This window comes from Tamandua tetradactyla, chromosome 13 (assembly GCF_023851605.1).
Source record: "Tamandua tetradactyla isolate mTamTet1 chromosome 13, mTamTet1.pri, whole genome shotgun sequence".
Classification (NCBI taxonomy): Eukaryota; Metazoa; Chordata; class Mammalia; order Pilosa; family Myrmecophagidae; genus Tamandua; species Tamandua tetradactyla.
This window is the reverse complement of record NC_135339.1, coordinates 91358612-91430700: the sequence shown is the minus strand read 5'-3', so window position 1 is coordinate 91430700 and position 72089 is coordinate 91358612. Positions and strand designations below refer to the sequence as shown.

General features: G+C 43.6%; 2 long non-coding RNA genes across 4 annotated transcripts; one reads left to right on the top strand and one right to left on the bottom strand.

The window, feature by feature from the left end:
- Positions 1–20871: 20871 nt before the first annotated feature.
- LOC143653300 (uncharacterized) lies at positions 20872–38219 on the bottom strand. Its single transcript, XR_013161238.1, has 3 exons — positions 38027–38219; positions 22856–23415; positions 20872–21596 (listed from the first exon to the last, which is right to left on the bottom strand). It is a non-coding gene; the product is annotated as an uncharacterized LOC143653300 (long non-coding RNA).
- Positions 38220–38867: 648 nt separating this feature from the next.
- LOC143653299 (uncharacterized) lies at positions 38868–59734 on the top strand. 3 transcript variants are annotated; one of them, XR_013161236.1, is made up of 7 exons: positions 38868–38975; positions 39150–39258; positions 49677–49791; positions 55930–56083; positions 57210–57481; positions 58034–58189; positions 59018–59734. It is a non-coding gene; the product is annotated as an uncharacterized LOC143653299 (long non-coding RNA). The 3 variants fall into 3 exon arrangements; XR_013161235.1 differs by lacking the exon at positions 49677–49791; XR_013161237.1 differs by lacking the exons at positions 39150–39258; positions 49677–49791 and having other exon boundaries at positions 38877–38975.
- Positions 59735–72089: the final 12355 nt, after the last annotated feature.

Here is a 72089-nt window from a genome sequence, read left to right as displayed (position 1 = left end):
AAGTTCATTTATTTTTTTCTACATTCAGTGTTTTTATTTTTATATAACTTTTTATTTGCATATGTAAAAGACATGCATCTTACAAAACTCAAAACTACACTTAAAGGCTTTTCAGAGACATCTCTCTACCATTTCTACCTCTTCCACCATTTGTTGCCCACTCCACCCCCCGCTCCACCCCCCGCTCCACCCCCCGCTCCACCCCCCGCCCCACCCCCCACTCCACCCCCCACTCCACCCCCCACCCCACCCCCCACCCCACCCCCCACTCCACCCCCCCACTCCACCCCCACTCCACCCCCCCACTCCACCCCCCCCCCCACCCCCCACCCCACCCCCCACCCCCCCCCACTCCACCCCCCACTCCACCCCCCACCCCACCCCACCCTCCCACAAGCCCAAGGGATGATGCTGGTGTAACTTACAAATGTTTTATCACATATTCTCTTTTCATTTGGCTTTTTTTTTCCTCAATGTATCTTGGATACTGTTGCAAACTAAAATTTTCTTTATTCATTTTGAGTGTTGCATTGATCTCCTTTGTGGATGTACCGTAGTTTTGTTCAGATGTGGGTCATTTAGGTTTTTTCCTATCATATTCAATTCTGCAAAGACCAGCCATGTGCATCTACTGTTTTGAATTTGTGGTGATGAATCTTCAGAATGGATTCCCAGATTGGCAATGCTGGGTCCAAAGGTAAATGTGCACACATTTTGGTTAAACAGTGCCAATTTCCCTATCCATGGGGTTTTTACCACTGTGTGTTGGCACCAGTAATGTGAGAGAGGGCTTGTTACCCCACAGCCTCCCCAACAGCGGGGGTCATCAATTTTGGCCCATCTGATAGATAAGAAATGGTATTTCAGTAACGTTTTAATTTATATTTCCCTTATTAGGAATGAAGTTGGACATTTTTGCACATGTTCATGGACCATTTTCTTTTCTATTTCTATGAATTGTCTTCTCAGGTCTTTTGCCCATTTTTTTCCTATCCAATCTGTGGTTGTTCTTTTCCTCAATTGTTTTGGAAGTCTTTATATATTGGGGACTTTAGTCCTTTGTCTTTGACATATGGTGCAAATATTTCCCCTGGATTGTCGTTGTTTTGTGAGTATTTATAAAACAGTGTCTTTGTTCTATGAAAAGACAAGTGGGATTCTATTGGTGAAAATGGAACCTATTAATTAACATGATGTTTGTTAGAATTGCACTCTCACTTTTGAAACTGAAGATGTTCAAGATAGTGGCTAAAATATTTCAGTGATACTTTCTAGTTCCATTGACAGGCTACAAGATCCCAATAAGGTCCATAGATTCACCCAAGGAACACGTAGGGATCAAATCTTGGCAGCTATTTTTGTTTCCATCCATGGGTTTAAGAGAAATTCTGGTTTCCAGGTGCCAGATATAAGGGTAACACATCTTGCTCTTGGAATATGTTTTGAATGAAATTTTCATGAAAACTGGACACCTAAAATGCAGAACAATAGGGCTTTCTGAGCTCGTGGAAAGGCTGTATAGACTGTTCTGCATCTTGTTCCCTACCAAAGGTTTGTTTAATAAGTATGTGTGTGATTGCATCAGTCTGCTTCCCAGCAGGAAACAGAAGTCATGCTTTAAGCAGGAGAACTTGAGGACACTATATTTATAACAAGAACTTTAAGGAGGTGAGGGTGGCTGGAGGCACAGGGATAGTGCAGTACTCTGAGAGAGTAACACTTGCCCTGTATCTCCTGTTAGCCCTAAGGTACAAGGGGTGGAAAGGTCCCAAAACTCAGAACTCAGGACAGAGTCCATGGAGAGGTCACTTTCAAAGCAGTGGTAAGCATTGGTCTTGGGACAACAGCAGTCCAAAATGACCTCTCAGGGAGGTAACCAGGGAGACTATGTACCTCAGCTTCCCTCCCTTCCCTCCTCTCTCTGATATTTGGGTTTCTCTGGCCCTTGGAACCAGAACCAGAGGCTGAGAGCATCGCATTGAGGGTCTACAATCATCAGCCTCCTTGGGAGGAAAGCAGGGTGGAGAGAGTGAGAATGGAGAAGCAAGACTCATCCACTTCAAGAGTCTTCAGTTGCTACCACTCTCTTCCATAAGGACCCGCAGAGCTGCACGTGTCTCAGTTGCTTAGGCGAGTCTGTGCCATGCCCTGTATAAAGAGGGATTGGAGGGGGAGAGCGCAGAGCAAGAGGTCCACAAGAACGGGGGCAGTGGCCATGGAGTGAGCAAGGGAGAAAGGGTTGATTCCCTGGGTGGCTTAGGGAGAACTGGTGAGATGCGGTGATTGGTTTGCAGGAGGGATTTGAAGAACTTTAAAATGTTTTTCAAATCTGGATGCTTGGCAGTTGCAATGTAGTGTAACATGGAAGTCAGGAGAAGGAGCCAGATTTTGGGATAAAATCCAGTGAGCTACCCGGGGTGCCTGAAGTTTGTGGGAGAAGTTGGGATGGTGACGATGGTTGCAATGCATGTTTATGAGTCTGTCTGGGGAGAGAGTTCAGGAGAAAATATGCAAGGGCAAGTGGAAGGCCATGACTGTGTTAATACCTGCATTTATTTTCCTGGTCCTTCAATTGTCAAATCACAAATGCTTTCTGAGGGCACATCATGTGCCAGATGGAGGTATGGAAGCTGCCATATGGGAGAGGATCAACCAGACAACCTCCCAGCTCTGATATTTCAGTGGGGAACACAGACAATAAACAAGACAAATGAGTAGAAGAGATCATATATGGCAGAGAAAGTGTTAAGCAGTAAGGAGAAATTATAAAGCAGGAAAAGGGATACAAAATGTAGGCTGGATAGAAAATTTCAGTGGTCAGGATCAGGCTCATGAAGAGATGGTTTTTGAACGAAGACCTGGAGGAAGACAAGAAGTTTGCCATGTGGAGACATGGGGAAGAGCTGAGGGCACATCAAGGGGAATTTCCCTGAGGCTGGAAAATGCCTGCCATTTCAGGAAGGAGGTCAGTGCAGCTGGAGTGGAAGGAATGGAGGAGTATGGGAGCAATTAGCACCCAAAGGTATTGGAGGCTCAGACAGAGTAGGGACTTTGACTTTTGCTGTGAATAAGGTGGGAAAACCATACAGAGGTTTGAGCAGGGGTGGCATTTTCTGATTGAGATTTTAGCAGACTGACTGGAGTGAAAACAGATCCAAGGAGAACCAGGTCTGAAGCCAAGGAAATCTGTTCTGAAGCTGCTGGAATTATCTAGATGGTAGCCTGTACCAGGGAAGTGGCAGAAGGGGTTGGTAAAGAGAGATGGAATCTCCATATAGTTTTTTGGTAGATGCAGCAGGATTCTGATGTGTGTGTGAGAGAAGGCCCTCTCCATTGAGCAATGGGACAAATGTCATTGCAATAATGGGCTGCAGGAGGAGCTGGATGGGACAATGGCAGGAGCAGAGGTTTGCATACACTAAGCTTCTTTTGGCCTTCTCATTGAAATGGGCAGTGGAACAAACAGGTCTGAGGTTCAGGAGACCAGCCCTGGCTGCTTTTGCATTTAGTCAGATGAACTGGTGGAAGCCATGGAGAGAAACCTGGGTTGGCAATGAGGAAGGTAGAGGTTGACCTTTGCAGTCCAGTCAGTTCAAATGTTGGCTTTGCCCTTTCCTAGCCATGTGACCCTCCTACATGATCTCACCCCTGAGACTCTCAGTTTCTCAATTTGGGGGTATCCATGTTGCACAGAAGTAGGCTCTTGACGGTGGTTCAGCATGCTGGTCCATCAGCTATGATCGAGGCCAAGCGCCACCTGATTTTCCTCAAGTGTCTGTCTATCCATGTGATAGTACAGTGGGCCCTCAAATACATCCAAAGTGGGGGCTGGAATCTTGATCAGCAATAAACTCCCTGGGAAGGAGACTCTGGGCACCGCCTCCATGCAATAATGTTTGAACCAGCCTCAAAAGACTTGGGAACCCATCAACAGCTCTTGTCCTGTCCTTTTCCCCAACTCCCACTCTTGTTTGAGAATTCTTTTGACACCGATCTGTAGTCACGCCTCAAAATTAAATTCCTCTGCATTATTAATTTTACTATGTGGCTTAGTATTTTAAAATATGAGACCAGTTGAAACTGAGACACACTCCATCAGTGCCTCACATTCTTATTGAAATTAAAAACTTGCTTAAAACAATTCAGCTGAAGGATGACCACATAGCATTCCCTGTTGACAGTCGCCTGTCCATGGGTCTTGGAGTGTTTGCCTCTAAGCTCACCTTCTAAGCTCCTTCAAGCCTCCTGAGTGTATTCACCAAATTGGAACTGCCAAAACTGGAATCCATTCTTTTATTTCCTTCTACTCTCAGTTCCTCTAACATTGTCTGACTATAAGACTGTATCATGCACTTTGCTCAACTCTGTGAAAAGTCTGTATGAGATCAAACTGCAGTGAACACATTTTGAACCCTTACTTTGTATTTCAGCAGTTCATTTGGCTCTCAAATATGAAAAAGTGCAAATTTCCTGTTGGCTTGGATTTAATTTGAATTTTCCCCCTTCTACTCCAAGACAAATCAAATGAGAACATTCAGGATATCCTCAACATTGAAGCTTGAGCTTATAGATCAAAATGCCTCATTTGCCTTTCCTAGTGATGTTTTTGCTCCATGCAATATTACAGCAAAACTTGGCAACCCAGCACATGTATAGAGTTCCTGGGAAATATGTCAATTTTATGTCTAATTTTTATTACTAGGATCTGGCACTCTGTATATCTAAATGTAGTACACAATCCCAGTAATTCCATTTGTCTATTTGCTTGGTGTATTTACTTCTTTCTCCTTCTACATGGTTTTTGACTTCTCATTTGTATTATAACAGCATATATTTAAAGTTCATAAATAAAACTGACAATGCTTGGCAATATCTGTAATGAATACGAAAAGAGCACTTTCTTCTCAAGTTGGGCAATTGTCTTAGTTTTCTGGGACCGACATAACAAAGTACCACAAACTGGGTGGCTTGAAAACAATAGAAATTTATTCCATCACAGTTCTGGAGCCTTGAAGTATAAATATAGGTGTAGACAGGGCTGTGCTCCCTCTGAGGTCTTAGGTCCTGGCAGAGGCTTATTGGCAATCCAAAGCCTCATCCAATCTCAGTCTCTGTCACATGGCCATCTCTCCCCCTGGCTCTCTGTCTGGCTGGGTCCAAACTCCCTCTCCTTATAAGGACACCAATCATATTGGATTAAGACCCACCCAATTCAGTTTGGCCTCATCTTAACCAATATCATCTTCAAAGATCTTACTTACAAGTAAGCACACATTCACAAGTCCAGGATTAGGACTTGAACACACCTTTGGAGGGGGTGCAGTTCAATGGATAATGGTGACGGGAGCTCTGATACAGTCAATGTCATCAGCTCTGCAAAGACACTTCCAAGTTTACAGATACAGATGCCATTGAGGGTTGAATCTCTTATTCTTGGAGCCATGGGAGCCCTTTGGCAAGTTCAAAGTGATAACCCCTGAATGGAGATTGGCTTAGGACGACAGCAAACTTGCAGAGTCAACGTACCATCAAAGCGGTTTTTTTTGCAAGTGGTCTTTGCATCCAGGAGGTCTAATTGGGTAGTTCCCATGAGGAATTTTAAGAGGAAAAACTAATAAAATCAGACATTATTTCAAGAATGTGAATGTATAATAACTAAATTGATATTTTAATTAAGTATTACAGGTTAAGGACTGTTCACTCTGAGTAAGCTTTAGAAGATTGGGTAATTTGTGTAAATTCACATGATTGAGTGCCACAGTTAGGAATTGAAGCCAGGTTTCTGAGGTTCCCAAAGTCTACTTACCTGCCTTCAAGTGTGTTCCTAGAAGTAGCTGGGGCTGAAGATGACAGTTCACTGTCGTGCTCTGCTGTGGTAATGGAATGCATAAAAAAATTTTATTTATTTATCTAAAGCATATACGTAGCCTATTCAGCTTTCTGGTTGTGAAATACATATCGTTTGTTCAAAGGTGGGAAAGCCCAAAACGGGGTGAAGAAAAGTAAACATGGGGGCAATCATGCCTGGGAGAACTTCCTTTTGCATATATTGGTCAAATTGAGCATATGTTTTGAATCCTTCATTTAATAGGTCTATTCTCCCATTCCTAAATATTCCTTGGGAGTTTTCCCAGTATTTTGAGCTCATCCAAATACAAAAGACACTGTTTTTCTCTTCCCTTCATCTCCTGCTCCCCTGCTGCTGTGAGACCTCCTAGTTCCTTCTGTGCTTGCTCCAGGTTTACACTGTGCACAGAGCTTATATTCAGCTGTCTGAATGTGTTAATTCTGCAACTGGACCTTGGTTAAGCTATTTCCTTGCTTCTAGTAGAAAAGGTTTCTTTTTACCTTGATGAACCAACTCCAAGAAAGCCTGCCATGCCAATGAGGGAGGGGTGCCATCTTGCACAGCTTGGAGGGGGGTTACAGTTTTACACTGGATCTCGGCCATTCCAGACTGGTGTACAAGCTGCATCCAGTCACTAAAGTCTCCCAAACCGTTGTTTCAGACAATTCCTCACTATTTACTAGTGGCCTCAGGGGACTGAACAAATTCCACTCCTCACTACATTGCCTCTTCAGCTTGTGCTTTTATGTTATGTTTTTGCTTTCAGGTGTTTATATATGGATACAGTCATGTGTAAAAATTTTACCAAAACACTGTGATTAGGCCTCTTCACTTTTTTACTGATGTGTTTTACTTTGTCTTAAGTTTCTAAGGAAGTCATTCATGGCGTCTGCTAACAGAAATGATGGTACTTTTTCAATATTTATTTATATTTTAAATTATTTTTTTCATTGTAGTATTTAGATCTTCCCAATAAAGTAGACTATTAAAACTGTCATGAAGGATCTCTCCTTTTTTTCATTATTTAGAATTTCATTAATTAGAATTATGTTTACTCTTTTTCCAGTAGTCTATATCTAGGTAGTTTCCTTCCATTCTTATTTCACTTTCTTTTTATTATAAATGCCAATTGAACTAAAAAAAATATTCCTTGGGGAGATGACGTCAGGGCCAAATGCTCATCTGTCCTGGGATTGTAGCATCGCCACTCTAACGAGCCACTATGACTAGGCATTCGGGTTTTTCCCCATCTATCACTGTTATAGATGAAATTTCCTTGAACATTTTACACATAAGTCCTTGAGCACACTTCTTACTGACAGCCTAGGGTGGAATGACTTTGTTAAAGGGTGTGCACATGCCTCTTGAATTTTATTATTATCACATTGCCCTCTGGAATTTTCATAACAGGATTTGAATCTTCTTAGAACAACTTTTGTCTGGGAGGATACCGCCCTTCACTTAACCTTCAGGGAAACGAAGTATCTTCATGAGAAATTAAAGGTACTGTCGATTCATTATGTAAAACATTACAGAGTCTTATTTTAATTTTCATTTCCTTTGTTAATAGTGAAGTTCAACACTTGACTATCAGTATTTCTTATTTTGTGAATTGACTCTTCAATTTTCTATTGTATTATCTTCATTCTTATTTGTTTTCAAGAAATCTTTATATATTAAACATGTTAACTCTGTTATATAATATAAATAATTTTCCCAGAATATAATGTGCTTTTTTATTTTAATGTTTCCTTTTAATAATTAATGTGGTTAGAATGGTTTGTTTTTGTATTTTTTTCCTTTGTATCAGACTGAGAGTGACTTTTTTGCTTTTCTCCTCTAAGATGAGATAATATTAATCTACATGGCTTTCTATTCCAGCTTTTTTGTAATTTTGTAACAGATTATTCATCTAATGGATACTATGGTATATGCCATTAAGTAAGATTCATTTAAAATTTTTTTTCTTCTAAATAATTAAGAAATTGTAATGGCATTTAAAAAACTAATCAGTCTTTTTGCCACAGATTTAAAAATGCCACCTTCATCATGTAGTATGTTCACACGCACATGTACATGCACACACGTACACACAAGCACACACAAACGTAGTACACACAAGCACACACATATTTCTAAAGTTTCTCATGTAATCCACTTGTGGGCCAATTTCTTTTTTATTGTTTGCAGCAAACTTAATGGGCTTCATTTTCATTATATTTTCAAGCCTGTACAGGAAAATTATGTATTTTTGTGTATTTATTTAGTTTCCAAACTTTACAGAACACTTGTACATATCAATTTTCTTTCATCATGGAATTTCCAGATAGTTAATCTTATCAGCTGCAAAGAACAACATTATGCCAAACTTCGTAACTCCTATTACCAACATATTATTTTGACACATTTATTGATGTTTATCATAGCATATCTTTGTCTTATTTCTTCCTCTTAAAATTTAACTCTTTTATTTTATTTCTTGATTCTTACTTAAATTTTGAGTTTTTCTTTGGATTGCACTTCCTTGAACAATTCTTATTAAAAAATACACTACTCTTCTGTATCTTGAGTGTGATGTTATCCTACTTTTTTTTTGAGGAAACTTTGCATTCATTTTTTTGAGGAAACTTTGCACAGTTTTTACTCATCTCCAAATAAGAAACAGTCTATTTTGGCCTGAAATTTCCACAACAGATGTAGTGCCCTCTTGGTTATCCCCTTTGTCCAGCTGGGGAAGCTGTTAGAATCCTCTTCCTCAAACTTCGACAGACTGCAAATTGAGGCTGCTAAGGGGGTGCTCTTCTAGGGTCTGTCTCCTGAACTTTAAGAAGTTCAGGGTCTACTGAACTGAGTGAGAACTGCTGTGTTAACGCCATCTGTCACTGTAGCAGACATTCTCAACGTTTGTGACCTGAGAACAGTCCTCCCCGGTTCCAGCCCCGATGCAGCTTTATGCACCTGTTTAATGTATGCTGAAGAACCTTCCAGGTGTTAGTCTGCAGAAAATGGTAATTTACACATATTTACTTTGATTTAAAGTTGGGGACCTAATACTCATGACAAGTAGTTGCAGAAAAACCATAGTAAACTGAAAGTTCTAGTCTGTTAATTTCAGGGGTTAATGTGTATTTGTGCTATTATTAGAAAAATAATCTCTCTAAAGACCTAATGATTTCATGTTTATGTTTTGCATGGCAGTCTGATTATTCTTTTTATAGTTGTTTGTATGTCTGCCCAATAACACCTTTATTGGGCGGTAAACTCTATGTTGGTCACCATTTAGTAGGTGCTCAAAAGATAGGTATGAAGTGAATATTTACCTACTAGAAAGCCTGTACCTGATAACGTTAGACTTTAATTAAACACTGAGACAATAAATGAATTTACTGAGCTACTCTATGGCTTTCTCAAAGGACAGATATTAGGTACAATGTCCTTTGTCATTTAGCTGGGTTTGTGTAAGAATAACTGAAACTCATGTACTTAGAAATGAAATGTCAAATCAATTTAAATTTAAATGAGTTGCACTGGTCATCATGGAAAACCTACTTGCCTTGAAGCACCACACTAAAAAATACTCTGGGGTGTGACGGTGGCTCAGTAGCAGAATCCTCGCCTGCCATGCCAGAGATCCAGGTTCGATTCCCAGTGCCTGCCCATAAAAAAAAAAAGCACTCATGAAAAATAGTCTGTTGGGAACAGGTAAGCATCTTATTATCACAAATGTATTTCCCGTGAAAATTAACTTTAGGTCATTCAAACTGGGCTTTGTTTGCATTTCTTCTCCAAGGTTCTTCAAAAAATCTTGGATTCTGATGACTTCTTCCAGATATGAAATCATGACAAGTTTTGTTCTATTGGCCTACCCTAAAATATAAGGCTATGCACCTTAATAGATTTAAGTTCGTCAAAATAATTTATCATGGGCACATGACAGCATGGAGATTTATTTATAATTTTAGCTTGTGTTATCTTGTTTCCTCTTAAGGTTTGCTATAAATGACACGCACGCACATTTACCTATGTGGTGACCAGACGTGACTTGTTTACAAAAATTTATTTTTATTTTATTTGTCAACTGTTGAGCTTTAAGGGTGACTCTTCGTGCTAATTCCAAGAACTGGATTTCTTTTGCCTCTCCCCAGACGCACTGCAATTTTTCTAGACACGCCTTGGGCTCGTGCCAGGGCTGCCTCTGCCCTGCAACCTGGATCTCCAAGCGATGAAGTCTCCCAGCTGAGGGTCTGCGGATGCCTTGGTCATTTTGCTGTCCTCCTCTGCAGGTTTGATTCGATAGTAGAATGCTATCCTTCGTTTTGTTTCCTGTACCATTTCCTCTAAGCAAAACTTGGCATGAGACAGGTCCGTGTTGGCCTCCATCCAAGTAATTTAGTACCACAAGTTTCTCATTATAAAATGGGCTCACCTGTAGGATGTTCCCATGGTCTGGACACTGAGCCAGCCATTATTATTATTAAGATGCTGCTTCTGTAGAACATATGTTTTCAGCATACACGGTTAATTTCCCCGTATACGTATCTAAAGAGGCTCCTTTAGTTGGCTTTTTTGTTGTTGTTCTTGCTGGTGATTTGGGAGAGCAGCTAGCTAAATTTCCAGCTGTTCTCTTTACAATACTATCTAAAATTAGAGACGACAAAGACTACGATTACAAAAACGAATTGCCAGCATGTAGGTTCGTAGGCTAGAGAAAGGGGCTTTCAATTGCTCTGGAACTCTGAGCAAGAATTTCAATTTTTGGTGACTGTTAAACCATGGTTCCAGTACATATAACTGTCCTTTTGTTTTAAAGAAGGTATGGGTTACCTCAGCCCATTTGTAGCTTACTACTCTAAGGCCGACCTTTTCTCGGGTTGAAACAGAAAGATTACACACAGGGTCACTCCACAAGTGTTTTGCATTAGTTTAGAAATTGCCTTCATGTACTGAGATGTTTAAGCACCTGCGAAGTTGTCGCAGCCATCTGGCTGCTGGGAACACTAAATCAATCTGCTGTATGCACAAAGCCAAGTAATTTATCTGTCAGGTAGTATTTCATTTAAAACATATTTCTGTGCGAAATGAAATACGTAAAATAGTCCATTTCCATACCAGAGGCTGACGGTTTGCATTAGTTCACGGTTAAAATTGTCTTTTTAATGGGCCAAGAAGGTTCTTGGGCACCCTGGCCTTGACTCCAGGAAGGAGCTTCGATTTACATTAGGCAAATGTTCAATGACGGTTGCAAGGAGAACCAGCACCTTGTTTGATTGCTGCGTTTCTTCCAATCCACCTTGAACCATATTCAGAGGAGTCCTTATGTCCGAAGATCAGTCGGATTGTCCGTGAGGACTTTGTGGCAAAGTCTTCAGCCCATTAGCCAAGTTGACACAGTTGGAAGTCAGGGCTCTATTTCAGAGCCTTGTACTGAGAGCCAGGCAAGCTTTATGAAGCTTGGGTTTAATCTCTCTCTCAGATTTATGCTCCTCAGCTCTCCCAACATGGAAGTGCCTTCTGGTATTCCCTCATCTCTCCACAGTCAGACACAGGCTTGCATTGCGGGAAGTGCCTGCATTGTGCAGTGCGTGGACCTGCTCTGTTAAATTATTCCCTTTCTCAATCATAAAAACCAAGCAGGAGTTGGATGAAAATAAACTGGCTCTCTTCCACCATTTGTGTGTTTCTTTCCTACAAATAAATGAATCATTCGTAGGTTGATGCATTTAATATGGGGACCCGGTCTGGTATCATTCTCCAGACCTGAGATCTGATTAATGACGCACCATTTCGGCTGAATTTATGTTTCTATTCACCTGGGAAAAGGCAGTTTGTTCTTCCTTCACAAATGTGAAGAAAGGAAATGTGCAGGAACCGGGTTTTTCATACCTGTATGTGCCAAAGGGGTAACAGAAAAGGCTGCTTGGAAGGAAAACAACCCTTTTGTGGATTTGAAGCAACTATTACTCTTGTTGGGCTGGTTTGCACAACAATAATGGCTCCTCCAAATGTATCTAGTTCTGCTTAGAAATGCTCCATATACTGAGATGTTGAAGCACTTACCTACAAAGGTGCCAGGCCAAGGTGCCCACTGCCCATCACCTTCTCACCACCATTACCTTCTCCCCTTGAGGAGCTCCCCTTCCCCACCTCCACCGTGGGCCAGTGAAGTCATGGGAGCCTCCAGATGGTGCATCCAGGGGTCACCACAGCTGGCTGGCTGTAGAATTAGGGGAGGTTTCCATCCAGGCTTGCATTAAATATCACTTCCTTTAATATTTCTTGATCCAGAGGAGACCCTGGAGGAAGCGTGGTGCTTTCATCAAGGCAAGCATGGTTGGCTGAGATGGTGGGGCTGCAGGAACACAGCCTTGCCTAAGCAATCTGTTTGGGCTGCTTCTCTCTTCAGTAGGCTTGACAACCTGGAGCCTGGAGAGCTGCTCAGGGTGAGGAGGACACGGAGCAGGGAGTAGCTGAGCACAGAGGACAAGCCAAGAGCAGCCTGGGCTCCTGAAGGCCCCTCGGGCTCATGCCATCGCCATCTGTCGCTCTGCTTCATGCTTGGTCCTGTGCTTTCGGGAGCTTTGTTCCCAGGTCTCCCCATGGATTTCTCTCCACAGCAGCCCCCCTTGCCCTTCTCACATCTTCCTCACCTCACGGTCTCCTCAGGACTCACCTTCAGGGGCTCTGCTCTTCAGGAGTAAGGGTTTGCTCTCAACCTCCCCCACCTGAGCTGCCCCCACTCACGGCTCTTTCCCTTCAGCCCTCAGGTCTCAGTGGCCACTCTGGAACTGGCGTGGAGGTGAAGGCATTGCTCAGGGGTGGGAGCATCTTAACTGCATCTTGCCCTCACCCAGGGGAAGCCCTCACCGCTACCCCGGGGTTCCCCTCCCGACTCTTGACCCGAAAGCAGACCCAGCAGGCCCCGTTCACTCATTTTATCACAAATATTTGCTGAACCCCTGTCACAGGGTCTGAGTGCTGGGGATCCAGCAAAAACAGAGCAGAGAGACCCCAAATCCTGCTGTCGGGGAACCCTGGGCCCCTCCAGCCGGCCTTTGGGAAGAGCACCCAGGGTTGGAGTCGGCTGTCTCTCCTAGGGCCGGCTCCCAGCCTGCCATCTTGAATCTAAGTCATGGCGGGCATCTGGAGGATTGTGGGCCATGTGGCCAGTTGGGAGCCAGCCCACCCCAGTGCTGCCAGGCCCAGGAACAGCAGGTGAGGGTCCGCCCTCAGGTGGGGCCTGGTGCAGGCATCGGGCAGGGGACACACAGTTTCTCTCAGCAGCAATTCTGCATGCATTCTAGAACCTTCTCCATGGTGTGGTCAGAAGTGGGGTTTGAATACCTGCGCCTCTGGTCTGACTCTGTTCACTGAGATGGTGGAAATGTACCTCGTGGGGTCCTGTGCCGAAGCACCCGAGTGCCCGGAGGCCTGGTGCCACCATGCAGACCCTCCTCCGAGAGGGGTGAGACCCCCGCAGATTGATTAAAGCCAGCCGTGGCTGCTCCCCGTGGCGGCAGGTGGGCATTGTCCTCACTCCCTTTTATTAGAGTGACATTTCCCCAATGGCACAAGTGGCAGAACATGCCTTGGGGTGTACTTCCTTTAACTCAGCATCCTGCTATCTTACCCCTTCTGGTATAGAGTAACACGGCAAGATGGCTAAGATGGAATTCATGCTTTTAGATGGAATTCTGAACACCCAGGCCAGGAGGCTAGCTATGAGGTAGGCAGGAAATAAGAGCAAGTTAATAATAAAAAAAATATTGTGTTCCTATTCCTTAAATCATGGCTTTTTATGGCAAAAGCCGTGCTCTGAGTGAAAAGGCCCTGGTCATCACACTTAAGTAAGAGCAGGCACAGAACAAATCAATGTGGAGCGCCATATGTCTACATGAGGTCATGTTGCCCAGAGGGTGGAGACAGGTTAAAAACTAGACTTAATCTAATGAATCTGACTATGGCAGCAAATATTAGACATTTCAAGTTTCAAATCACATTAATTGGATTAACGGTTTGCATACGATCAGGAGATGAGCATTTGTGTGTGTGCATGCCTGTGCACACGTGTGTGCCTGTGAGTGTGCATGCATGCGATTGTGTGTGCATGTGGGTGTGCATATGTGTACCTGGTGCTCTCTCGGCATCATTTTGCAGACCAAGTTTTACTTCAGGTTTTCTGATATCTCCTCTGTGCCCTAGAGGGGACATTTGCTGGAGGAGTTCTCTACCTCTCTTCCCTTCTAGGGACCTGTACACTATGCTGCTTGGAAAATGCACTTGCTTATTTCCAGAGGGCAGCCCCAAGACACAGGCAAGAAGAGAGAGGCACGCAGGCAGTGAGGGGAACTTCACTCCCCTTCCCACGAGCAGGGAACGCAGCCTGTGGCACTGGCCCGGTAGGGGCCCCGACAGTGAGGAAGACCCCCGAGAACTGCTGGGAGGTGGAGCAGAATCAGGCTGGCCATGAGGCTCTTCCCCTTGGCCTGCATTTCCAGGAAATGATCCTCTAAATGGTGGCAAGGCCACTCATTGGAACTGACACTCCGTGATGACTTAGACAAGTCAGGGGCCCAGCTGGCCTCCTGGAGCCCCGTGACAAGGAATGACCCAGTGCAGTTATTATTTGATTGAAACAATCAACTCATTTCCCAGAGGTCACAGGATATCAGCCTAAGTCCAAATTGGCCAGGACGGGGCCTCATTGCCTGATTACCACAGCGGCTCTGGCAGACTTAAAGGAGGAGGACTTAAGTGCCATCTCTTGCTTCGCATGACTGGAGCCCAGGCAGTGGCCGAGCTCCTGGAAGCTCCTCCTCCAGGGTCTGCAGCTGTTGGCCTGTTGTCAGCACTGAGGGCTCTGCTGAGGGTGGGCGGTAGCAGCTCCAGGGGCCCACGGCCGACACTCTCTCCAGGGACTGGAGCAGGGGCTGAAGAGAAGAATGCCATGGGGAAAGAGGAAACAGGATGACTACCTGCTGCTTCTGGAAGGTGCAACTATTTGTCTGAACACCCTGGAACCACGGCATTTGTAGATGTCCCCGTAGAATTCTGTGCCCCTCTCTGTTCCATTTTCCCATGACCACAGTGGTCACATGAATGGCTTTTCTCATGCTCAGAGAGATGGACCATCTCATCAGGCGGGGATTCATTGTACACACAACAGGCCATCTCCAGAACCTCAGACAGGCTCTGGAACAAAAGATGGGAAACCACCATGAGCCCTGCCACCTTCTCTATGAAACAGTTTTGGAAATCAGCCCTCTGGGACCTTCCTCAGTGACCAAGAGGTGGCACTGAGCTTGGGCTTGACTGAAGAGAAATTCAAAGAAGAAAGAAGGCCTGTCCTGGGTAGGGGTCTGCAGACCCGGGGAGAGCAGACCCGATGGTCCTCCCGTCTTGGCATACGCACATCCCTGAGCAGAAGCCCACTTGTCTCCCACCTACCAGAAGAACTTGGCCAAGAGCAATGTGAGGTGTCACCTGTAGAGGCTGCGGAGGCGTGGCGGCAGTCGTTGTGACAGACAAACACCAGAGCCATCGTGAGGTCATCATGAGGCATGGCCATGAGACAAGGGGGGAGTCAAAACCGCAGAGGAGCTGGGAACATGAAATCTGCTCACATCATCTACAGCTGTTTTGAAGTTCCTTATCAAGCATCATTTAGGAATGAACTATACCTTCTTCCCTCTGTTGTAATTGCCTGGGGTTAAGAATCTACAATTGCCATTATAATGACCATAGAAAGCCTATTTGCTCAGTGTCTGATGGTGGTAGCAAACAAATCTGATTCTAAGTGTTCTTATTTGTTTGTTTAGAAACTCACCTTTTTGAACTGATGTCTCCTTTTCTTATAACTACTTATATAAATGATGTTGGACATCTATATTGTTGTGCTTTGCAAAACTGTGAATGAAATTTGTACTAATTAATGGCCCAACATGCTCTGGAGTTGAGCTCAAGGGACACGCTGGAGCCACTAAAACAAGATTTGCCCAAGTTTCTGGAAGGGGTGTACCAGCCAAGTCGTTGGAGCTCATGGGCCAATCTATCCACATCAGCAAGGTAGGGGGAAGGGAGAAGGTCCTGGACAACTTTTCCTTTTGGGGTATGAGCTCCAGATTCAGTTGTATTTTCAGACATAGATGTGGGCCAGCATATTATGTTGCTGGCTGTGCTATATGCCTTGAAAGAACCCAAATACTGCCTAGCAAAGCATAGCTTTCTGAGGCAGAGAATCCCAAGACATATGCCCCTTGGGGTCCAATAGCAACTCAGTAACTATGAAGTCTCTCCATCAGATACTGCTGGGAGGGCTTGGCTCTGGTGAGGCTAGAAGTTGGGGTTGTTTTCTTAGATCCCAGGAATTTGGGTAAGTGATGGGCTCAAAGGGTTCTCTAGAAGACTCTGTTGCAAGGTTTAAAAATTACTCCATAGTAATAAGTTTCTGGAACAAAACTCCTTAAGCGAGAAAGCACACGTGGGATCCCTGTTTCCTTGGCCATCAGGCCTGGAAGGAAAGAGGGAGCCAGGCTGGTGGCCCAGAAGATGAATGTGCAGCACCCCCAGACAGCCACTGGGGGAAAGAAGGGGTGCACCCCCAAGGAGAGGGCGGAGGAGGCAGGAAACTGCTGGTCATGGCCGGTGCCCAGCCATGGGGAGTGGGGCCTGGTGGGCTGTCCCTCCTCCCAGCCTCACGTGGATGGCTTTCTCCCTCTTCTGCCTCCAGAACCCCCCACCCTCCTTTCTGCTTGGTCCCAAGGCTTCAGCCCTCTGCAGTCTCTCTTTTAAGTAAGCCCTTTTTAAGTGGCTTCTACTACATAATCTAAAGTGAGCAGCTTTCTTTGTAGAAAGCTGATTAAAATATGAAAAAAGAAAAGGAAAATAAAACACTGAAAATCGTTCGCTGATGTCACAGTGCTCCTATACAGGCTGATCCTTGCTAGGTTATTGAGTTCGACCTCTCCTCCATCCTGCGCCCATAATCTCAACTATGTTCTCATGTTTCTAGAATTCTTCTAGCCTGCAGTATAAAAACCCTCTGAAAACCAGCTCTGAGAAAATCACAGCCTCTGCAAGAGCACATACCTACCTGCCCAACACTGAGCTCCTGTTTCTTCTGAGTTTTCTCCCATTATCATATCAGTATTCCCTAACATACCCTTGCCACCCCAAATGTTCAAGGATCTCAGCCTTTGGGGAGAGTATTGGCACCTCAAGACAGAGACCTTTCTGCTATTTTCTCTCCCAGATCTTGCTGGTGCCTGCAGGTTTGGGGACTTTCAAAGGCTTGTGGGTGGTAGAGTTGTACCACCTAAAACGTGAATCTGAAGGAAATTGTGAGCATTTTCAATTAGCTGATATGCCCTGTTGGTACACGTGTGCAAGAACCTGCACACGGGGACAGGAGAGAAGGTGTGAACACACTCAAATCCAACAACATGCTCCTCTTGGTCTCTCACCACTTATCCAACTGTTACTCAGACACTAGGCACCCAGGCCACTTGTACATGTGCTTCCTCCTCGGCTCCTCTCCTCCCCAGGCTGAGTTAGGGCCCCCACCGTGTTCCCAGGCATGTTTCATCTACCTCTATCGAATGATTATCTTACACAACTGCAGGGAGCAAGCGTAGAATGAACATATATCACTCCATCCATAGCTTGCTCTCTCTCTCTCGGTAATATATATAATATGCGTAGCTCCCTGTCCATCATCTAGATATCTACCTCTGTGGTAGGTTGAATTATGTGCCCCTATTAAGACGCACTCTGAGTCTACATTCCCGTGGGTTTGAACCCACCATAAATAAGACCTCTTAAAGATGTAATTTTTAGTTAACCTGCGGCTCAACTGAATGAGGGAGGGTCTCAGTTCTATTCCCAGAGGCCTTAGAGAGAGAAAGCTGTGGGAGGGACAAGAAGTCTGAGTCAGCAGGAAATGGGCAGAGAATGGAGAAAACATTACCATGTGATGGGAAAGCCAAGGAACCTGAGGACTGCCAGCTGCCAGCCCAACGGGGAGAAGGCAATCCTTACCAACGTCTTGATTTTGGACTCCTTTTAACTTCAAAACCATGAGCTGGCATTTTCCTGTAGTCAAGCCAAAATCAGCTGTGGTCTTCATGACAGCAGCTCAGGCAGACAGAGAGCCCCTCCATAGCTATCTATCTGTATCTATCTCATCAGTCTATGTCTACAGCTCTTTCTATATCTCCATCCATTTCTTCATTTTTTATCTATCTAGCTACATATCCATATTTATATTTCTAAAACTCTGTCTATGCCTATGTCTCTATCTATGCACTTATTTTTAAAGTCTTATTACACATACCCTTGGACCATCAGACCTGGGCTGGGAGTCAGGACCTCACTGACTTGTGCCTGTGAAGCATGGATGCAGCAACACATTGCCTCTTACCCATTGGTCTGGCTCTGACTTCTTACTCCTTCTGTGCAGGACATCTCCTTCACGTGAGACCACAGTAGGAGTACAGAATGGCCCTCACTCTCACTCTGCGAGACTGTCTAAGGCACGTGACTTTCTAATGCATAATTTCCTAATGCACACACTTAAAAAAGCGTGCATATTTTGTTGGTATCATTCCTACGTCTTTCATTAATAGCACTTTGTTTTAGAACATTTCCCTAGTTAAAACACTTACTAGAATGTTAAAAATAACTCTGGAAATCTGGAATTTTTCATAACACAGCTATGCAATATCATTTAAAGGTTCAATTCCCTCAGTGAAATGAGACACCCAAGAAAAGTGTCCCCCGGCTAGGACCTGGTTGCCAGCTCATGGTTTTGAAGTTAAAAGGAGTCCAAAATCAAGACGTTGGTAAGGATTGCCTTCTCCCCGTCGGGCTGGCAGCTGGCAGTCCTCAGGTTCCTTGGCTTTCCCATCACATGGTAATGTTTTCTAGCCGGGGGACACCCAGGTGACTTGGACCCATATTTCAACCTAATACTTCAGGGAGAAGAGGATTATTAGAAAGGCTTTTTGATTTCCCTACTCTACTTAGTGTCCTCCAAATAAAAGCTTTCACCTCAAATACTAATCATAAGTTTCTTTTCCTCAGGTGGTACTTTTGCCATTGGTTGGAGCAAAATGCCGGAAGATCTTGTGAACAAATTTGCCCTGTGGAAGGAGCTCATTTCCTATCATCTCCAAGGCAGATGCCCTTTGTATCCAGCTGGCAGTGCAGGGGATGGCTGGGTCCCAGGTGCTGGCAGAGCCTTGATGAACGGAGGATAGCACTCCAGTAAATCCCTAAGACTGGGCTCTTGGAGGGCTGGAGAAAGTAGGGCAGGGCGAGGGAGCAGGAGCTGATGAATAAGGCACAAAAAGTGATTGCTCTTGAGAGAAAAAAAAGTTACAAATTTAAAGTCATTTCTTCATAAAATAGCCAGAAGTCTTGTGCTGTTTGGCCAGAATCTTTCAGCAGAGGCTCTTTAGGTGCTTGGGTGGCTCTGGATGGTTCCCACTGCTGGTTAACCTCAGAACACTTAGCCTTATCAGACAGAGGCATTCCAGAAGCTTCCCTGTCCATCTCTCTTTCCAGGAGCAATCCTTTATGCCTGCAGATTCTGAACACTGGACCTAAAATTTATCCAGTGAAAAGATTCTTAAAGACCAGAGCAAAGATGCATAAATCTGTGTTAAATCGGCATGCCCCTCAGAAGATGGACATTTAGGGTGTGACTTCTCTGATAGCTCCAGTGCTCAGAGCACCCAGACAGACAGCAAGAGCACATGGTCCCTAAATCCAGCTTCCTTTTGAGCATGAATCCCTGAAATTCTGCACTCAGCAAGAATTCTGCACTCAGTAACATGGGGCCGAGCTGGCGCATCGTGCGGCGTTGATGGATAGCCATGTGCTTCTCGAGCATTTTACTTTCCAATAAAATGTCCTTGAAAGGGATCTGGGGAGTTAGATCATTAGGAAATTGAAAGACCTTGGAAAGAAGATTCCTTTTCCATAAAGCAATCACTTTCTCACACTAGCTGTCCCAAGGTCCAATCACTCATGGCTATTTATATGGGTATAAAATAACACTGATGGAGTGGGCTTCTTAACCTGTCATGTCCGGTCCACAGAATGCCCCAGAAACGGACACGTGCCATCACTGCCACAAACAAAAGAGACAACTATCAATTTTCACGCCAACAATTGACTGTAAGAGAAGGTGGTGGTGACCTTTGTAGTTTTTAGTGGCACTGACCAGTGGCCCACCCCCACCCCCGCAACTTCTGGTAATTCTAAAGTGCTCAAGTAAGGGGGGAAAGGGGGAGAAAATGGAGAAACTTAGGAGAAAGAAAGAAGTGGCAGAGAGGAAATACCACACTGGTCCTTTGACAGGCCAACTCTGTTTCTCTCCTGCCCTCCTCCCGCCTTCCTTTCTTCCTTCTTTCCTCTCTCCCTTCCTTTCTCTCTCCCTCCCTTCCTTTTCTCTCCCTTCTTCCTCTTTGTCTCCATTCTTTTTTGTTCCTTCCTTCCTTCTCTCTCTTCCTTCATCCCTTGTTCCTTCCTTCCTTCTTCTCTCCCTCCCACCTTCTCTCTCTTTACTTCATTCCTTCCTCCCTCTCTCCCTCTTTCTTTCCCCGTCTCCCCATCCTTTCCACCCACCATGCTCCGACAGTAAGCCTGTGCCAGGTAAACAAAAACAAGGAGCAGTTTTCTCCCTGACACCAACTTCAAATTTAGATGATGTGCACAAATATTCCTACCTTTACTTGGATAGTGGAGACCTTTCGGACACATGAATGAGCTCAGCTATTCTCAAACCAACTCATAGTGAGAAAGGCACTCACCCAAGGCACTCACCCTGAGAGTCAGGACTAGATTTAATGGCTTCTCTTGCCACTTACTAGCTATGGGCTTTGGATGAGTTTCTGTATCTCTCCATGCCTCTGTTTGCCTCGTCTTTAAAATGGGGATCCTAATATTTTATCTCCTCAGTATGCCAAGATGATTTTAAATAAATGGTACATTGCAAAATTGATGAACATGATTTATATGGTAGTATTTATTTTCACCAGAAGAAGCTATCAATTTTGAGATGGGTCCCAATTTCGGAAATATTAAAATGTGACAAAAAGTCTATCTTAGAAATAGAGAAACTAGCTGTCATCACCCCACTTTAAATGAGCCAAGGGATCTCAAACGATTTGCACCAAGCTTGGCCCATAGCAAAGGTTCAGTGAGTGAAGGCCCCTCATTACTGTGGTTTTTGCACTAGTTAGGAGAGAGAGAATTATGAAATTACAATTGGCTGGGGCATAGCTCCAGTAGGAATTGACACAGTGAGCTATGATGCTGTGGGAACTCCTAACTCCTAAACTCCTAAACGGTCCCCCTGGATTGCCTATTCCAGGAGAGACCACAAAATGTCACAAAAGTCAGAGTAGAGTTGGCAGAAGGCAATTGTTGAATGTTTACATTTGTTTTTATGCAGAGGTTCATTTCCTACATGCCATGCTGAGTTATAGAGTAACAAATATTCAGATATTGTTCACTTCCATTTAAGTGAGGGGTTCATTCACAGCCGTCAGCTGAAATAAGAAAGAGTCTGCACCCCAAATTCTTCTGGAGCCAGGCACCAATGGAAACCTGTTTCTCATACGTCATCTTCAGAATTCTACCAAGCAGGTCCCTTCGTCCTTGTTCCACAGCTCGAAAAATGGTGGTGGGGACACTTTACACACAAACCCAATCACGCACACACGTGAAATCTGGCCAGGATGAACTCCTGCGAGGGGCAAATAACTATGAAAACAGACTAGTCATAGACTTTTCAATTTTTAGAAAACACCCAAATCTGATAATAATGCTGATGTCAATGCAGGTCACCTTGTCCATGTGATAATTTCATTTCCCTCACGGTCCAGATTTAAAATAATATTTGTTTCCAGATTCTGCGGTGGAACCGAGGAAAATAAGAAAGGTATTTTGTGAAAAACTCCTTAGTCTGTGGGATACACCTGGAGCACTGACATGTATAGCTTGGGGCTTATTTTTAGATCCTCTGGAGAGTGAGTGTGTGTGAGAAAGAGTCAGAGAAAAGAGCAGGGAGAGAACAATTTAAATCATAATAACTTCATAAAACAGAGTTTTCTTGTAATATTCTTTGGTAAGGTTGAGCTGAAAATAGATTTACAATCAAAACGGGCTTAATCTGATATTAAAGAATTCCCTTAAAATCCCCCAAACAATTGAAAAAAAAAAATCCCTTTGGTTTGTTTTGCATCAGCATCTCCAAGAGGGCACGGATATAAAGAATATATTGACATTAATTAAAGCGAATTTCATATTGCTGAGTGGGGACCAGTTCAGCTGTGGATTGGAAGCCACCAAGTGCCCTTCCTGTTCAACTCAGATAGCACCTGAGTCCCCAAGTGAGAAGGAACTCTTAAAGGAAAGATGCAGGAAGCTGTGGGGCCTTCTGGACAACAACGGATTGGAGTGGGGGCATTTCCACAGCTAGTCTAGATTTCAGAGTCCAGATCCCAGTATATTCAAAAGGAGTCAACAGTATGTCCCCCTGGGAGCTTGGTATCTGATGCCTAGAGTTCCAATGTGAGCCCCCAAATTCCTAAGGTCAAAAATCAAAATGCTGGAAAAATTTTTCATAAAAAACACAAGTGCCATTGAGGGTTAGCACCCTTTCTGACCCTTCAGGAAAGCAGCAGTGGCATCTTCTTTTCTGTAGTGAAACTGTGCAATTTTTGCTTAGCTTTCTGCCCTAACAAAGGCTCTTTCCTGTTGGGAGAGCAAATCTATTTCACCGCACATCTATTACTTTCGTTGATGGGGCCTAATAAAAATTCTTAATTAAAAATAATTGTATTAATGATAATATCATAATCAGGAGCTGTAATTCCTAGTTTTGCATATGAAGCCATTGAATTTTGAAACAAATCACCATGCAGCTCTCACTTTGATTCTTACTGATCAAATTAATCAAACAGGAGAGAATATTTTAAAGTAAAACCATGATGCTGGTTTTACCTCAGTTTGTGGCAAGCAGCGTGTTAGAATCTCCCACTTGGGCATGACCTGGGAGGTCTCCTAACCCCTGTCTGCACCTGGAGACCCAGTTAGGGTGGCATGGCATCAGCCAACTCTTGGTGACATGCTTAGAACCCGCAGCCATTTCCTGCCTTCTTCCAGGCAGGTGGATGTTTTCCAAGGCCTGCTCTGCATCTCCACAATCAGATTATACTGTTGGACACAGACACTGAATCACCATGATTGCTCTAATATGGCCATGGGCTACTACGAGGAAGCCTTGATCCTTTCTAAAGAGCTCCAGGCCCCATTTGCTGCAGAATATGCATCTTCCTGGGAGTGGAGGGAGGACTTGGGAGAAACAGGAGCTGCGTGAGAGGCCCAGCCAGCACTGCAGGCGGCCAGATGGCCCCACACTGGCCCTCGGGGTACGACATGGAGATGGCGTGTCCCTGCCATGCCGAGGGCTGGAGGTGGCCTCGGTCCAATGGGCAGTGCTGCTCCAGGGACTTTAAAGGTAAATCCTGATTTCAGATGAGTGTCACACATGATTGATGACTCTGAAAAGTGAAAGGCAAAGAGGAAATGAATGATAAGTTAAATATTCCAGGCATAATGTTGGATTTTTTTTTTTTTAACTCTAACGATTTCATGTAAATCTCTCTTGGCTACGGAAGCTTATGAATAAACTCAGGGCCAAATTATTAACCACTCAAAGGCTCTGAGTTTTCAGATTGTATACTACCTGCTGTTGTGGGGGGATCCAGAGAAGATGACTGCTTTATAGCCTCCTGGTCTCGGGCACCTAACCTGGTCCTTTATTGCATTTGGCAGGTGATAGTGGAGATACTTTGCCATGAGCAGCTCTGAAAGCAGCCCGGCTCACCAGCGGACCTGCAGGTGGGGCATCTGGAGGAAAGCCAAGCTGATGATGTGGTGATTTGCCTTTTTGGATCTTGGTAAATGGATCTTGAATAGGAGTCCCCAAAAGACACCTCTACCCGGAACCTGTGAGGCATACCCTTATGGAGAAAGAATCCTTGCAGATGTTATTAAAGTCTGAGCTCATCCTGGACTCAAGGAGGCCCCAAAACTAGTGACTTGTGTCTTTATAAGAGGAGGAGAACATGGAAACATGGAAGGGAAGGCATGTGAAGATGAGGGCAGAGACTTAAATGATGCTTCCACAAGCCAAGGCAAACCAAGGATGGCCAGGGAAAAAGGCATGGAGCGGGTCTTCCTCTAAGTCTCCAGAAGCAACCAACCCTGTCCACGCCTTAATTTGAGACTCCTGGCCTCTAGTACTGTGGGGGAATAAGTTTGTTGTATTAAGCCACTAAGTTTGTGACAATTTATTACAGCAGACTTAAGAACAAATTGTATAATTGGAATTCTGGCCACCTCTCTCTTGATGGAAATTTTAATTGAATGTAATATCTTTTTGCATCTGTTTCACATATATGAAACGCAGGTTCATTTCAGTAGGTACGTTTTTTTTTTTTTCGTTCTGTATTTTTTTTGGTGTAAAGGACTGCTGGTTATTCCTCAAGGCAGAATATGAAATAAGGATTTGGATGCACATGGCTTATTGAAGGAATGGGTTTCAGGGAGTACCTGATTGGAAATGATGCACACAAGCTAAGGAAAGAAAAATGAACTGAGCAAGGATGTGGTCTGAGCTAAAGTCTAGTCTTGGACTGGTCCAGGGTGGGGGCCAAAGTAACCATGATGCATATGCCACACCTCAGAGGTATCACCCTTTATAGCAAGGCAGCTGGCCTTTTGTACCCCCAGATCAGTCATTAGCTGGGGGTGGAGGAGGGGATGGGGTATGTCGCCTTCAGGTTGCTGGGAAGGCTGGTAGTGCCCACTCGTGAGCAGCCAGCACCACGGCATCTGGGGAATGTGAATTTGGGAGGCATCGGCAGCACCTACACAAGTGTTCTTACGCATGGTTGATTATTTGGCAGACATCTCTATGCCCCTTGTCTTTGGCCTATCTCAAAAATTTTATCTGTGATTTTAAATCAACTTGGACATAGCTGTCCCACTACCATTGGGTATTGCAATGTTGTAAATTTGTGAACCAGATTACTTCTTAATTCCCCTAAATAGGCATTTGACATCCCTCTGTTGGAGGGGCTGCAGACATTTATCTACATTTTCTTTCTTGTTGTTTCTCAGCATTTTAAAGTGAAATTTTAAGGAAATGCTGGAATTTTGGCTTAATATGCTCACTCGTTCAATTCATACCACTCAGTATGAGGTGTGGTGTTGGGCTCTGAGGGTGCAGAGGTAACTAATGTGGGCTGGCACTTACAAAGTGCTGAGAGCCTGGAGTCAGTGGGGGCCCTGGAGCAGACCATAAGAACCTGGGTATATGACTCACCCGTAGAGAAATGGATTGATGGCTACCAGGGTGCTTTAGGGGCCGCTAATTCTGGCAGATCAGAGGAGCACAAGGAGACGGATTTATCAGGGGTCAGTGTTTGCCAAGTGAAAAATACAGTAGCATTGGGCAAGCCTTGTAGATGCCAGAAAGCACTGGTATTGTGATATCAGAAAGTGAAGATGGGACTAATGGATGGTACCTTAGAGAGAGCAGTGGGAGGGGGTCCGTGCTAAGTGCTTTGGTGAAGTGCTTAGGCTCAATATTCCAATGGAAATTGGGGTATCACAGCAAATAATAGTGTGCTGTGCCTCTGAAGTTCCAAGGCAGTGTTGTCCAAGGGTGGGAACACAGATGCTGAAGCTGGACTCTGCCGTGTCACCTTCTAGGTGAGTGACCTCGGACAAGTCACATAGATCTGCTGTGTCTCAATTTTGTCACTTGTGAAATGGGAATTAGGAAAGGTACCTACTTCACAAGTTGTTAAGATTAAATGAATAGAGTAAAATGCTCAAACAATGCCTGGCACACATTGTGTGCTTTGGAGGTTGTAACTCTAAAGAGTCAGGAACAGGAGCCGAATAACTAAGTATTTGTTGAATAAAGATCTTGCATTTTGTCATGAAAATTCACGCACATTCTGCATTTGATAACAGAACGTGGTTGTGTCTGTTCTAACCTAAAACAATTTTTTCCGATTGTACAGTTACAACAGCTGCTCCAGGAGGATGCCCCTTGTGCCCGCTGGAATTCTGCCACCTCATGTACTGCAGTGGGGACATCTAGGGTATGGACCGAACCACTGGGAGAATGAATGGAACCAGCCATGTGCTCCAGCCACAGGATGCCCACTCCATCTTAAGAAGAGGAGGCTAGAGGCAGCCCCGTGTCCCTGCAGGCCTGTGAAGCATCATGCTCTGCTCACGGCACCCTGAAGCAACTAAAAGATAAACCACATAAGGAGCTGCATGCAATCAGAGGGCAGGATTTGTCAGCTCTGATTCAGTCTAAGATGGAGCATTTTGCACATGTTGTAAGTTCATCATGGTTAGGAGACTTTCCACCCCATAAGGTGAGAAAGACCACTCCAGGACATGATGGGGCTTGACATACTGCTGCCCAAAACTTAGTCCACCGAAGCAGAGACGTGCTTGTGAGTTTACAGATGAAGGCTTGAAAAGTTAAAAGGCCTAAATTGTAAAGCCCCTTGCTCATGGAGGTTGCACCTCCGTTATTCAGCATCTCTTCAGTGGATGAGGCACTTAACGTGTTCTTATATTTTCACAGTGTTAACCATTTCTCTGAAATATTAGCCAAGTTGCAAGTCCTGTTTTCTGTTATTATGGGATCAGGTAATAAAAGGCCTATCATTATAAATTTGTGCAATGGGGAAAAAAAAAGAGTGCCATGTGAACCTTAACTCTTAATTTCTAGAAGTTTTTGAGCTCGATCATAAGTATAATATTATAGTGACATAGCTGTAATACCAAACACAGAAAGAATGCCATTTTAGAGAACATTTCTCTTTGACAAGGAAATATCCAAAATGCTTTTTTAAAACATTCTAGGATATTTTTATGGAGCATGACATAGCATTTGTTTGCTACATGAAGAAGGAAAACAGGGGATCCAAATTTCCAACCATGGCTTTACACTTTCATATAGCACATAAGCTAAGCTCTTGTGGGTCTTAATGAGCTTCAAATTCTTTCCAATTTCTCTGGGTATCCTCCTGCATACTTGAAAGACAAACAGCTCTTAAACAATTCAATATATATGCTGCCAATGAGGAACTTTCAATCCAAACTTAACAAGTTTTCATTATAAGCTTTGGAAAGTGAGCAAATTAGAAAGAGAAAGAGGCAAAGAGCAGCGAAAAAAGAATGGAATGACCACTTTTTCCCAGATCCCATCTACTTGCTTTTGGAGAACCAAGAAAGGATTCCAAGAATGATAAGCTCTCACCCCCTAGAAACAGTCCATAAGTCTTTCCTTTCTTTCACCAGAAAAGGCTTTGACTTTCCAAATATACAGACTTTGAGAAGTTGGCCCAAGAATTCTAAGTGTCAAGTGTGATGAAAGCTCCAGAGCAAGTTCTAAGCACACACACATTTTTGTTGAACTGCTCTCAGGCCATAGGATGAGGCCATGGTGTCCGGCTGTCCCTGAGGCTATGAGTGGTCCAGGTAACAACTGATTAACCTACAGAAGAATGACTTTCTTGCTCTTGCCACCGGTTGGTTGCATCTGGGTGGGGAGCCATACACAAACTGCTCCTGGAAATCAATGATACTGATATCCCCTGCTCAGGGAATCCATAATTAATCTGCTTTAGGGATTCCTGCTCCAAAACCTGTGCCAGATCTGGCTGCTGAGTAATCTGCAGCATCTGGAAAGGCATCCCAGGAGCCAGAGGGTAAAATCGGAAGCCAAGAGCAAATACTTCACAAGACACATGAATAGCTGATTCACTCATGAGTGGCCTTTGGGAACACTGGCCCCACCTGCAGGATATCTGGGGGCAGAGCCGAGAACCCTACCATGATGTGGGCATGTATTCTGGGGTCTCACACATGAGCAATGACCAAGGGGCAACTGAAAAGTTCATGTATGAAATGCAACTGCTGGGAGTTCTAATGGCTGGTAGATGGCCAGGTGGGGACAGGTGGGTGGCTCAGTATGGTGATAAAGCAGTCGGAAATAGAGAAAGTCCTAAAGCACAGATTGTTGGACTCACTCACAGTAATAGCCACGGAGACACATCCACACTCAAACATGACCTCTTACATTCAATGTAAAAGAGCTAGAAACTCTTCTATCTTGCTTGAGTCCAATTAGTATTCATTGAATGTATGAATAGATGAATAAGAGCCACCAGTGAAATCCTAAGGAATTTTGAAATTAAAAAGATAAACATATGCTCAAGGCATTTCCTTGGCAATCTCGAATCATTCAAAAAGAGCAGCAACACTGCTCCATTTAACAATAACAAAAAAATTGATCACTCGTTATGAGCTACCTAAGGAGGTTTCCCACAAATTTTAGCCTCTGCCAGTGAGTCCAGGATGGGGTGGGGGGTGGAGGGGCATTTGGTCAGATGGTCATTCCTTTGGGTTGAGGACTGAAGTGACACACTGGCTGTTCTGCTCCTGAGCTGGTGGTTGGTGGTGCCCGAATGTATAAAGTACCCCAAGCACAGAAAGATGGAGTGCGAGTCAGCACAGCTCTTGCAAGCCTAGCATTGAGAATAGCTCTCACTCTGCAGAGTAATGAGAGAGATGGGATCCCTCCCCCACACAGGAAGTTCTGAGACTGAGTTCAAGCCCATTAAATCTCCCTAAGATATCTGGCAAAGACCATTTTGGGGTGAGAGGAAAGAGGATAGCATTAGAACACCCTAAAATCTTAAGGAGCTCTTTTTCCTGGAACATAGATTGAACATCTAATGGGACATCCTTGTGAGAAAAGAGACCGACCCAGCAGAGTTAAGTGGCTGGGCCGAGGCCACTCGTTTAGTTAGTGCTAAGTCCAGCCAGAGCCTTTCCTTCTTCTCTTCTCCCCAGGTCTTCTGCTTCTCAGTTGAGTGTTCCTTATATTGCTCCCATGTGTAGGGACCTCCTTCAGGGCTGGTCCTTAAAAAGGAATAGTGGGAAATAACTTGAATTAGGTCCATAACTCTCCCTCTAGTGGTTGCGTTTCTTAGAAAAAGCAAAATTATGTGCCATGCTCAGTGGGTCTTGGTTTTCCAGGGTGAAGGGGCCTTCAATAGGACCATTGCTGTCTTCTCCAAGGGTGAGTTTATCAGGAGAGAGATATTTCAGTGAGGATTAAAGAAGAAAAGACCAATCTGTGACCCTTGGTGTTAGTTCAGGCCCAGAGCTGCAGGGTTCCTGGATCTCCTTGGAAAACTGAAACGAACAAAACTGCCCACACTTCGCATATATTCAATTTTATACATTCCCTTCTTCTATAAAATGGCCGCAGAGATGACTTCTCCGCTACCGGGCTCAGGGATTTTCTAGTCCCATAGTTGCCCATGCTTGTTAATTCAATCCCCCCACCCTCTATGTTGTATCCACCAAGGGATCTCAGGTCTCTGCCAGACCCTTGCAGCAAGAAGGAGACCTTATTAGAACTTTCTCTTTTTGAAGCTACAAAACCAGATTCCCTCCAATCCACCCCCATCAATCGCTTTTGCCCTGCGCAACAGTACAGCACACATGGCCGTTCTTCCATGGGGTAGATGCTCACATTCCTGAGGGCATCCATTGGCTATTCTTACTCCAGGGAAAAGGTCAGGGGTTCTTATAGCGTATCCTCAGAGGGCAAAGTGTCTGGCCTCTGCCACGCAGGGCCCCCTCCCACAGACACATTCTAGTTTCTCAAGGTATTTTCAAGCATGATGCTCAGAATTGAATCTATGCATGCTCTGCTTCCAGACTGATGTCAAAGATTGTCATCCTTTTCATCTTGGTCACTTCATTGTCACTAGAAGCTTCAAACCATAGAATGGAGGTGCAGACATGTGTATGCACACAAGTGTGAGTAAGCCGTGAGCTTACTGGCAAGCCATGAGCATATTCAGCGGTAGCTCCCTAATGATTTCGAATGCTTTGGGATTCCCTGTGATGAGCTAGAGAGAACGAGAAGACAAAGTTGACTGATACAATAGTTATTTTCTCAGGATTCCGAGACTGAATTAATTGTGTACACCTTGGAGAAAGTGTGAAGGGAACAATAGGGAGCTTCCTTTAAAGTCATCTTATTAAGGGAAAAGCGGCCTGGCCTCTCTCCCACAGAGAACCTCCATTCTGCCTTATCAAACGCAAGGTGCTTGCTAGATGCAACAGGTCCCTTCCCCCAAAGCTGTGTTCTTACATTCCTCCCACCTCCTGTAGGCTTTGAAATCAGTGTTCAAAGTGGACTTTCTGAATTCATAAAAACCCACAGGTCTATAATCCATCCCTAATGGAAGTCAAACATGACACCGATGAGATAAAACACAGTGGCCTCCCCTTCTGTTCACAGTAGGTGTCTGTGGATGATAAATATTTTATTTTACTACAAAAACAAATAACTAAACATACCCCCTGTGTTTGTTCTGAACTCCATAGTAGCTTTTGTGAGTTTACTATATTTCAAAGCCAAGCGAGGAAACCACAGTGTCATGTTGGTAGCTGGGTATACTCATACAAAAGGAAGCTGAAGCTTCTTTCGTTGTCTACAAATGGTGTATTACAGGGATGCCAGTCGGTGACCCTCTGCTGAGAGACTTGTTGGCACTCTCTTTCCAAGCCCAGGTTTGGGAGCTAAGGAAGCCACCTTGAAAACAAACAAAGCTCAAGGTGTTTGGAAGGCAGGAGCTCTTGATGATCTAAATAGTTCAGATTGACTGTTTAGAATGAGCATACAGCAAGAAACCTCCAGTGCATTTCTTGACCTGGTGCTGTGCAGTCCTCCTCCTTCTCTACACAGAGCACTTCAGCTGGACTTCTTTTTGGTCTCTGATAGCAAAAAAGAATGCATCAAGTTCTAAAGCTCCCAGTCTCCAGGAGAATTCAAAGCCAACTTTGAAGAAAATCATCCTGTTTTGTGGTGTCCTTGGGTCTGCAGAAATCTTACAACTGTGATATCATTATGATTTCAAGAAAGTGCTTTTGATATGCTGTGACCTCCAAATCAAGTGAATGATTGAGTATATAAAACATTTCGAAAAGGCAGGTGCTATGTTGCTAACCTCAATAATTATGGATTCGGGTATGGGTTGCCTGGGTTGGTGGCTGCATTGACAATTCTTCTGGAATAGTACATGACCTTTTGCCTCTCCTTAGTCATTTTGCTATGATTTAAGGAACAAAGGAAAATTTGAATGTGCCCAAATTCCCAGTGTATTTGTGCAACCCAGAAGCCAGACGAAGTACTGCCCAGGAGCTCCATGGGCCATGACTGGGGCTAACAATGGCTGCAGCTCATTTTCCAGGGAAAACAGTTAGTGGTGCTACTTAGATTCCATTTTAAATTGCCAACTCTGCCATTTCTTCTACTGGTTTTCAAAGAACATGAATGTATCTGCACTTTCACAGTAGCACAGAAGAGGAGTACGGCATCCTGGTCTAAACTTGAAACCTGAGCTCTAGCTTTTACTCAAACCTGAGTGCAGTGAGAAGATATCTAATAAGACATACGTGAGTGACATGGTTACATCGCTTGTCCTTAGACTAAACCCTACTCCGGATCCAGTGAGCTCAAAGGAAAGCATATTTTTACTTTTATGAGTTATGTCGTAATGCTACTTTTCCTGCTTTCACTGAAGAGAGACATAGTCATAAGAATTACATTTTGAATTCATTGTAACTAGTTGCTGTTCACACCAATAACTTTTTTACTCCACATCCTCTATTAAAGGTTCCTTCTGAGGAAGAAAAAGGTGTCCTCATTCTTTAAGACAGTACATTATCGAGATTTCCTTTCTGTGGTGGTTCCTACAAAGCTCAGCTATGGATTGCACAATCTATATTAACCCACAATATGTGCTTCCTCCCCTTTTCCCTGTCATGGTCTTCTCCTATTTTACTTGTGTATCTAAGTGGCTAGACATCAATTTGGAGAGACAGGGCAGAATACATAATTTTGGTTATGGTCCAAGTTCAGGGCTTTGTGTTTGCTCTACAGATGCACTCCCCATCCTTCTCAGTCTACGGATGCACGCTCCATCCTTCTCAGTCTATGGATGCACCCTCCATCCTTCTCAGCTCTATAGATGCACGCTCCATCCTTCTCAGCTCTACAGATGCACCCTCCATCCTTCTCAGCTCTACAGATGCACGCTCCATCCTTCTCAGCTCTACAGATGCACCCTCCATCCTTCTCGGCTCTACAGATGCATGCTCCATCCTTCTCAGCTCTACAGATGCACCCTCCATCCTTCTCAGCTCTATAGATGCACCCTCCATCCTTCTCAGCTCTACAGATGCACGCTCCATCCTTCTCAGCTCTACAGATGCACCCTCCATCCTTCTCTGCTCTATAGATGCACGCTCCATCCTTCTCGGCTCTACAGATGTACCTTCCATCCTTCTCGGCTCTACAGATGCATGCTCCATCCTTCTCAGCCTCGCTTTCTGCTGGAATTATCACCATGGGCTTGGAGCCACGGGTTTGGTCATTGGGAACTCCAACAGATCAGAGGGTGGGAAGAGAGCAAAGTCAAAATGCTGACTTTTCCAGTGAGAGTGCCGTCAGCTGCCTGTGCCCCTTGACAGAAGCTCCTGCTTCCCTCAAAGAGAGAGTCTGGCATGCCCTACTCTCTCTCCTTTCCAATCCTGGGCTCCTGCTCAGTCAACCCTGTCGCTTTTGACTTAAGGGTGCTAATAGCTCCATTGCGGCTAGCTCCAGGCTCTTCCACTATCCCTTCGATCCCCCCCGCCCCCCCCCGCCCCCCACACCCCTGTAAATAGATCCTTCATAAATAAGCACTCCTCAAATTATTCTAATTTGAGCGTGCCATCTGTTTCCTGCTGGGACCCTGACTGATTCCCAGTTGGAATTTTTTTTTTTTTTTACATATAGATTATTTTTGGCTAGAGAAGGACTCTTGTTTAAGCCATTAATAATTGAAGGTCTAAGTCCAATTCTAAGAAAATTGGCCATAGTCTATAGTGAGCTGTGATGATTGCAGCAGAAAGATAAAACTAATTCCACTCATTTAAACAAATCTGTATTATGTGGTGTCCATTGTACGTGAAGCTTTATAAGCCATCCAAAGTGGTCAGCGACATGCCCCTGGTCCCTGCTTGCAGAGCACGCCATTGCCCTGGTGTCAACAGAGACACCTTAACTTTGCAGAGTTCCATTTCTAGAGACAGTCAGCAAAGAGATCACACCTCCTTAAATGTGGTTATAGAATCCAAGGCTGAAAAGCATTTTCTGGAAGCCAAATTTTGATAGCCAAAGAAACAACAGAGCAGGGATATTTCAGACTCATGATCTGCAGCCAATGTGACCTTTACATTTTCAGCACTCATGATCTTCCAAGGGAAAGCAAAAACCAGGACAGTGGAGGCCATGAGATCAATAGCCAGAACCCAATGCCACTGCCTGCAGGAAGTCTGTCCTGAGTCCCTCAGGCAGTCAGGTCCATGAAGGGCGCTGGCCAGGGGGCTGTAGCTGGAAGCAGGGGGGTGGTCCCTGGGTATGCTATCCCTCCCCTTCACCAAGGGATCGTGGTCTTGACCACCATTGCCTGCAGTGCTAAGCCTGTGCCCACCTCTGTTCTCACTGCAGGGTGTTCCCTCTGTCAAGTGGGGCAAAGTGGAGCCCAGATTGAATGTCATCTTCTCTCCCCAGGATTATTGTCACGTGTCCTCAACCCTCTCAGGACAACACTTAAAGTAATACATGCTCAGATGGACATTGCACGGGTCTATGCATATGTAAGTAGCAATTTCCCAGGGCAGCTATAACAAGTTATCACAAACTGGACGACTTAAAACAAGGGACATGTATTCTTTCCCCATTCTGGAGGCCAGAAATCTGCCATCAGTATCACTGGACTGATACCGAGGTGTGGGCAGGGCCACACTCCCTTCTGGAGGCTGCGGGTGAGAATTTATTCTTGCTCTTCCAGCTTCTGGTGTGTGGTCGCTTCACTTCAGCCTCAGGCTTTGTGGTTCCACCACCTTCTCTTCCGCATGTGTCCAGTCTCCCTTGGCCACCCTCTTATAAGGACTCTCCCAATTGTGTTTAGGGTCCACCTGGATAACACAGGGCAATCTACCTATGCCAAGAGCCTTAATTTAATCACACCTGCAGGGATCTTTTTTGTGAATAAAGTAGCAATATTTGGAATAACCTGATATTTTGGGGGGGGCATTATCTTACCTACACAATATATGCGTACATAGTATGAACATACATATGTAAACACACACAGGCCACTGCTGAAATAGCATAAACATAAATAGCATGTACATATGCACATATACTAAACTTTACTGAATTTTGTTTCACACACATACATATAATGCATAAATATTGCATTGTTTAGGCTTCTCCACCAAACCTTCTTCTCCTTTGCTCCAGGGACCAAGCCTTACTCATCTCTGCGCTTCTCACAACCAGTGTACATCCAGGAATGCTAGAAGGACCCTCTCCGTCCTTGGCAGGGCTCCCCACTGCCCTTTGTCCTCTGGACCTCAAGGGTTTTGCTCCTTATTGAACAAGCATCCGGCTGTGCTGTGCGATCTGCCCACGCCGACCCTGGGACAGGCACAACCGCTCAGTCCCCTCTTTCCAGCCCAAAGCACACAGTCTGGGCTGCTTTGTGGGTTCCACTGGCCAGAAGGCTGGCACTGACCTGCGTCCTACAGTCAGTCCCTGCAGGAAAGCACGGGGCCCTTGGCAGAGGCTGCTCCTGTCTTCCACCGAGGAAGTGAAGTCTGCCACCTTGCAGAAGTGAGCCTCACTCCCTGGCTGGGGTATGGCTTGTTGTGCCCGTGGGTCTCTTCCTGCCTGAATCGCCCCAATTCTGATATGAGTCACTGCTGTAACCAGAGGTGTTCAACCTGTTTTCAGCAGTAACAACTTCTGTGTCCCCAATGTGATATTCCAACTCCAGCCTGGGTCCCTCCTAAAAGCAGCCAGGACACCCACTGCAGTGTACGTGCCACCGGCCTGGATGCCGCGCCTTCCCTTGCGTGGGTTTCGCTCATTTGGGGTATGTCCAGGTAGCTTCCCTAAGGCCTCCGTGCAGACTGCCCTACCCAGTCAGCCTTTATTTTGTGTGTTGAAATAAGGTCTTACGTACTCCTTTAATGCAGTTTGGGGAACTTTTTTATGAGTTCCAGTGTTTTATATCATCATTCTTACTGTACTAAAATTTACGTGCCCTTTTAAAAAAAATAATATTGTCATGTAAATTTTTGTAAGCCCTAGGTTTATTTTATGACCCATAAACTTAGACAATATATTAAAATCTTGGAAAATTTTAATATCAGCAGCAGATTATCCTAAAAAAAAAACCTACCTAATTTCTGGGTGTTACAGGGACAGAGGCATATCAAGCATGTTAAAAGGTTTAATAGCTGTTAGTAAATTTTACTGCGGCTGCCAATAACTCCATAATATATTAGGCTAGTTAATAGGTCAATGGAACATATTTATATCTTGCTATAAACTGTTTACCCAAGAACAAACTAATTTCTAATGATAATGAAACACGGAGTCAATAAATATTAATTTTAGCATTTCTAATTTAAATACAATTTTTCACATCTGCCATAAATGTTAGGTTGACAGCATTAAAACATATATTATAGGTTTTGTGTACCAAGGGCCAATGTGTTAGAAACTGACTGTGATATTTAGCCTGTAAAACAATGTTTGTGAGCGACACAACTTTCAATGTGTGCAATTCTTTATTTTGTGATTAAAACTGTAATAATATTAAAAAGGTGTCTGAAGTATTTGTTCCATCATTATACACCATTTTCATATACTTTTAAATACAACTTTTCAAAAACTACATCTTTTTGCTTTGGTATGGACAGGTACATCTTTTTAAAACACTTTTTTTTTTAATCATGGCACATTTTTATATTTGATATATTTTGAATTCACAGGTTGTTCCTTGTCTTGGTATTCAGGTCTTTTATTTGGTTATGCAAGAATTCAATATATCTAGTTTTACTACTCTTTAACTTAACTGCATAAACCCAATAGATGTGTTTCTCACTTTATGCCAGGGGACATGTTTCTGGTAAACAGACAGCACCATACACTGATTGAGCTTCAAATAGATTTGAAGAATTAGGGAATGAATTGTCAACAATAGGCCATTTTGTAAAATCAGACACCCCTCGGAAAGGACAAGCCTATAATATTCCCTTTATCCTGTGAACTCTCTAGAAGAAGGATGTACACACATGAAAAAGGTCCAGATGGAAATCTTAGCCATGTCCCTTTTTTAATGATAGAGAACAAGCCATGGCACACTCCCCTCTGTGAGACAGGTCCTTATGGAGCCATCTCTGCCTGGTACGTGGCTAGGCACAGCACCCATTCGTCCATCTGTCAGTCCATCAGGTCACGGATGTTTTCTGAATAGCCACCATCCTCAAGGTCCCTGGCTGAATGTCAGCTCTTCTTTATTTGTTCTTCTGACATCACTTGCTAAGCTAGGGGTCCTAATTTTTAAAGCGTAAAATTCTATTGCTCTTGTTATGAAGGTTTAAAAGACGTGTCATTCACAAGATATGCCTGGGGTTTTCACCTCAGCCCGATTGACATTTGGGGCCAGGTAATTCTTTGGAGGGGAGGGGGGCTGTCCTGTGCCCTGTAGGATGTTGCCGCATCCCTGGCCTGGATGATATAATGACGTCACCGGGCATTGCCAGATGCCAGCCCCGAGTGGAGAACTGCACCTGCCCACGCATGTTGAAGACTCTTATGTCACGTGGGTGTCTGTGTGCATCCATGAAGGCCCAGCACTGTGTGCGAACATCGCGGAAGGAAGGGCCAAGGGCCGGCATGGGACTCAGCTGCCACCCAGGCCGGGCCCAGACTTTTCAGCTGAGGTCACAGACCCGGCAGGGAAGGTTGTGTTCAAGGTCACGGGGTGTGGGTGGCAGCGTCAGCAGCAGGGCACAACTCCAGCCTTCCCCTTCTGCAGGGCGCTGAGCGGCCTCCAGAGCTTTCCGTGCAAGGACAGGGCGGGCAGAGGCCAGACAGCGCAGTGGGCAGTGCAGGGGCGCGGAGGCTTGTCCTGTTTCCGGGGGCCCCTCCCGGCGGGGCTGACTAATGCAGCCCTTTCCTAGCTGCCTCTGACTCAAGTCGGCCAAAACCTATGACCAATTGACTTGCAGTGGTAAGCGAGGAAGGGCGCGGGCGGCGGGGCTGGGGGACATGACCTCCTGCTGCTAGGTCCCGGTGTCCCCTGCACGCGCCCTCTATCCCCTGCTCCAGCTCCGCGTGGGACCCCTTTGGCCTGAGGGGCCCAGGCTCTCTGGGGGTGGCCGCCGGTGGGTCCCGCAGGAGCTCTGACCGCAGCGGGAGGGAGGCCCCGGGCTGTACATGCCCCCAGGGCCCTCCGCGGGAGCCTGAGGTTGGGGCAGCGCCTCCTTAGGCGCCCCATGCCCCCCTTATCCTTCAGACCGGGGTGGGGACGGCCCCTGGAAGGACGGCTGCTGGACCCCTTGCTGCTGCGCCCCGCGCCTCCCCACCCCCGGCACCGCCCGCACCGCGGCCCGCAGTCCCGTTCATGGAACGCTGCGCGGCGCCCACGCCTGCGGGACTGCAGGGGACCACCCCGGTGAGCGCCCGCCCCCGCCAGGTCATTCCGCCCCGGAAGGTCGCGACCTTCTCCTCTTCTCTCTCTTTAATGCCTGAACGGATGCAATGCCCCCATTTAATGTGTTGTATTAAACATTAGGCTTTAATAATCTAGTATTTTATTAATACTTTTAATATTTAATGCTAGCATTTTATGTAGAGTGTTAGTCACATTAATCTAGTAAATTTTGCTAATAATTTTTTTTTCCTATTTTACTTTCAGTATAGTAAAGATTATGGGGGAATAAAAATAATTAGATTTCTTTGGGGTAAGTGATGGGTAGAAGGATTTATTCTCTGACAATGGTCCCCCTTCTCCATCCTCCTTTTCTGATTCCCTCAGTCTCCTGCAGGCGTCTCATGTGGTCAAAATCGACCCTGAAAGGGAGGTGGAAGGGTCTCTGCCAAACGCTTCTTTTACCGTTTTTACAATTTTAGAATGGAACAAAACTTACATAAAATCTTATCTAATTCTTGTCTTGTTTACAGACCAGAACAGAGGCACCTCCGTCACGTCAGAAGCAAGAGCTACGTTGGCTGAGATGCCCCTGTCCCTCCCGTGGCCTGAGCCTGAGGCGGTGGGCGCCGATCTGCACACACCCGAGCCCCCGGTGACAGCGCAGTCACGCCGCACCGGCACGTGCCTGCTGCCGCCGCACGGGGCACTGCCTCGCCGCGCCCGCTGCGTGTGACGTGCCCCCGCTGCGTGTGACGTGCCCCCGCTGCGTGTGACGTGCCCCCGCTGCGTGTGACGTGTTCCCGCTGCTGTGATGTCTCCCGCTGCCTGTGACGTGTCCCCGCTGCGTGACGTGCCCCCGCTGTGTGTGACGTACCCCCGCTGCGTGTGACGTGCCCCCGCTGTGTGTGACGTGCCCCCGCTGCGTGTGACGTGAGCCCGCTGCCTGTGACGTCTCCCGCTGCGTGCGACGTGCCCCCGCTGCCTGTGACGTGCCCCCGCTGCCTGTGACGTGCCCCCTCTGCCTGTGACGTGCCCCCGCTGCCTGTGACGTGCCCCCGCTGCTTGTGACGTGCCCCCGCTGCCTGTGACGTGCCCCCGCTGCGTGTGACGTGAGCCCGCTGCCTGTGACGTCTCCCGCTGCGTGTGACGTGCCCCCGCTCCGTGTGACGTATTCCCGCTGCTGTGACGTCTCCCGCTGCGTGCGACGTGCCCCCGCTGCCTGTGACGTGCCCCCGCTGCCTGTGACGTGCCCCCTCTGCCTGTGACGTGCCCCCGCTGCCTGTGACGTGCCCCCGCTGCCTGTGACGTGCCCCCGCTGCCTGTGACGTGCCCCCGCTGCCTGTGACGTGCTCCCCTTTCACCCCCTCTCTCCGTCTTCTGACTGCTCTCATTAGGACCAGAGCGCAAGGATGGAAGGGAAGTTTGGAAGGCTGGTCTGGGTCAAGGTAGTCGCCCTTCCCCGGAACCCCGGGACCCCTGCTCTCCTCCCTCACTGCCCAGACCCCTTCCCAATCTGAATCCCACCCACATCTGCCTGGATGAGTCTCATGATCTGGAATTTTCCCTCTCCTGCCCCCCTTGAAAACTTGCTTTCCTGGGGCCCATCCCCTTTTACTTAGTGAGTCAGGAAGCTGGACAGTGCTCCTAGAAATGAGGAAGACTTTGAGCTGAAAGTTCTGAGACACTAATGTCTAATAAGGTGTCACTGATGATGAAATCCTTCATCAGGTCAGTACCCCACTAAGCTTTATAAGTTTGAAATAGCTAAAAATCTCCAGGAGCGGAAGGAAAGCAGTGCAGCGTTTCTCGGAGGAGTGGGCATCGCAGGGCCCGGCTTGCCTTCACCCTGTCCCGCGGCCCAGCCTCGCTGAGATGCCCGCAAGTGCAGAAGCCCATTGCCTCTTCCCGAGCAGCCCACTTCTCCACGGCCTGTGCGTTCTGCCCTTTCTGCCTGCAATTTCCTTCTCCTCCCCCTTTTGCTGCCTTCCTTAAAGTTGATTTTGATTTTTTTAAGAATAGTGAATCATAAAAAAAACACGCATCAGTCATTATTCCAATACCTACGGGTTTGTATATTGATCAGCCCTTTTATAGTGTACTCCAACTACCATTGTTTTTAAAAGGCTTCATGATCTTGACATCCCAGGGGTGAAAGTCTCCCTGGTAATGTGGGACATGACTCCAAAGGGATGAGCCTGGCCCTGACACCAGGGAATCAGCAACGTCTTCCTGACCAAAATGGGGGAAAGAATTGAAACAAATAAGATATCAGTGGCTGAGAGAGTTCAGAGTCAAGAGACTACTCTTGAGACAAGGCAAGTTTCGACTAGACATAGGCAAGTTTCAACTAGATACTGCTAATTGCCACAGTTTACCAAACCCCAACCGACATCGTTCGTGCTAACCCTAAAGAACAGCCAGGGCTCCATCTGAGATCCTACAAAGTTGGAGGCACTGAGTTTACTTTCCAGAAACCTCCAACTTCTAGATGGTTCCTATGCCATGTGAGTCCTGAAACCCAGAGGGGCCAGTCTCTTCAAGAACATCAACCACTTTCTTCCCCTATCCCAGATTATTGACACCCCTTTTCAACATGGAAAGATCAGAGTGGGCATAGCCCCAAAACCCCTAAAGATTGGAAGAAAGATCAAAGGAGAAGAAGGAATTGTAACAGGGAAGTTAGGATTTAACAAATGAGTATGAGTATGACTGCTGAGTCATTACGTTGATATTTCTGTTTAGTCTCCAGTGTCTTCAAGCAGCTAGAAGGAAAAACCTGAAATTGTAGAACTGTAACCCATACCAAACTCTGAAATCTGTTCTATAACTAATTGTTAAAACAGACTTTGAAATTTATTGCTTTTTGTATATATGTTATATTTCACAATAAAAAATGTTTAAAAAAAAGCTTCATGATCTAATATTCACAGGCAGATTTCTATGAATGAAATGAAGCTTAAGCTTTAGAATTCCAGACCTGCTTGGGTCCCTTCCTAAACTCATGGCTTTTATTCCCTGTCTTAAAGAGAATCCACAAGTTGTGTAACATTGGGCCCCATTTAACCCAGATGTGACCCTGTTTATACTATGCATGAGTTTTCCCATGGTATTAAAAAATCCTTATAAATAGGATTCTGGTGGTTGCAGAATGGACCACTGGGGCATGAATAGGAGTCCGTTCCCTTTGTTTTGGATGGCTTATTCCTATATTTTGCTATTACAAATAACACTGTAAGCAACATGTGCGTGTATTAATCTTTGTCTATGTTTCTTATTATTTCCTTGGAATAGATTTCCAGGAGGAGAATTACTGGGTAATAGAGGAGAAGTAGATTTATGACTCTTGATTCTTGTTGGAAAATTACTTTCCCTCATGGATGTGTCATCAGCAAAATGAGTGTCCGACTGACTATATAGTTGCCTGGTTCAACATAATCATTCCAAATTCTTGCAAACTTGAGGGTAGCACAAGATCTTTGTTTTAACCTTTAATTATTTATTATTTCCAAGATTGAATATTTTAATAGCCACTATTCATTTGTAAATAATGTGGCATTTTCTTTGGGTCTTAGCAGTTTTTTTTTTTACTACCCCCTGCATACGTTTGTGTATTAAAGATGTGAATCTTTGTATGTTATGCTGGTTTAAATACAGTTTTCCCAGTTTGGCACGTGCTTTTTAATTTTTTTATATTGGAAATTTTTGACTGGAGTTTTTTTCATCAGAATTTACAAAGTGATAAATAGTCATTTTATTGATGTTCTTTGTATGCTATTTCATTCATTGCTTTTTTTTTCCATAGAAAACCTTCCTACATCCAAAGGTCAAATCACACTATTATTTGATTTTATATTTATTTTATTATTGCATCTAATGTTTGTTTTAACATATGATAGGTGAGAAGTATTTGATTCACTGTTTTTTTTCTATTTAGCTAGTTAATTGTCATAACACCATTATTGGACAACCAATCTATCCTTAAAACTCCTTTATCATATCCTCAGTACTTACACACACGAAGTGCTGCTGCAGGGCAACCAGTTCTTTACTTTTTCCTTATGTTTTCATTTTTACAGTTGTATGATGCATATTTATATGGGGGATGGCAAGAGCTCTCTTACTACTCTCATTTTGATACATTTATGTTTTTCTAAAATTCCCAATTTTCTTAAACATTTTTATGAAATAAAACATGCATGTTAAAAGTGCAAAAACATAAATGTGGAGCTTAGAAAATTATTAGGAAGTGAACACCCATAAAGCCACTGTCTAGGTCAAGAAGTGGAGATTTGGGGGACCCAGGAGATAGTGCATGTGCAGCCCCAATCCCAATGCTCTCTTCCCACCAAGGAAACCGTCCTCCCAACTCTGAAGTAGTCACGGGTTTTCCTCACACATTCTTAGCTGAGAGCACATCCTGAAACACTGTAATGCAATTTTGCACGTTTTTGAACTTTCTGTGAATGGACCTATATGAGGATACCTCCTCTTGGATATCTGTATCCTTTTGCTGCATGTTGCATTTTAAAACATTTATGTTGTTATGTATAAGTTTAGTTCCATCACTTTCATTATGAAGTGGTATTCCATTGAATCCGTACCCCACACTAAATGTATGTTATGCTGTAGTTGAAAATTCCTATTGCTTTTTCTGTGGATTGTCTTGCTATAGACCCATGTCTGTATCTTCTGAGGCCCGTGTGAACACATTTCTCTTGAAAATATAGCTCAGTCTATATGTGCATGCTTCACAGTGCATGCGCATGTTTAATATTGTGAGATAATGCCTAACTGTTTCCTGGTATGCCAGACCAACCTATACTCCAGCCTGCACGATCTGTAAATTGCCAGTGAGCCACACCATCATCACCTTAGTATTGATTAGCTTTTTTCATTTTAGCTATTAAGATGGATGTGAAAGTGTATCTCATTGTGGTGTTAATTTGCAACTTCCCGTTGATTAAAAAAGTTGTGCGTCCGTTCTCAACTTTATTGGCTGTTCAGAGTCTCTCGTTTGTGAAGTGCCTATCTACATGCTTTGCCCAGGACTAGTTGTCTTTGATTATTGTATTATTTTGAAGGTATTTTTTATACACTCAATTTGCACCTTTTGTTGGGTATATGAATTGCAAATATCTTCTACTGTGTGGCTTGTCTTTTTATTTCCTTGATTGGTATCCAATAATGAAAAGATGTTCCTATTTTACACATTATTTTTAAGGTTGTCAAATCATTATGCTGAGTGAAATCAGTCAGATAGAGAAGGACAAATATTGTATGATTCTACTTATATGAAATATTTAGAATAAGCAAATTCGTAGAGACAGAAAGTAGATTAAAGGTTACAGGGGCCAAGGGGAGAGGGAATCAGAAGTTATTGCTTAAAGAATATGGACTTCCTATTTTTGGTGATAGGAAAGTTTTGGTAATTGATGGTGGTGATGGTAACACAACTTTGTGTGTGCAAGTAATAACACTGCATTATACACTTAAAATGGTTAAAATGGCAAATTTCATGATATACAAACACATATATAATCAATTATTTTATGGTTCCTTTATGTGCCCCGAAAAAAGTTTTTTTTATTGTCCTGAGTAATGAAGATGTTTCTCTACAAGGTCTATTAAATATTTTATTGTTTTGTCTCTTTAGTATAAGTCTATAATCCCTTAGAATAAAATTTGGGGTATAATGTGCAGTAGTGATATGATTTTTTCCATATGGAGAACCAGTATTCCCAGCACTGTTGACTGATATTCCATCCTTTCCCCTATGGCTTTGCAATTACACCTTTATCATAAATTAATTGTCACGTAGGTATAGGTTAGTTTCAGGGATCTTAACTCAGTTCCATTTGTCTAGTTGAGTCTAGCTTTGCTGACATCCATTATCTTAATTCATACAAAATTATAGTAAGTTTTAATTCCTGATAAAGAAATTCTTCCCCCTTGTTTTTCTACCAGGGTTGTTCTTGGCGTTTAGATTCCAACATGAATTTTTAAATCATCTTTACAATCAGTACACAAGAAGACTATTTTTAGATAAGCTATCCTCCCACTCAAAATCTAATCAATTTAGGGGGAGTTGAAATCATGCCATTGTATCATTCAACACAAAAATAGGGTGTATGTCTTCACTGTTTGTCTCTCTTTTAATTTAATTTACTTTGTAGTTTCCTATGTAGAAAATTTCATATCTCATATGTAACTTACTTCCATATACTTGGTATTTTTTATTATATTGTAAATGATAAGTTTACATTTGTATTTTTTGAGACTATATGGAAAGTAAATGATTTTATATATTAATTTTATATCATTTATATATGTTTAAATTTTATATCATTTATATATATTTAAACAAAAGAAAAATTCTTTAAAACACATTAATTTCTTAATTAATCTGAAAATCCTGAAATTTACATACACAATTTGAAATTTGATTCATTTGTTTATATCATTTTCAAAATTGGAAATCCTGTTTCTTCCTTTCCAGTCTTTCAGATTTTGTTTCACAGTCTTGTCAGCTGCACTGACTATAAACTCCAGTACAATCTTAAGAATTCATGAAGAGAGAGCATTCTGGTATTATTCTTTACAACTTATTCTTCCAGATGAACTCTGGAATGCTTTTTTGCAAGGTAGTTACAATTTCACTGGAATTTTGATTGGGATTACACTAAACTAACACATTTATAAGGTAAAAGTCAAAACCTGGATGATATGCAATCTTCATACCCAGCAACATTGGACTTCTTTTTATCTATGCCATTTGGAGAATATTATACATTTTATTATATGATATATATATATATATATATATATATCCTATGACATTGAAGTGGGACAGAAGCTACTGGTGAAGTTCTACCTTTACAGTCTGCCAACACCCACACTCCAGCCCATGGCTGCCATTGGAGAAGGTTTCTATTTCTTTACTGCATCCTCAAACTAGCCTCTAAGGAATTTACCTTGAGCCCTGCTGACAAGGGAGTCTGCTAGGCATACTTCACAGAACTTTAGTCCTTTCAGTATAAGAGAGAACTGACAAGGGGAAGGATGGTACAGAGGGTCAATGAATAATTCCTCACATACCTTAAAATTCAGAACTTTCACCAGAGGACATCTAAATTTGTTGTATTTTATTTTTCCTATTTAGCACTTAGTGAGATCTTCCTCAGTTACAGAATTGTTTTTTTTTTTTAAATGTTTGTTCATCTTCTCTCCAATCTTATTTTCTATTAGAACTCCTGTTTGAGTATATTGGAACTTCTAAATATATTCTCTGTAGTCTTAACTTTGTTTTTACATCTTTCAAATAACTCTTCATCATCTTTAAGTGCATTATGGTAAATTCTCTCTACTAGATCTTCCAATTCATCAAATTTATCTCCAGCCACATCTATGCTATTATTTGTCCAAAGTTCTGAAGATTTTGTGTTTGTTTTTGTTGTTGGCTTGCATTTTTAGTATCTTCAAATCCACTTATATGCTTAGATTATCAGGCTTTTTATTTGTATGTGTGTATATCATCTAAAATAAAGATATTAAGAACCCTCAGAAAATGATTTCAAGTTCCTATGTGTCTGTGTTAATTTTGTTACCTTTGGATTTTCTTGCAGGTTCATTTAGTGTTCCTATTTATATTATTGGTCTTTCTTACATGTTTTGAATTCTGTTTATTCCTACAGAGAGAGGTATAATTGATCACTATTCATAACTGGAATGTTAATCCGTGGTCCAAATAAAAATCTCTGTTCCTCATGCTTTCAATGCAGATTTTGATGATAGAAATCAGATTCTTGTGTTTATTTTGCAAAGGGAAGTGAGAAAAAATCAGTCAGGTGCTCTTTCATTTAGGAAGCCCAAGGAGCTTGCTTTGTTGGAATGGGAGTGTGTTGTACTTCTTGAGTGGTGTCAATCACCTGAAGCACTGCCTCCATTCTTCTTCTCCCAACCTGCTCCACCATGGAGGTCCCCAAGAGCAGTCAAGTTTGAAGGTCTGCACTCCTGGCTCTACTCTGGGGCAACTTCTGGAAGAGGAGGAAGCTCTGGGGGAAGGGGGTCATTGCAGCTCTTTGGGATGAGTCTTGAATTTAGGGAAACACACAGGCAAAATAGAATACAATAGGAGGATTCCTTTTTCTTTGGTCCTTAAAATATTTTCCTTCATATAAGGCATCATATTAACACCTTACAATTCTATTGACTGATAAAGTTCAGAGCTGAGCTTCTTCCAAAGGGTTTCTACTTTCCAATGTCTGTTAAAATTCTGTATAAGGTAGCTGGTCACAGACCATTTTAAGAAAGCAAGATTGGGTATTTTCAAGAACAAAAAGTGAAATTAGATCACTTGGGCAGTGTGATTTCCTCTAGGTTTTCTAGGAATAACATGTAAATTGGTTTATTTAGTTTAAATTTGAATGTGCAAAAGCAGAAAATGTTAATTATTGTAGCAGTCAATTTGATTTCAATCTAAGCATATGGGTTCTTTATAACATCAAGCATGCCTCAACTACAGTATGTTGACTCAAGTTCTTAGATGTTAGTGATAATATGGTAAAGGTTATATAGAAAATATTAACCTTTTCTATGGCCGTGTTTGAAACTGAAACAATGGTAGCCATCTTGCCACTGCTTGCACATTAATTTAAAATTTTTCCATGGAGCCCCAACACATGTCTGGCTCCTTGCTAATTACTTTCAAGCACAATCTCCCTCAATATGCCTAACAATCCCATGAGGCAAATACTACTATGCCCATTTTATGGATAATGAAACTGGGGCACAGCTGGTAACACAGTTGTGAGGTGCTTCAGTCATTTGATACTAATCACTTGTTCCTTGTGGCTAGTTTCATACAATAACCTGCATGAGCAAATAAAAATACAGACACGCAGTTTGTTCACAAAGGTCGATTTTCTGTGAATGATCATTTTTGATACTGTCCTTCTAACAGCAATTTTGCTACCTCCCGCAACCAAAGAAAGACATGTGATGGATTACATGTGATGAACTGTTCTTCTCAATTAAATAACACTAACTGCTTTACACCAAATGTCCAATTGCTGGGGGGCAAAAGTGATCTGGTGAAAAACACACTGTAATTAATTAGTGACATTGGATTGATTTTAAGCAGCAGCAGTACTTTACCGTTGCTTTCCTGTTTCACTCTTGCTGAACTGTGAGATGCTGACAATGTCTTTCAGTAAATGGGGTGACCTCCCCAATGAAGCTTGCTTTACCAATACTATTTTAGTTGCTTTCATTAAAAATGGATCAGAATTTCCCAATGGTAATACAACAATCATGGAAAAAAAGAACGGACAATTTCACAGGTTTAAGCATTTACTGTTAACTCTGAAGAAATCTTGCTTTGCACACTTGCTGTTACACAAGTGTTGACAAGAGGGCTGTGCCAAATTCACACTCTGAGGGTTTCCAGTACAGCTGGAAGCTACTGACCTTGAAATCACTCACCATTGGGGTCAGGGTCTGGTTAGTTAGGGGCTCACTCAGGTCCCTTGAAAGACACTTTATAGAAGCATTTTATCCAAAAGGATTAAAATTCAGTTTTGATACTAAATAGAAAACAAAAGAACAATGGCACAAATAAAGTCAAAGTTTATTAGCGATGATGATAGCTTTGACTGACTCAAATTTTTCTATTAAACAATTTATAGATGAGTAAACATAAATTACATACAGTTCAGACTTGCTGGTATACACACATTATAAAAAAGATATAAAAAATGATAAAGGAAAGAATCAGACAGTCAAATGCTAACACCGCTTATATGAGAGAAAGTAAAAGTCAATGAAAAAATATCTAAATTGGACAAAGAGGCATATACTTTTTATCAATAAAAAGTAAACAAAAACTTGAGAAGGAACAGCAGTTGTCACCCTACAGCAAGCAACACAAATCAAACTACATCAATGAAAAATAATTATGAAAAAAATATGACTTAATGAGAACATTGTCTTAGAGGGAGGATTTAATCTACTTTCCTGGGTGTTGGAAAACCAAACAGATTTTTAAAATTTGAGCACGTGGAGGCTTTAATGAGAAAATTAACAAGTTCGATCATGCACAAATGCATATAAGTGGATGCATATGGACCTATAGTTAGTACTTTATAACTATCATATGTGGCCTTATATGTGCGAGCATATAAACGTGACACACATATCTACACATAAATTTTTACCCAGCAAATAAAGATTTTACCATCTCTTCAAATTGCCACCAGACATGTACAGAAGTAATCATATGTCAGACCATTCGCAGAAAATCTAAATATTATTTAAATAATATCGCAAAATATTTCAAAGTGAAGAAATCTCATAAGCAAACATTTAATAGTTAGAAATTAATAATAAATTGATAGTTAAAGAGTCAAATCATTTGAAAGTCTAAAAAATAAATTTTGCCAATTAACTGAGAATTAAAAGTAACTATTTGCAAGAAAAGACAAACAGTTCTGTTTGTTGAAAATATTATATAAACTCAGAACACCCCCAAAATCAACTAGAAAATACAATAACAATTTAGGGACATGCAAGACAAATCTGTGGGCCTAACAGCAGTAATGAACACCAGCAACAACCACGAGAGCGTATTTAGGAATTTATATAATAGCATTCACATTTGAAAGCAAAGCAAAGCAAAAGTGTTTAGGATCACAGCCTACTTAACATACAAAGGGGAAATACTAAAAATGTAGCAGAGAAGGAGAAAACAAAAGAAGAATTAGATGAGACTGATTTTAGAATTCTAAGTTGCAGTATAGATACTAGAAATTGGTAGAAAAATGTCTTCAAAATCAGTTATTCTGAACTAAAAATCTATGCTATCTAACTTATAATTCAAGTCTGAAGGCAAAATGAATGTGTTTTTTTTTTTTGCATCTTCCAAGCATTCAGGATGTTTATCACTTAAACAATTTTCAAGAAGGTACTCCAGTAAAATAAAAGCATGGATTTGATAAAGATACAATATTAAAGACACAGTTGATACTATAACCATTTTCTAGGTAATTTGATAATGTGGATGAAAATTTTATCAATCATTTACTAAAAAAGTAAAGATATTTTTGAGAAAATTATAGGTACTTCCAATTTACCCTGCAATTTATGAAGAAAGTTGAGAAGTATGCAAAAATCTTTTGTTTTATTTGGGTGAAGAGAAAAAATTATAGTTAAGAATTCTCAGCATTGATGTAAAACACATTTAAAGGTAATATTAGAAGAATATGAAAAGTATATATAAATTCCAGTACACTAGAGAAAACCAAAAAAGAGAAAACTTAATCTTTCCAGTGAAAGAGATAAGAAATAGTAAGAAAACCAAACATACCAATTAACATAATACATATAAATGCATTAGTTTTATACATTAAAGGGCAGAGATGAGAAGATTGGATAAAAAGAAAAGTTAGTCATACGTTTTCTACAAGAAACATATCCAATGTAAAATGGCCAGAAAAATTAGTTTATAATGTTGAAAAATAAAGGATTAGACCATAATAAATTTGGTAAAATGGATTTTTAAAAAGAAAGTTAAAAAAGAAGAAGAGTCAAGAATATTTCCTAGAGTTAAAATAGAATTACACATAAACATGCTAACATATTCTAAACTCTATAGTAGAGCGTATATAAAAAATTACAACAATAAAATGATATTGTATTTTGCTAATTTAGAGTATGGAAATATGGAGGGAGAGCAAGAGTAGGGAGTAGGTAGACTCACACACATTGTGAACAACTGAGTGTCTTTTTTTTTTTTTGGTTCATGGTCTGGGAATCAAACAAGTGAATATCTTTTTATACTGCGTTTTGGAGGACAATAGAGCATTCATCAGAACTGACAATGTGCACCTGTTGGACAGCAGGTCATTTCTAAGGAGCCACCTTATAAAATATTAGCACAGTTACATAAAGATAGAAGTACATAGATGGTCATTGCAGCCTTGTTTCTAATAGCTAAAAACTGGAAACAGCTTAAATATTCAACAATTGGATGATAGTAAAATGAATGATGGTACATCCATTCTGTAGAATTCCATGCAGTCTTCAAAAATAACATTAAAATGAATAAATAATATGGAACAAACTGATAAAATGCATTGGTTTTCCTCCTCCAGAACAGCTACTAGGGGAGTAGAAACGACACAGAACAGCTCCCGGAGCCACGACAGAGATCAAAAAGACAGCGTACCCCATCCTGGAACGGCTGACTGGCTGGGAGAACCCGCTCCGGTGAGATCGCCGAGGGGTGCGAGCTTCCCTCGGCGGGGCGGCAAGCGGCCGGAGTCCCTCTCTTCCTCCTTCCCAGGCCAGCTGGCAGAATTGGGCAGGCGGTCCCCTCAAGCCGCGGTGGCTGGTGCCCCCACCACGCGCGGACCCCCCGGACCAACTGAGAGAACTGGATTGGAAATCCCCAGGCCACAGAGAACGGTGACCGGGGGGGTCCTTTCCAAACATGTGACTCCCCGGTCTGGTGGGGAATGGTGCACTCTCCTGGGCTGCGGCGGCTGGCACCCTCCCGCCACGCTTGGCGCCCCAGGCCGACTAGGAAATTCGGACGGGGGCTTTCCTGGGCTGCGGTGGCTGGCGACCCTCCCTGCGTTCGGACCCCCGGGTCAGCTGGCACTCTTCCAAGCCGCTTGAGCTGGCGAACCTCCACCACGGCGAGAGTTTTCCAAAGTTAAAGGACCCACAGCAACTTTTACTGGTGGGACCAGCAGACAAACGTGTGCCACGAGTGCCACCTACTGGGCAGGATAAGAAAAACAGAACCCAGAGATTTCACAGAAAAATCTTTCAACCTGTTGAGTCCAACACCCAGGGAAATCTGACTAAATGCCCAGACGCCAGCAGAAGATAACGGATCATGCTCAGAAAATTGAAAATATGGCCCAGTCAAAGGAACAAACCAACAGTTCAAATGAGATACAGAAGCTGAGACAACTAATGCTGAATATACGAACAGAAATGGAAAACCTCTTCAAAAACGAAATCGATAAATTGAGGGAGGACATGAAGAAGACATGGGCTGAACAAAAAGAAGAAATAGAAAAACTGAAAAAACAAATCACAGAACTTACGGAAGTGAAGGATAAAGTAGAAAAGATGGAAAAAAACAATGGATGCCTACAATGATAGATTTAAAGAGACAGAAGATAGAATTACTGATTTGGAGGATGGAACATCTGAATTCCAAAAAGAAACAGAAACTATCGGGAAAAGAATGGAAAAATTTGAACAGGGTATCAGGGAACTCAAGGACAATATGAACCGCACAAATGTACGTGTTGTGGGTGTCTCAGAAGGAGAAGAGAAGGGAAAAGGAGGAGAAAAACTAATGGAAGAAATTATCACTGAAAATTTCCCAACTCTTATGAAAGACCTAAAATTACAGATCCAAGAAGTGCAGCGCACCCCAAAGAGATTAGACCCAAATAGGCATTCTCCAAGACACTTACTAGTTAGAATGTCGGAGGTCAAAGAGAAAGAGAGGATCTTGAAAGCAGCAAGAGAAAAACAATCCATCACATACAAGGGAAACCCAATAAGACTATGTGTAGATTTCTCAGCAGAAACCATGGAAGCTAGAAGACAGTGGGATGATATATTTAAATTACTAAAAGAGAAAAACTGCCAACCAAGACTCCTATATCCAGCAAAATTGTCCTTCAAAAATGAGGGAGAAATTAAAACATTCTCAGACAAAAAGTCACTGAGAGAATTTGTGACCAAGAGACCAGCTCTGCAAGAAATACTAAAGGGAGCACTAGAGTCAGATACGAAAAGACAGAAGAGAGAGGCATGGAGAAGAGTGTAGAAAGAAGGAAAGTCAGATATGATATATATAATACAAAAGGCAAAATGGTAGAGGAAAATAATATCCAAACAGTAATAACACTAAATGTTAATGGACTGAATTCCCCAATCAAAAGACATAGACTGGCAGAATGGATTAAAAAACAGGATCCTTCTATATGCTGTCTACAGGAAACACATCTTAGACCCAAAGATAAACATAGGTTGAAAGTGAAAGGTTGGGAAAAGATATTTCATGCAAATAACAACCAGAAGAGCAGGAGTGGCTATACTAATATCTAACAAATTAGACTTCAAATGTAAAACAGTTAAAAGAGACAAAGAAGGACACTATATACTAATAAAAGGAACAATTAAACAAGAAGACATAACAATCATAAATATTTACGCACTGAACCAGAATGCCCCAAAATACGAGAGGAATACACTGCAAACACTGAAAAGGGAAATAGACACATATACCATAATAGTTGGAGACTTCAATTCGCCACTCTCATCAATGGACAGAACATCTAGACAGAGGATCAATAAAGAAATAGAGAATCTGAATAGTACTATAAATGAGCTAGACTTAACAGACATTTATAGGACATTAAATCCCACAACAGCAGGATACACCTTTTTCTCAAGTGCTCATGGATCATTCTCAAAGATAGACCATATGCTGGGTCACAAAGCAAGTCTTAACAAATTTAAAAAGATTGAAATCATACACAACACTTTCTTGGATCATAAAGGAATGAAGTTGGAAATCAATAATAGGCGGAGTGCCAGAAAATGCACAAATACGTGGAGGCTCAACAACACACTCTTAAACAACAAGTGGGTCAAAGAAGAAATTGCAAGAGAAATTAGTAAATACCTCGAGGCGAATGAAAATGAAAACACAACATATCAAAACCTATAGGACGCAGCAAAGGCAGTGCTAAGAGGGAAATTTATTGCCCTAAATGCCTATATCAGAAAAGAAGAAAAGGCAAAAATGCAGGAATTAACTGTCCACTTGGAAGAACTGGAGAAAGAACAGCAAACTAATCCCAAAGCAAGCAAAAGGAAAGAAATAACAAAGATCAGAGCAGAAATAAATGAAATTGAAAACATGAAAACAATCGAGAAAATCAATAAGACCAGAAGTTGGTTCTATGAGAAAATCAATAAGATTGATGGGCCCTTAGCAAGATTGACAAAAAGAAGAAGAGAGAGGATGCAAATAAATAAGATCAGAAATGGAAGAGGAGACATAACTACTGACCTCACAGAAATAAAGGAGGTAATAACAGGATACTATGAACAACTTTACGCTAATAAATACAACAATTTAGATGAAATGGACGGGTTCCTGGAAAGACATGAACAACCAACTTTGACTCAAGAAGAAATAGATGACCTCAACAAACCAATCACAAGTAAAGAGATTGAATTAGTCATTCAAAAGCTTCCTAAAAAGAAAAGTCCAGGACCAGATGGCTTCACATGTGAATTCTATCAAACATTCCAGAAAGAATTAGTACCAACTCTCCTCAAACTCTTCAAAAAAATTGAAGTGGAGGGAAAACTACCTAATTCATTCTACGAAGCCAACATCACCCTCATACCAAAACCAGGCAAAGATATTACAAAAAAAGAAAACTACAGACCAATCTCTCTAATGAATATAGATGCAAAAATCCTCAATAAAATTCTAGCAAATCGTATCCAACAACACATTAAAAGAATTATACATCATGACCAAGTAGGATTCATCCCAGGTATGCAAGGATGGTTCAACATAAGAAAATCAATTAATGTAATACACCATATCAACAAATCAAAGCAGAAAAATCACATGATCATCTCAATTGATGCAGAGAAGGCATTCGACAAGATTCAACATCCTTTCCTGTTGAAAACACTTCAAAAGATAGGAATATAAGGAAACTTCCTTAAAATGATAGGGGGAATATATGAAAAACCCACAGCTAATATCATCCTCAATGGGGAAAAATTGAAAACTTTCCCACTAAGATCAGGAACAAGACAAGGATGTCCATTATCACCATTATTATTCAACATTGTGTTGGAGGTTCTAGCCAGAGCAATTAGACAAGAAAAAGAAATACAAGGCATCAAAATTGGAAAGGAAGAAGTAAAACTATCGCTGTTTGCAGACGATATGATACTATACGTCGAAAACCCGGAAAAATCCACAACAAAACTACTAGAGCTAATAAATGAGTACAGCAAAGTAGCAGGTTACAAGATCAACATTCAAAAATCTGTAGCATTTCTATACACTAGTAATGAACAAGCTGAGGGGGAAATCAAGAAGCGAATCCCATTTACAATTGCAACTACACGAATAAAATACCTAGGAATAAATTTAACTAAAGAGACAAAAAACCTATATAAAGAAAAGTACAAAAAACTGCTAAAAGAAATCACAGAAGACCTAAATAGATGGAAGGGCATACCGTGTTCATGGATTGGAAGACTAAATATAGTTAAGATGTCAATCCTACCTAAATTGATTTACAGATTCAATGCAATACCAATCAAACTCCCAACAACTTATTTTTTAGAAATAGAAAAACCAATAAGCAAATTTATCTGGAAGGGCAGGGTGCCCCGAATTGCTAAAACCATCTTGAGGAAGAAAACGAAGCTGGAGGTCTCACGCTGCCTGACTTTAAGGCATATTATGAAGCCACAGTGGTCAAAACAGCATGGTATTGGCATAAAGATAGATATATCGACCAATGGAATCGAATAGAGTGCTCAGATATAGACCCTCTCATCTATGGACATTTGATCTTTGATAAGGCAGTCAAGCCAACTCACCTGGGACAGAACAGTCTCTTCAATAAATGGTGCCTAGAGAACTGGATATCCATATGCAAAAGAATGAAAGAAGACCCATATCTCACACCCTATACAAAAGTTAACTCAAAATGGATCAAAGATCTAAACATTAGGTCTAAGGCCATAAAACAGTTAGAAGAAAATGTAGGGAGATATCTTATGAAACTTACAATTGGAGGCAGTTTTATGGACCTTAAACCTAAAGCAAGAGCACTGAAGAAGGAAATAAATAAATGGGAGCTCCTCAAAATTAAACACTTTTGTGCATCAAAGAACTTCATCAAGAAAGTAGAAAGACAGCCTACACAATGGGAGACAATATTTGGAAATGACATATCAGATAAAGGTCTAGTATCCAGAATTTATAAAGAGATTGTTCAACTCAACAACAAAAAGACAGCCAACCCAATTACAAAATGGGAAAAAGACTTGAACAGACACCTACCAGAAGAGGAAATACAAATGGCCAAAAGGCACATGAAGAGATGCTCAATGTCCCTGACCATTAGAGAAATGCAAATCAAAACCACAATGAGATATCATCTCACACCCACCAGAATGGCCATTATCAACAAAACAGAAAATGACATCCTCATCCGCTGGAGAGGATGCGGAGAAAGAGGCACACTTATCCACTGTTGGTGGGAATGTCAAATGGTGCAACCACTGTGGAAGGCAGTTTGGCGGTTCTTCAAAAAGCTGAATATAGAATTGCCATACGACCCAGCAATACCATTGCTGGGTATCTACTCAAAGGACTTAAGGGCAAAGACACAAACGGACATTTGCACACCAATGTTTATAGCAGCATTATTTACAATTGCAAAGAGATGGAAACAGCCAAAATGTCCATCAACAGAAGAGTGGCTAAACAAACTGTGGTATATACATGCGATGGAATATTATACAGCTTTAAGACAGGATAAACTTATGTAGCATGTAATGACATGGATGGACCTAGAGAACATTATGCTGAGTGAGTCTAGCCAAAAACTAAAGGACAAATACTGTATGGTCCCACTGATGTGAACCGACATTCGAGAATAAACTTGGAATATGTCATTGGTAACAGAGTCCAGCAGGAGTTAGAAACAGGGTAAGATAATGGCTAATTGGAGCTGAAGGGATACAGACTGTGCAACAGGACTTGATACAAAAACTCAAAAATGGACAGCACAATAATACCTAATTGTAAAGTAATCATGTTAAAACACTGAATGAAGCTGCATCTGAGCTATAGGTTTTTTTGTTTGTTTGTTTGTTTTTGCTATTATTATTACTTTTATTTTTTTCTCTATATTAACATTCTGTATCTTTTTCTGTTGTGTTGCTAGTTCTTCTAAACCGATGCAAATGTAGTAAGAAACGATGATCATGCATCTATGTGATGATGTTAAGAATTACTGATTGCATATGTAGAATGGTATGATTTCTAAATTATGGGTTAATTTCTTTTTTTCCGTTCATTAATAAAAAAATAAATAAAAATAAAATGCATTGATGAATCTGATGCACAACAATATAACGGATAGTTAATAAGGGCAAACTTGTATATGTAAAATATTCACACATGACTTTTGTCATAAAGGATCCAAACCAAATCGTTTTCATTAGCTATCATTGAGTGGGTAAGCGGATTTGGGAAGGGCAGTGAAAGCAAGCTTTATTTTTTTATTTGATATGGTTCTGCATAAATTTCCTTTTTTTTTTTTACAGGTATGGATCCTTAAAATATTCAGTAAATAAAAATATTTAATACATAAAAATAAAATGAAGGAAAAATATGTGAGAAGAAGGGATTATTCCTAGAAATCTTTGTTGAAACAGCTCCAGTTAAAATCAGGAGAAATAATGCTGAAGTTTTGGAGCAGTGAGTATTTGCCTTCCAACTACTTAGGCTGTTGGATCAATGTCAAGTCAAAAGGAATGTTCACAAAGACGAAAGTACAGACTAATGCTAGTATAAAATTTGATGGTTATTTTAATCTAAAAAAATCATTCTTTATAAGACTGTAATTTTCAAACAAAAATTCATCTGGTTAGCTTGGGTGTAATTTAGCCCCTAGAAGGAAATTGTTTACTATCTCATGAGTTACTTCGCACTATTTTTCATGTCCAATAAAGTGATTTCGTTGTTTGCATTCACCTTCTAGATGCCTGATACAGGCCAATATCCTAATACAAGCCTCACTGTATCCATTTCACAAATGCTGGAGGCAACTAGGATGGGGTCAGCATTACAAACACTAGAAATCATCTCTCCTCTGGTAGCAACAAATAGGCATGAGAGAATCTCCTGGGATGAAATAAAAATTATAATTCCTTAAGGGTTTGCCTGAAACTCCAAATAAGCAAACAAAAATAAGCATATTACTCCACCAGGAAAAACTACATTGCGCAATGGAAAGAAAAGCTAATGATCTAAAATTGCAGGTGGTTTCCATCAACAATCCCATTTCCTGTCCATCGCTGGTCTGCTGTGGTTGCCTCCATCTGTCCCTGCTACAGGACAGAGCTAACACAGGGTCCCCTGGCTGGGGGGCTGCAGTCTTATGGCAAGGAGAAAGGGAATCAAGGCTAACTATAGGTTGCCTCTTAAAGCTCCTGACATATCACTTCTGCTCACACTTCATCGGCCAAAGGAAGTAGCATGACCAGGGACCCCAGCCTGCCACCCCACCCCTGCCCCCGAGCAAGAGGCAGGGCATATTTGGACAATAATGCTACCATTTGTTCCAGGCCATGTGCAACAGCTGTAAAATTATCTAAGGGATATTCCTGCCACCTGGACTATCAGAAACTACACAGACCTTGAAACGATGGACCAGTCTATGAAATAAGAGGATAAAATCTAACAGTACTATTTTGGTCAAATCATAACTAAAACTGAATGAAAAGAGGAAATTGTATCTAAGCAGATTGCCTTTTGAGTAAAATGAAATATCAAAATAGAGCGCCACTAGAAAGAGTGACACACCCTCGTGAACTTTCCCCAGGTACCAGCACAGATGAGAGCAGTAGAGAAGGATGGACTGACCTCGATTTCCCCAGTCTTCAACACACACATGTGTGTGTGTGTGCCCAGGTGTGAATCTTGGATTAAAGTCTGTGGACGCTCACTTTTCCTACAGGAAGAACTCCCGTGAAATGTGCACGATGCCCTAATTCCTGCCCCACTTCTCATCCTCATCTTCTGCCATTTCCCGATGGAACCCCTCACAGACGTCAAGTTCCATAGACAACCCCCCCCCCCCCACCTAAATGTCTTGTACGTGGTTTTCCTTCTTTCTGACAACTAATAAATCCATAATAAATACTCATTTAAAAATATCAAGTGAACAAAAACCGCGATAGGGAGATGAAGTTGTGTGGATATAAGGAATGTCGGCAGTGAGAGCAGGGATCGCCAGCCTGGAACCTGTGGAGGGGATTGCTTCCGTTCAGGCACTCCCAGGACAGGGGGTAGACTGGCCGACTCGGGCTCCTTGTTTTGAACCCTAAACTGTCAGGAAGGTGGCTGCGGGGCAGGCCCCGAGGGGGATGGGAGTGGAGACAGCGTAGGAGCAGGGCAGCGCCCCATGTCCCGGGGAGGAGACCACAGGCCCTAGAAACCAGAGCACGTGGCGTGGCATGCATGGGACTGAGTGTCCCCGAAAGCTACAATTGCACTGGCTCCTCAGGCCCTGGTGCCCTCTTTTCTCCATCAGAGGACTAGAGAGCTTTAGGATGAAGATGGGGAGGGGCTCTCTGCTGGGAGGAGAGATTGGCCTGGGATTCAACATGGTGACTGTAAACTCACTCTCTATTGAACCAAATGCAGCGTCCTCATGACTGGCCATGGAAGGCCACACACCAGGGACTCACTGGAAAGCCAGGCGGCCAGTGCGGATGGCTGGGGCAGGCAGCTGCCTTTTGCCCCGGGGCTGATCTCTGCTGGCTCTGAGTGGTGCGAATGTTTCCAGGCTACTGCAGTCAGGTTGGTACCAAATGTACTTGATTCTTTTTTAAAGCCCTTGTTTAAATCCAACCCCATTTCTGCATTGGCCAAATTGAAAACATGAGTATAGCCTCCAGAGCTAGCCCACTTGATGGTGATTTATACATCAGAACCCGAGCCTTGCCAGGAAACACACGACCTCTCCCCTCTGTTAATAATTGCAGTATGGAGATGAAGCCCATTACATGGGGTAATTCTGTCCATGGCAGAATGCACTTTGGAGAACATAACAGAAAGATGGGGCTCCTGCTTCCCACAAGTGGGAGTGAACGAATGCTAGCTGACAGATGCAGATGGCAACAAATGTTATGAGTAATGCGAGGGAAGAAACTGGTTTCTGAGCATTTCCCAGATTGAGCTGCTATGAAAGATCATAGAGCTGTAGAGGTGGGAAAAGCTGAGATGGTGAATGTTTAACGACGTGCCCTCCAAAGGAGATGGGGAGCCCAGATTGGCAATGTTTGCCAGTTTCTACAGTGTAAATAATCCCACCACGTAACACACCGTAATAGAGTATCTTCACACTGCAGGTGAAAAAATGCAGATGACCTCGAGAGCGTAGACAGGATATTGTAGTAAAATAGTTAGAAAGTGATTAGTTTTGAGTATCTACTATCTTCTAAAAATGTAATTTATTACATTGGAATTTTATATAATTTAATATTTAATATTAGTGTTTAACAACTGGTTGGCAAAATTCCTGAAAACTTAACAAGCTCTTACAAACTGGTACAAGCCAGCTCTCAGTCAGAGAATGAGTTTGACTGTCATGTAATATATTTCAATCAATTCCATCTTTTTTCCTAGGATCTGGGTGCAGTTTGGTCTTTGCTCAAATTGCCAGTCTTAGAGAAGCAGCAGTCTTTCTGCACAAGGACCAACATGCTGGGATCTGGGGGCTGGAGTTGAATCCTGAGAGACTTAAAAGTCTGTTTTGCATGTTTCTGAAAGCAACTATATCATGCATGTTTTTTCCCAGTACCTAAATCCTATAAGATGTCTTGCTTTTGGGTAAGATAGAGTGGTTCAGAGTGTTGTGTTTCCTTAAATCATCGCTAAAGCAGAAACAAGAGAAGGTAAGCGGCCTGGCCCCCTTTCTGAGGCAGGTACTGACCCACAAGTTAGGCCTCATGGAGTGGGCTGTGCTCTCAGAGAGGTTGTCATTCGGGGGGCAGTGTGGAGGGGAAAGGCCAAAGGAAACGGGGTAAGGAACTTGCTGTGGGAAGGTGGCGTAGGGTGCACACTTTGCATCCCCCTCTCTCCTCTCCCCCTCACCTGAAGCAGAGTAAGATACATGGCAGCTGCCAGCACCTCCTGATGTCTGCTTTGTGGCTGGCATGTGGGCGGAACATGGTCCATGGCGGCCACTGGGCTCATTCATCACGGGAGGAAGGGAACAGGGTTGTCTGGTGACACAAGATCCCTACAGACTGAAGCATAGATGCTTCCCAAATCCACGGTCAAGGTGGAAATGGAGAAGCAGCAGCAACCTTGCAACATAGGTCAGGCCTGGACCTCAACTGGGTGGTGGCCAGAGGGCCGGGAGGACCCAGGTTCCTAGGAGCTGGCCATTGGACTGGTGTGAGGACCCTACGGGGTTGGTGGAACAGGTCCAGTGCCTTTGAGGCCAAGCCTTGCACAGGGACAGTGCCACGTGATGGCCCCATGACCCATGGTCCAGCCCAGCCCAGAGGGACATGATGGGAAGGAGCCTGTCTCACGGGGGTTTTTTAAGTAGTTTAAGTCCAAGGCTGTCTCCTGGATCCCTGGCCAGAGCAAGCTCTCGTGTGCTGCCTCACAAGGGACTAGGCCTTCCAGAAGCCAGTAGCCTCTTAGCCAGCAACAGTTCCCTTCAACGTCCCGAACCTCTAAGCCTGGCTCCCTCTTTAGCAATATCAACACAAGCCCAAATCATCAGGGATTTGATAGGAAGTCATGGAAGCTGAGGCCTCTGGATTTCAGAGGAATCGCAGCCAAGACAGGGGTTCTTCCACTCTGGTGGTCCTGAAAAAGCCGGAAGGTCAAAGGATGGGCCCCAAATTTAAGGGACTCTGCCCAGAAAACAGTTCAGACAGGGGGTGGAGGGAACAGCCATCAGAGGGCTTGGCATGGACCACGTTCCTTAGGTGACTGGGCCCCATGGAAGGTTCTGGCAACAACGGCATCTGGGAGCAGCTGCCCTGGTTCCCTGTGCGCTGGGGAGAGCCAGGTATCCTGGTACGACATGAAATCAATAATGGAAACAGCTAAAAGCGTGAGGACAATTGACCTGCTCAGTGACAAGGAAAAGTGCTCACACAGTAAGAGAATGGTGAAAAGTCAATTCTAGTTTTGCAAAATCTGTCAGATTAATTAAAATACAGTGTAGTACAGGAAAGCTAATTAATATACCTTCAGCCTCTCTCTCCTTATTTGCAGCTTTTGTTCTCCCTTCCTCCGCCCTACCTTCACACAGTGCCCAGATTTCAGACTCTCAGATGCTGGCGTTGGCTGATGAAAAAGTTTAGCTTTGGCTAGCAAAAAGATAAACTGACACAAGCAATCAGTGTCTGTTTCTAGAACAAATAGAAATCAACCAGTTATTAATGCTGTCACCTCTAATCCTTTTAAATTAGTTGATTATAACAAAAGCACAACCACCAGAAGACGAGACCACATTTTTATGGCATAGTTGATCTTTCAGATTGTCCTATTTTATTTTGCATTTTGTCAAAAATGAAGTTACCACTTGAATGCTCACATGAAGACATTCATAGAAATTATTAAAGATGTGACGCCAAATTACCTGCGGGATTACACCGAGATATTTGACCGGTTTGCCTGTCAACCTGTAGGCAGCTTCTACTATGGTTGCTAACCATTCTTGATTGGTCAAGACAGCCTTTCTTCCCCAGGGGAAACTTTTAGGATGAAAAACTCTAATCAGAGGGGACCCTCCAGGAGACAGGAGCCAAAAGAATTCCAAAATGGACCACTGTGGGTTGGATTGTTTGGGAAGTCTGTACAGAGCCTGTCAAATGATCTGTCTGTAGCAATTATTTTGATAAATTTGCCACACAGTTGCATCTTATCACTTGCATTATTTCATGATGCGCCACGGGGAAACAGGAGTCTGTATTTGGATTCCCCCTAGATGCAAATAGGGAAGAGGACAAAGCTACTTTTTGCACTTTTGTTTTATTTGACAAATCTCTCAAGACATTTTGCCATAATTTGAACCTCCTTTAAGGAATCCTTGAACTTAATCTATTTTGTCTCAATGAAAGGTGGTCTTTTGCAATTTGGCATCTTTCTGACCTCTAGTCCCTCTACCAGGAGCCGACGGCATGCATCCATTCGTCACCATCACGAGCAGGAATCTCTGTCCGGGAGCACATTAGATACTGCGTCATATCTTATGTCAAATTGAGCTAACAAATAGAACAAAAAGTGCAGAGTAGTTTCCATTTCAATGACTCAAGAAAATGTATATTCTGAGAGGACCAGTTACAAGGTAAGGTGAAGAAATGGATGGGTTCCCTGAATTGTAAAACCAAGAAAATCAAATAAATATGAAAGCAAGATCTGAGAATCTGGCATGGCCTAAAGCAGGGGCACCTGGCAGCCCTAGCCCTGGTATGCAGGGTATTGCAGGGACCATGTTGCTCCATGGAAAGGTCGTTTATATCCAAGTAAAGCAAGCCCTGCTTGATATAAGAAATCCCAAAGAATCAAAATGGGGACCAGATTGAAATGAGGATCTGCTACTTTCACGACACACAGGCATTTAAAGACAGGGCAGAGGGGCTGGTTGAACAGTAAGCAAGGAGGCCCTTGCTGAGAAGCATCATCTTTGAAGACAGACACCTGCTTGTACTGGGGGACTGGGGGCGGGGAATGGGGTGTCCAGGAGACAACAGAACAGTGGGGCGTCCAGGGCATTCAGAAGCAAGTAAAACCCAAACCTTGGCCCCAGTGGCTGGTAGGACATGGAGGGAAATCAAAATGGAAGAGAAGACCCTGCCTGCTTTCTAATCTCAGGGTACCTTTTATACTGCATTTCCTTGGACAAGTTACTTAAATCTCTGTGTGTCAGTTTCCTTGTCTGAAAAATGGAGCTATTTGTAAGACCCTTCTGGACAAGTTGTCAAGTGCATTAAGCCAGATAATGTTTATGAACCACTTAGACGAGAAGCTGGCCCCCAGGGAGGGTGTGCAAGAGTTCTTGATTAATAAATTATAATGTAATAAGGTGAGGGCTCTAATAAACAAAAGTGTAAGTATTGTGGATGGCGCAATCAGCTGTCCAGTTTTCCCAGGACTACCCTGATTTTGGGGCTCAGTCTCGGGAAAACCGGCCAATGGGTCACCCTGTTACGGAAGCATAGCTAGAGGGGTACTATTCTGCCAGTTAGGGGCATGGGAAGGTGAGGCCTTTTAAAAAATGATGATGGTTGAGCTACAGCTCGAAAAGTGAATGCGATTTTGCCTAGTGGCCTAGTTGTTGGGTTGGTCTGTTAGGAGAGAAAACAGCGCAAACAATGGCATGGAGGCATGGAGAGTTTTAGGATGACTTATCAGCCTACTTATTATCTCCCAAGTGAATCTCTTGGAACTTAGACATTTATTTTATTTATCAAACTATATTTCCTTGATTTTAATCAGCCTTTAGCATTTGAATCACCTCTTAGCAAGGATGAAAGAAAAATATTCTCACTTTAAATGGACACATTAATTTCAAGCTTCATTCTTATGCAGAACATGTTCAAATTCAGGTGGAATGAAGTATATAAGGTCAAGGAAATGCAGCATGCCAGGGAACCTATGCCCAGCCTTCTGGGGGACACCAAGAAATGAAGACAATATGTGGTGGTGGGCGGCCTCCATGTCCATGGGCCCTGCCAACTGCTTGGTGCTTCCATTCCTGGGATGGGATGAGCCAGATTAATTAGCACCAACTGTGCCCACTCAGAACCAAGTTGGGTGCTATTGGGAAAGCCTGGAAAAAACATTTTTACAAATTTTCAATATTTAAGGATGAAAAAATATCTGTAAAGCAACTGAGGAAAGAAACTTCATCATGTCATAAACACATCAAAGTTGGTCAGCGACAAAATGCTTATGCCACAGGGATGTGCCTAGAAGTCTCAGGTCGGGGTCGGCAGGTCTGACAGAACTCGATGGGGAAGGTGAGTCAGAAGTCGGGCCCTGGACAGCCCCAGGCCGGGGAGGGTGACCGAGCACCTGCCTGGTTCAGCTGACCCCTGTGGTTTTACCTTGCTCAGATCAGTGTTGTCCTATATTGCTACTCCTTCTAGCCCTTTCCCAAGACTTTTAATTTTTACCTAAATGTTTCAGTTTCCATCATAAGTGAGTATTTCTTCATTTATAATGATAAAATTAATTTTGCCAAGCATTCAAGTTCAAAGCATTTCCTTGAGCGTCCTCGCTGGAATGTCCTTTCTCAGGGTGGGCACCATTAGCTTGTTGTAGAGGAGGGAGTGGGGGCACCTGAGGGCGACCCTCAGAACCGGGTTGTTCTGTTGCCTTCAGTGTACCTTCTGCCACATGCAAAGACCTCAGGGTCACTTCAGGAACCTCAGGGATCCACAGACGGCATCACACGAGGCTCCCGGGTCCACCTCCATGGCCCTTTCCCCACTGTCCCAGCAGGGCCTGCCAGGTAGTTTGAGTAACTGCATCCTCCTTTCCTTTCTCCTAAGTTCCTGGCCCAATCAGCTGCTTCTGGTTGCCTTTCAGATCATCTGACTATGAAAAGCTGCATCATTTCAGTAAACAATGATAAACTGCCAAGTCAAAAGGAAAAAGGTATATAGCAGAGCATTTACTATGATGCTAATTTGTAATTTGTCAGGTAATAAGCAAAAGATAGCATTCATTTTGGGATACATAGAGCCTTTAAGGCCATGTGATTTAATCACATCCTTCTATACTTCTTTACGTACTTCCACCCCTTATTTCTGCATTACCTTTTAGCTTGCCTATGTATTATTCACTCATTCCTTTGTTCATAAACCTGTGTGGAGTACCTTCTCTGTGTGAACTCTGTGCTGGACACTGGCATTGCACAATCAGATGCACCGTTCCCTCTACTGAATTATAATTATGTGTTAGCGTGGTTGCTTGTTCAACTAGGACGTTGGGTCAGGCTGGGCTCTTACTCACTTTCATGTCATGAGGGCTGAGCACAGCCACTGGCACAGAGCAGGTGCCCCACATTGCCAGGTAGGCATTGTCTTAGGGCTGGCAGTCAAGCATGAACCCACTCCAGGCCACTTCTGCACAGCCCATCTCCCTGGGGCCAATCCTGGCTGTAACCTCTGACCTTGTCACTCTCTCCCTCTTGACTCCTCTCTCACGTCCCTGGTGCTTGGCTATGGGTTTTCTTGGCTGGTCCTCTGCGTTTGTGCCTCTACCCCAGCCTCACACCCCAAGCAGTCTGGAGTGACAGGTCTGGATTGAGGACCATTCATCCAAACTCCACAGGCCTAAGCCCCCGTCAAGCCACCAAGCCAAGGGGGCCTGCCCTGCCCTCCCCAGTGTGTTTGCCCCATTGCCTTCCATGGCCACCAGGTCCACATTCAAGCTGGGTAAACTAAGACAGCTCAGCTCAGGCCTAGGAGTGGTGTGGACAATGGGCTGACTGGTTCTGGCCTGACGTCTCAGGTGCCCCATTTACTGGACAATGCCACCTTGCCCATGTGGGTGGCCCAGACCTTAAAGATGGTGGACGAGTGGTAGTTTGTGGGTGGGTTAAAGCCTCTTCTGGGTGACTGATGGTCAGAGTCTCGTATTCAGGGGCTGAGACACACAGTAGAGCATCTGTCTGTGCCGTGAGTTCTAGTAAAGCTGGCAGCGTAGGGGGAGGTGGGACACAAGACACAAAGGAGAAGGAAACTCGGTGACTTTGTTGATTTGTGTGGCCAGAATAAATTTATAGACCTGGATTTAGGGGAGGAAGTGACAGGGTAGGGGTGTCAGGGCATGGTTATGAGGGAGTCTCAGCTGCAGAGACCCCAGGCCCTCCCTCTTTTGCTGGTGGTGGAGGGGGTTCCTTTCCAAACCTGTCTGAATTCCGAGACTTCTCCAGGGGGTCCTGAACTGTGACAAAAGGAGCCAGGCTCTCAGTGGGCTGTCAGCCCCACACTCCCAATATTCAAAATTCACTTTTCAAAATGGGACTCTACCTTTTTTGCTTTTAGATGACTATTTTCTACTTGGCATACGTGGTGGGAGAGCAGGATTTTGCATTATGTATTTGTAATGTTCCATGGGTAAATGTAGAAAGATATGGAGAAATGTTTAAATCATGGGTGGAAAACAGCTGAGAGCATGTAGGATATGAAGGTGCCTGTCAGTGTAGATCTGTGTGTTTGTGTAGAGGGATTCTGACAGGGAAGGAAAAACAAAGGTTCAAGAAATCAGGACGTTTCTGTACCTATCATTCATGCTTTTTGACCTTCTGATGCGTGCTTTGCAGATTAAATATCTATCCAATTTGTCCATGTGGGATGCAAAATAATACTAGAGAGAGTCCAGGGGTCTGGTTTCTTTCTTTCCTTTTTTTGTTCCTTCTTTCCATCTTTCATTTGAATATTCATACAACAAACACCTGTTGATCATCCACTCTGCCATACTTTGTTCTAAATCAGTGGGGAGATGTGTGGGGGGAGACTCGGCCACTACATCTGCCCTTCAAGAGCCCTAGATGACTGTGGTCTACTGTGAAGGGACCTTGCCAAGGGGACAAGCACAGCTTCCCCGAGGAGAAACCATTGATCTTGGTCTTTGAAGATTGAGAAAGAGATTCCCAGGTAGAGCGGAGGAAAGAGGGATTGCCAGGTCAAAGTGATAACAGCTGTCTAGGAAGCACGTTATGTTAGGAGAATAAAGCTAGTTAGCTGCTCCTGCTCAGCACGGCAGGGCTGGGCAAGCTGTCACCTGTATGAACCGGACAGGAAGACGTCTGAGGCTTGTTCCCATTCTTGGTTACAGGTAAATTTATTTTTCTTATTTTTTCTCTGAGGGCAACGAGCAACCAAAATACACACCAAAAGCCTGTGCAGCCTGAGGAAAGCAATTGCCTAGCTTCTCTCTTGAAGGAATAACTAGTTCCATAGCCTTGTGCCCCTTGCATAGCTAGTTCCCACTCCAGGAGGGTGTGAAAACATGTGGTAGTAACTGATGAGAAGAAAAACTTTTACAAAACTCACCCTGTGTTAAACAGAGATGTTGACTTAATACTGCAGCTCTCAGCAATTAAAGCAATATATTTGGGTAGGGAATTTTAATTGAAGAAATATAAAATGTTCATTGGGATAATGTTCATATTAATTTAATATAATGTGAATAAGAAGTCACTTGAGATGGAAGGGGGAAACAGCCCCCATAGGGCTATTGCTACGGCAGGAACCGAGGCAGAGGCGTGTAAACCCATTGGAGGGAGGCTCTCTGCTGCCAACAGAAAAATGAGGGCATCACCAGTCTGGCCAGCCAGGAAGTGCCCAGCCCTCCAACGCGATGCCTGGGTCTCGATCCAAGACAGTGTCAAAAAAAAATGTAACCGAGGCGGTGTTGATAAACCTCCAGGTATCGAGTTAGACAGCAGTAACTAACACTCATCATTACACTGTCAGGAGGAAAAAAGCTATTAGAGTAATTGAAGCTTCTCATTGAATTAGAATTCTTCTACAGTAAAAAGGGGCTGTATTTTCTGAAAACAAAATAAAGACTTGTGGCCAAAAAATATGAAGGGACTCAAGAGGTCACAAAGTTAATGGTTGAAGTCAGGAAGGCTTTGAGAAATCTAGAATATGTCCTGCTTACACTGGCTGGATTACACATGCATTATCATTTTCTAGAAACTGAAAAGAAAGTTGAGTGCACTCAGTGATAAGATTCCCTGCGTGTTGTTCTGGAATAATCCAGAAGTTACCACGGATGCTTAAGAGATAAAGCCTTCATTTTGCTTGTCCATTCAGTGCTCTGGAAGCAGGGAAGTGGGTGCTGAATCTTCTTGTTTCACATTCAAAATCCAGTTCAGCAATGCTCCACCAGCGTACTTCTCTCGGGTGCTGGCAGGCTACCGCAAAGGGACCTTGCCAAGGGGACGAGCACAGCTTCCCTGAGGAGAAACCATTGATCTTGGTCTTTGAAGGCTAAGAAAGAGATTCCCAGGTAGAGCGGAAGAAAGAGGGATTTCCAGGTCAAAGTGATAGCAGCTGTCTAGGAAGCATGTTATGTTAGGAAAATAAAGCTAGTTAGCTGCTCTTGTCATGAGCTCTTGAAGGAGCACATGAGCTCTTCTCCTTCACTGTTTTAAAGTAAGATAAAAAGGATTCTACTCCTGAGCTCATTTTCCATTATTTAACTGTCACCATGTTGGCTTCTTCTAGAAAGATTGGTCTTATTCTCATTCGCACATTAAAAGTTGCCAAATAAAGGACATTTAAAAACCTTCACATCCATATATGAAAAAATGAAAATAATTTTCTAGGACTGTGACATGACAATATTATAATACTTTGCTCTATGCATCTCAAGAAATGCATACTTACGATACATTTTCTGGACGTGCTTTGCATTAGATTGTGTCAGTTATCATGCATTTCACGATGGCCATTGCTAAAATGCTCTCCCTACACTTTCACCTGACATTGGAAATGAGGTGCTCCTGCCCTTACAGTCCATTTTGAAGCTTGTCTCTTCAAGCTGTGCTGTTGAAGATGTATTTTGCATTTTTATAATTACTCTGGGTTTTACTACATTTTATTCCTTGAATATAAATTGAACTTTATTTCTTCACTACTTTTTCCCTCTACCAATTAAGTATCTAAAAAGTAAAATAAATCTTTCCTGTGGCTTTTGAAGATCCTGGGACACAATGGTTCATTCTGACAGAGGACTTTGGTGAGAACATATCTGCATAAACAGACAATGGCCCCTTAGGGAAATGTTTCAGCTGTAAGAGTCCGTCAAACGAGGAGCCAAATTTTTCCAGCGCATCCTTCTATTCCTGTGTGAATGGCTTGATGATCAGACAAATGATCATCTGGGTGAGAGGTTGGGCCAGTTGATTTTAGCTAAGGGACAGGGTTGGCTTCCTGGATGTACGATCACAATAATTTTTAAAGGGGCCTCGCATTTTCATTTTGCACGGGGTCCCACAAATTATACGGCTGGTCCTGCTTTAAGTCCTTCCACCCAAAGGGGTCTGAGCTGTCTGACGCTCCTCCCGAGACTCACGAGGCCAGTGCTTCCTCGGCTGGAGATCTTCCTTTCATCTTGGAGTTGTTGCCAAGAGGTTGGCGTAGAGGTCACACCTTTCTTTTGACTATTTCAAATAAGAAAGTGTCAAGAAATTCTCTTCTTTCTCATCTAACCCCCTTCTGGCTTCTCCTCACTGCCTTTGGAGACAGACTGGAGTAGGGGAGTGAATGAGGGGGTCATTTCCACAGTGAGCAAAGCATCTAAACCAGTGGCTCCCAATCTGCCTGCACAGCGCACCTTCCCAGGGAGGTGTCTGAACCCCTCACACCTGGCTGGAGCCTGTGCCCCGGGGATGAGAAGCTGCACCCCGGGGATGAGAAGCTCCAAGGGGGCAGCTGGAAGCCTGTGTTTAAAGTGCTCCAGATTCAAGCTCTGGGGGCCTGGAATGTTCTATCACTTGGGAAACAGAGACTGGGATGGCAGAAATAAAATTAGGATCTAAATGGAGTCATTAGTCTAAAGTTTGTTACAGATTGAATAGTGCCATGCGGGGAGACTGAGTTCACCTAATAAAAAAGATTATTGAAAATTAACCATATATATATATATATAGACAGATAGATACACATTTAAAATGATAACTATATGCATGTTTTAATTGTGTATATTGACATAAAGAAGGATAGATAAATTTACCTGCATTTATTGAGCTCTTGCTATATTCCAGCAATTCCATATTCCAAATTTACGTAATTCTCACAGCAGTTCTGCGAGGGCACAGCAGAACTACCCCACCATACATCTCAAGAAGCTGAGACCCAGGCGGATGAGGAGTCCACTGCTCAGACTTAAACCCATGTAGTCTGGCCTCCAAACTATCCAATGTAGAAATAATTGTGTGCTCCAACCATTTAAACAGTGCTACGTTGGTACCAATCGCCACATAGCCAGGGAGCGGAAGGGGTAGAGACCCCACCCGGGCCTGGCCGTGTCTTGGGGCCCGGGCCCCCGCATCTGTGCCCCGGGGCTGCCACAGTGGAAGGTCCTGGCCCAGGTCCAGACCCGCTCCCCCAGCGCCAGCTCACACAGACTGAGCGAGACCTGGGGCGTGCTTGGGGCACCCAAGGGAGTGTGCCAGCCCAGCCTCCCCCCACGGGGCAGCTCAGCCCAGCGATTAAGGGTGTGAAGAGCTAAAACAATAAAGGGAGAGTCCAGGGAACTCCTCTGTTTTGCTTCAATTAAGAGTCTTTTCAGGCAAGTATGTTGGTTTGTTTTGTCGAGGCAGAGCCAGGGGATGTATTATCTAGACCATTTATTAGTCTTTGGGGCCAGCCTAGGCCTCTGGAAGTAGTAAGCAGAAGCAGAAAGTGATCAGATTAAAACTATCATGTGAATCATTCTAGTGCACAGAGGTTGGGTAGCGTCTATACTCTGCCTGGAGCTCAGCCTTTCGTCCTCACAGCCGTTGAGGGATTGGGGATTCTTATTCCTGTGACTGGGTTGCAGGAAAGTGAAGCCAGGAACAAATGTTTGGCCTGCCCAGAGCCTGGCCTGCCAAGCAGCAAGGTCAGGTTCAAATTCAAAGACATCCGGTGCCTTAGGCCAGGCCTCTACCGTAACCTCCGCCTGAAACTGGCTCCATAATAGGTCAGGAAGACCTGTCCTGTGTGGACACCTAGAAGGTAACAGGGGCGCCCTGGCCTTGATGAGGTCCCCCAAAAGCTGTCTGGCTTTGTGCCATGCTTGTGGAGTTTACTCTTTTTCTTGGCCTCAGCAAGGCCACTGCCCAGGGGCCCTTTACAAAGCTGTGGTCGCACTGCTCAGTGACCTGAATTTAGAGGTTCACAGAAACCTGAATGGGGCCCAGGGACGGAGGAGGGTGGCTGGTCCTGTTGTCCCCAATGCCCAGTGAAGCGACTTGTCCAAGGACCACAGAGCCTTGTCCAAGGGGGAGCCTGTCCCCTGCCCTCTTCCCGTGGGCCACTCAGGCCCCTCCCTGAGGCTGCGCGGAGAGCTTCACCTGGACTCTGGGTTGGGAAAGGGGAGCAGGGAAGAATGCGGTCCCTGAGCTGTCCTGAGCTGGGGCAGGCTGTGTCCCCACTTCGGTCTCACCTCTATAAGGGCCTTTGTCTTGAAGAACTAAGGAAAAGCACCTCCAATTCTGGGTGTTTGGAATGGAAATTTGCCAGCAGGGCTTCTCCTGATTCTGATTTTGCGTCAAACTTTACAATGTCCAGGACCCTTAGGTCAGGGAAGGAGTCAGAATAAAGGACCCACGGGCTCATTCAGAGCCCAGATGTGGACCTCTTCTCTGCGCTGCATGTCTGAGAATGCTTTGCAATTAATATTGTTTCTGGACAAAACCAGAAGAATAAATGAGCTGAGACAATGTCAAAAAACTACTGGTTGCCAACCATCTAAGTATTCTCATATATTTTCTCCTATATTACAATCTTCTCAGAATGTAATGGGATTACTTCTCCCATTATTTCTCACATAAAAAAGTGCTGCCAATTCTTTAAGGGTCCAGTCATTAGACATTCATTTGGCATTCACGGAAATGGCAATGATCATAACGCATCCGTTTGTTGTTCGTCTGGCCGTCCCATCGCAAGCAAGTCCATAAAGGTGCTGTGGCGGGATGCCTGCCTGTGGCGAGATGCCTTCGTATGACATCAGCTGTGTCTTCTGGCCTGGTTTATGACCTCCAGCAGGCGGGTCCTCCCGTTTATCTGGGAGCGGGTCTCTAGCCTGGACAAGGGGCTTGGGAGGACATCCTGGAGTGCCGGGCATCTTTCCCCGATGGCGCCAGACCCCTCAAAGTCCCCATTGTCCCGTGGCGCTCTCCTCCCTCCCCTCCACCTCGCACACCCTCTCTGCCTCTGCACACACTCCGCGATGGGAATCTTGAGCATTTGGCCTAGATGCCAAAGATTCCTTCAGCTGATCGTGCCCAGGCCTGGCACCGTCGGGACAAGGAAACCAAACGGAGGACTTCTTCCCTTGTCTCTGGGTGGTGTCTGCAGATGGTCTCCAGCAAGACCCCACTGCTCGGGGGCCCGGTCCTTCATTCACCACCACACAAGCAGAGCTGAATCCTCACGGGCTTCGCGATGGGGCAAGTAGATGGCTTCTCACACCCAGGAGTTTGCTGTCAACACAGAAAAGGGTGTGTCTCTTTGATGAGATAAGCAGTGACGTCCTCTTGTGTTTCTCTGAGTGTGGTTTGCACATGAGTCTCCACACTTTTATGATTTAATTCTCTCAATAACCGTGAGAGATGATAGTTATTTTCTCCACTCTATGGAGGTGAGTTGGCTCAGGAAAGCTTAGTGCCTGGCCCCAGGAGCAGCAGAGCCAGCACTCAAGCAGTTATCTCCTGACTCCAGCACCCTGCTGCATCGGCTTCCCCTGTCCACTGAGCAGACACACCGTTCAAGTGGGGGGTGTCAGACGCTGCTGCCTGTCCATGGATGGTGCTCTGCCCCAGAAGGTGGACAGGCATTGCACAGCTGCCAGTTGGGCCGGGGACAAAGGGGAGGTCCCCTCTCCCGAACCTCAGGAGCTCCTGTTCTGTCCACCTCTGGGGGCCAAGGGAGAAGCAGGGTCCCCACAAGCTCCTGCAGTCACCCCAGGGCAGGCCAGAGGTGGGGGTCTTCCCCTCTGCAGT